The following is a 67070-nucleotide window of genomic DNA, read 5'->3' as shown; positions in this document are numbered from 1 at the left end:
AGGGAATTCTCTGGCTGCAAGCCTGCAGACGCAGCTGGAGAAGATGAAAGCTGCTTCCCTGAATTCAGCATAGCCGACCGTTTCTGGGCTTTTGTAGCCTCTTTCACCTCCAATTGATTTGATCTTTCCTTCCTTCTAGATTCTGCCCCCGAGGCAGTTTTCCTCTTAGCGGAGGTATTTTGCATATTCTGTTTGCTTTTTGTTTTGCAGATCAAGGAGCTCAGCTTCTAAGATCCCTACTCGGAGCTTGCAGGGCACAGGACTGGAGGGGTCAGCCTACCACTTTCCCAGAAGGCTTGCTAATTTGCATTACCCTGCAAGGAGCAGTTGGACCTAACCAGTGTAGAGGACTTCCCCTACTGAAGGAGAAGCGGTACCATCACCTCCCGTGATCTGGACACGATACTCCGTTTGATAGAGCCCAAAATCCCATTTGCCTTTTTAGCCAGTGAGTCACACTGCTGACTCATGTTCAATGTATGGTCTACTAAGACTCCTAGATCCTTTTCACACATGCTACCACCAAGACAAGTCTCCCCCATCTTATATTTATGTATTTGGTTTTTCCTACCTAAATGCAGAACTTTACATTTGTCCCTATTATACTTCATTTTATACAGTTTAGCCCACTTCTCGAGCCCATCAAGATCATCCTGTATTTTGCTGCTGTCTTCAGTTGTGTTTGCTACCCCTCCCAGTTTAGTATCATCTGCAGATTTAATAAGTATCCCCTCTAATCCCTCATCCAAATTTGATGAACAACACAGGCCACAGGACAGATCCTTGGGGTACTCCACTTGTCAAACTTTTCCAAGAAGGTGCTGAACCATTAACAAGTAACCTCTGGGTACGATTTGTCAACCAGTTATTGATCCACCTGACAGAATTAGGATCCATACCGCATTTTACCAACTTGTGAACAAGAATATCATGTGGAACCTTATCAAAAGCTTTACTAAAATCCAGATAAACTATGTCCACGGCATTCCCCTGATCCAGCAAGGTAGTCACTTTCCCAAAAAAAGAGATAAGGTTGGTCTGACATTTTGTTCTTGCAAAATTCATGCTGAGTCATAGAAATCACAGCTCTCAGTTCCAGCTGCTCAAGGACCGACTGTTTGATTATTTGTTCCAAAATTTTGCCAGCTACAGATGTTGGGTCGATAATTACCCGGATTCTCCTTTTTCCCTTTCTTGAAGATGGGGACAACATTTGCTTGCCTCCAATAGTCTGGCACGTCACATGTTTTCCAAGTGGTATCAAAAATAATGGACAGAGGTTCAGAGATGACATCTGCAAGTTCTTTTAGTACCCTTGGATGCAGTTCATATCGCCTGGAAGGAATCCCCAATTACCAGTACCCATTTCTTCGTACCCTTGGGAGCAGAACTAAATCTCTTCCTTGTGGGGCACTTTGAAGTGTTTTCTGAGCTTTGTGGGGTCGGTGGGGGAGAAGACCTAGAACTCTCACCTGTGGGGGCCTGTGACTTTTTTCCTGGTCTACGTTGGGGCTTGTTCTTCATGGGGGATTGCACATGCTCCTTTGTTCCTGAATCAACCTCTTCAGGCAGATCTTGGAACCGATGGCTGAGCATCAGTGGGTCAGATCTTCTCCTCATTCTTCTACTCCTATGTGTAACATTCTTCCAGTTATTGCCCTCTGTATTAGGTGTTCCTGATTTTGTTTTGATAGATTTCCCTCCTCCTGCAGTGTAATCAATCGTTTCTCTAATCCCTGGACCTTCTCCTCCAGCAGAGCCATTAATTTGCAGTTGCTGCATTTGTAAAAATTGTCCCCCCGAGGTAAAAAGAGAAACATTCCGCAGATGGTACATGTCACTACGTAATCTTCTTCAGTTTTCATGCCACTTTGATTCATGTGAACTGCTCCACAAAGAGTCCTACACTTTGCTGAAAACTTCGGCTTGATCCTCAGTCAAAAAACCAACAGCCATGAGTCCTTTAGCTCTTGCTCTTGGCTCCTTACAGAGTATCTGGTTTAATCCAGACCCAAAGAGCCCTTTGGGTTTTGTTTGTATTGCACGAGTCAAAGGCGCATGCCTCTGGCAAGCAAGAGCCTTTTATAGCACAAAGGCCTACTCAGCAGAGAGTGGAGCTAGCAGTCAGCTCCTGAGTCAGCTCCTGAGATAATGCTCTCCTTCCCCCAGCTCCTCCAAAGACTGGTTCCTCTGGCAAGCAAGAGACTTTTATAGCACAAAGGCCTACTCAGCAGAGAGTGGAGCTAGCAGTCAGCTCCTGAGTCAGCTCCTGAGATAATGCTCTCCTTTTCCCAGCTTCTCCAATCACTGCCTTCCTCTGGCAAGCAAGAGCCTTTTATAGCGCTGGACATTTCGGTTTTGTGAAAACCCTACACCAAGATAGACTCCACTATTGGTGGCTGTCACTTTGGGGAAATGTGGAAACATATTTGAAAGGATGTCCCGTCTGCATTATGGCAAAAAACCCTGGGGGCAAGCCCAAGGGATAGTTGCAGCCACTCCCTACTCCTGAGGCCTACCGGAGGAAGATTCCTGTGGACTTTATCACCAATGTTCCTTCCAGCCATGGGAAAACGTGGTATGGGTAGTGGCGGGTGTTTTTTCCAAACAAGCCCATTTTATTCTATGTGCCAGCATGCACTTGACCACGAAGTTAGCAACCCTTTTCATTGAGAAGGTGTACAAACTTCATGGGTTGCCAGTCGGATGTTTATCGGACCACAGTTCGTTGACAAATTCTGGTGGGAGTTATTGAAATTGTTGGGAATTGAGCAAACAGTCATCCCTCAGGGTATCATCCCGAGTCAAATGGCCAGACTGAGAAAATCAAGTGTTGGAGCAGTACTTGAAGTGTTTTACAAACTATCAACAGTCAGATTGGGTATCCCTCCTCCCCTTGGTAGAATTTGCTTACAACAATGGGGTGCATTCATCTACATCAGTGGTCCCCAACCTTTTTATCACCAGGGACTGGTCAACGCTTGACAATTTTACTAAGGCCTCGGGGGGGGGGGGTAGTGTTTTGCTTAGGGACATTGCCACTTCCTGAGCCCCTGTTCCACTTGCTTTCCCACTGGTGCCCCTGACTTCTCACCATGCACTAGGTGGTGCTGCCAGCAGCAGCTGTGCAGTGCCACGCTGAGGGGGAGCCCCAGCCATGGCGGCTGCTGGAGAGCACCAATGGTGAACTGGTGGCAGAGTGGCAGGGCAGCCCCTGTGGCAGCAGCCGGGGAGGAGGATGAGGAGGAGCTGTGGCCCGGTACCAACTGATCTACAGACCGGTACCGGTCTACGAACTGGGGGTTGAGGACCACTGGTCTACAGGACTGTCCCCATTCAAGGTGGTTTATGGCATGGACTTGTTGGCAGTGCCCACATGGACTCTGATGCTCCCCAGTGATTCAGTTGATGCACTAGTGGAAGGTAGGCATTGCAATCTTTCCAAGGCCATTAACAAATTCACTCCCTGATGCCTTTCTTGCCCCCATCCCAAGTGGTATAAATCAAAGCTGCATGAAGCAAAACAGTAACTGAGATGGCTAAACTGAGTTTGGCTTCAACAAAGTGCTTATGAATGCTTATAAGATGGCTGTAAAAGCCACAGAAAAGAACTACATTGAGACCTCTATGCTTCCACTAGGTCACACAAGGCCTAATTGGATGAACAGAAAATTTCAGGAGAAGGCTTATCTTCACTGCTGGTTAGAAGCACTGCTCCCCACATGGAACATGAAACATGCTAGTGGCTAAATTAAGAGATGTGGTTAACCACAGGTTGTAAGAAGATTTTCAAAAACATTGGGATGAATATCTGAAATATTTATAAAACTTTATTTCTGTAACTCTTTGTAACTTTTCTGAACTATTGTTAAGAAAATCAAAAATTATTTAAAAAAAAGAAATTTCAGGAGGAGCTAAGAAAGAAAAAGGAAATGTTCAAGAAAAGGACAGACCTCTAAAGAAGAGTATCTGCAGGTCACGAGGGAAGCCCACTAGAACAAGGAAAATTATTACATATATGTGAGAGCAAACATGGCAATAGGCCCACTGCTGGGTGAAGATGGAGAGATACTGATAGAAGACAGTGAGAAGGCAGAAAGGCTCAGTACGTATTTTGCCTCTGTTCTCCCAAAAGAATATGGACACATCTAGGGATGGTCGTAGGCAAGGTATAGTCTTGGTAGCAGGTTGACATGGACAGAGAGATTGTCAAGAAGCACCTGGCTACATTGGATGAATTCAAATAAACTGAGCCAGATGGTGTGCACCCAAGAGTGTTCAAAGAACTTTCTAGAGATCTTGTGAAATCCTTGTCCAACATCTTTAGGACCTCTTGGAGGACTGGAGAGGTGTCCAAAGACTGGAGGAGAATGAACATTATCCCAATCTTCAAAAAAGTGAGGAGAGGCGACCTGGGAAACTACAGGCCAGTGAGACTGCCCTCAATTGTAGGGAAGATAATAGAGCAGATTTTAAAGGGGACGATCTGCAATCATCTGAAGAACAATTTGTTGATCCAGAGAAGTCAACACAGATTTGATTTCAAGGGAGGAAGGATGACCCGGGAAACTACAGACCAGTGAGTCTGACCTCTGTTGTGGGGAAGATAATGGAGCAGATATTAAAGGGAGCGATCTGCAAACATCTGGAGGACAATTTGGTGATCCAAGGAAGTCAGCATGGATTTGTCTCCAACAGGTCCTGCCAGACCAACCTAGTTTCCTTTTTTGACCAAGTAACAGGTTTGCTGGATCGGGGAAATTTGGTTGATGTCATTTACTTGGATTTTAGTAAAGCTTTTGACAAGGTTCCCCATGATGTTCTGATGGATAAGTTGAAGGACTGCAATCTGGATTTTCAGATCGTTAGGTGGATAGGGAATTGGTTAGAGAACCGCACTCAAAGAGTTGTTGTCAATGGTGTTTCATCAGACTGGAGAGAGGTGAGTAGCGGGGTACCTCAGGGTTCGGTGCTCGGCCCGGTACTTTTTAACATATTTATTAATGATCTAGATGAGGGGGTGGAGGGACTACTCATCAAGTTTGCAGATGACACCAAATTGGGAGGACTGGCAAATACTCCGGAAGATAGAGACAGAGTTCAACGAGATCTGAACACAATGGAAAAATGGGCAAATGAGAACAAGATGCAATTTAATAAAGATAAGTGTAAAGTTCTGCATCTGGGTCAGAAAAATGAAAAGCATGCCTACTGGATGGGGGATACGCTTCTAGGTAGCACTGTGTGTGAACGAGACCTTGGGGTACTTGTGGATTGTAAACTAAACATGAGCAGGCAGTGTGATGCAGCGGTAAAAAAGGCAAATGCCATTTTGGGCTGTATCAACAGAGGCATCACATCAAAATCACAAGATGTCATAGTCCCATTGTATACGGCACTGGTCAGACCACACCTGGAGTACTGTGTGCAGTTCTGGAGGCCTCACTTCAAGAAGGACATCGATAAAATTGAAAGGGTACAGAGGAGAGCGACGAAGATGATCTGGGGCCAAGGGACCAAGCCCTATGAAGATAGGTTGAGGGACTTGGGAATGTTCAGCCTGGAGAAAAGGAGGTTGAGAGGGGACATGATAGCCCTCTTTAAGTATTTGAAAGGTTGTCACTTGGAGGAGGGCAGGATGCTGTTTCTGCTGGCTGCAGAGGAAAGGACACGCAGTAATGGGTTTAAACTTCAAGTACAACGATATAGGCTAGATATCAGGAAAAAGTTTTTCTCAGTCAGAGTCGTTCAGCAGTGGAATAGGCTGCCTAAGGAGGTGGTGAGTGCCCCCTCACTGGAAGTCTTCAAGCAAAGGTTGGATACACACTTTTCTTGGATGCTTTAGGATGCTTAGGGCTAATCCTGCGTTGAGCAGGGGGTTGGACTAGATGGCCTGTATGGCCCCTTCCAACTCTATGATTCTATGATTCTATGATTCTATGATTCAACACCTCTCGCAAGACCAAGCTGGTTTCCTTCTTTGACCGAGTGATGGGCTTATTAGATCATGGAAACTCAGTGAAGTTTTCTACCTGGATTTCACTAAGGCTTTTGAAAGGTTCCCCATGATGTTTCACTAAGGCTTTTGAAAGGTTCCCTAAGGTTCCCCATGATGTTCTGATGGGTAAACTGGAGGCCTGTAGACTGAATATTCAGATGGTTAGGTGGACAGGGAACTGGCTAGAATATCGCACCCAAAGAGTAGTTGTCAGTGGTATTTCATCAGAGCAGAGGGAGGTGAACAGCAGAGGGAATGGTGGGCTAAATAAATATGTCATAGTCCCATCAAATACCGCAATGATCAGATCCCACCAGGAGTTCTGTGTGCAGTTCTTGATGCCTCACTTCAACAAGGATGTGGGCAAAATTGAGAGGGTTCAAAGGAGAGCAACGAAAATGATCTGGGGCCTGGGGGGCCAAGCCTTATGCGGAAGGGCTGAGGGACTTGAGAATGTTCAGCTTGAAGAAGAGGAGGTTGAGAGGGGACATGATTATTGTCTTTATGTATTTGAAAAGTTGTCACTTAGAGAAGGGCAGGGAGTGAATCCTGCTGGCAGCAGAGGAATGGGTTTGAACTATATGAACGATATTAGCTAGATCGCAGCAATCTGGCTGTGACATCTGTCATTCCATTGATCACCAGGGTTGATTTGGCTGATCTGGCTGGCTAGACAGGTGTCCCTTACCTCCCTCACCACTCCCTGTGCATCATTCCCGAAGCTGTGCACTCAGTGGAAGAGAACAGCTATCCCAAATAGGAGTGTACTGTTCTTCAATCAAGGGTGTACAATATCAGTTAGATATCAGGGGGGAAAGAATCAGACATGCTCCACTGGCTACTTAAGTTTGCATCACTTCTTGAGCTTATTGCATAACAATGACAGTTCTGTTTCACTGAACAGTTCACACAATGAGTCCCATGAAATTCATGGTAACATATGAAAGATTTTGTGCAAATTCACTGCAAAGATATTAGAAATTATGGCTGGGGAGCCCTTTGTTGTTCTAATATGCTTCTTTTCCATATGAAAGGATTTGCAAGAGTGTCAGTGTGGTCTCCAGATGTGGCCAACAATAGATATGTGTGAAGGGATTTCTCATGTTTCAAATGCTCCATGAAAACAAGATTGAATTACCACAGTCATAAAATATAAATGCAGATTTTATGCTTTTTGCTCTCCCCCACCCATCATCTGGAGGCTCTTCAATTTCCGAAGAAGCTAGAAATGTGCAGATAACTCAGGTTATGTAAAATCATAATTCTATTAAGAAAGGCATATCTTTCACTAGTATTTGTAAGGTTTTTGATACTTGTCTTCTGCACATGCATCTTTGCTAGACCCAATGATGTGAGCATTTTGGAGTAGCCAAACACTCAACTTAGAATATGTAAATTTACTTCAAAGTTTGATAAATGGCAAAAATGTGGTTTTAACACACTGATACCACCACTACTAATAACATCAGATATAAGAATAAGGGGCCCCCTCCGGGAGATAATCAACCTTTCTCTCACAACAGGAGACTTCCCAGAGGGACTAAAAGAGGCAGTGGCATGCCCACTACTAAAAAAACCATCTCTGGACCCGCAAGAGCCCGGCAACTATCCCTCTGTCTCACACTTAGTGTTTCTGGGGGAGATGGTGGAAAGGGCTGTTGCAGACCAAAGTTCCTGGAAGAAACTTCAGTCCTAGACCCATCTCAGTCAGGTTTCCAGCCTGACCATGGGGTAGGGACAGCACTAGTCACCCTGACTGACGACCTGATGGAGGCAAGTTGGCGCTGCTGGTACTACTAGTTTTCTCAGCAGCATGAGCTCCTAGTTTGCCACCTCATCGATGACAGAATACAAGGGACAGCCTTTCAATGACTGATCTCCTTCCACCAGGGTCGTGGACAGAGGGTAGCAATAGGAGAGCTAATCAAACTCTTATGCAGAGTCCCGCAAGGAGCAGACCTTTCTCCAATCCTATTTAATACCTTCATGAGCCCTCTTGCGCAGCTGGTATTGAGGTCCAGGCTGGGTTGTCATCAATACGCGGACAACACCCAGATCTTCTTCCTGATGGATGACTGCCCTGACTCTCCCCCAGAAGCACTAGCCAGCTGCCTGGAAACAGTGACGAAATGGCTCAGAGTCGTCTGAAGCTCAATCCTTCAAAGAGGGAGGTCCTATGACTAGGCAGGAAAGGTCCATATGAGAAGCACATATGCCCAACCAGGTGTGCAAGGGTTCTCCCCAAAATAATGTTTCATCCCTTGTGAGGTGCACGCTTTCTCCTGATAGTAGCCCCTCATATTGACTTCATAGACGATGATCCAGAAATCCAAACCTTTCCGTAGCCAGTCATTTGCTTGCATGATTTCTCTCTCTCTCTTCCTATGCCCCGGCCACTCACAGGAAGGACTGATGAAAGCACAACCTGTGCTCCCAGGTCCTTTACCTTTCCCCCCAGATCCACAAAGTCTTTCTTAATATGTTCCATACTCTGCTGGGTAGTATTATTTGTTCCTACATGGATGAGAAGGAAGGGATCGTTCTTATTTCATGTAAATCGCCCTGAGCATTCAGGGAGAGTGGTATACAAATACAATAATAAACAAATGCCACTATTATTTCCTATTCCTTTTATTTTTACCCAAAGACTCTCAGCTGAACTCTCATGCTCAGACACATATACTTCCTCATACACATATATATTAACATATAGTGTTACTCCTCCACCCTTTGTTTCTTTGTTCCTTTTAAATCAGTTGAACCTTTTAATCCTATTCCAGTTGTGAGAGTTATCCCACCAGGTTTCTGTAACACCTATTAGATCATAGCCCCTTTTGTTTATTACAACTTCTAGTTTATGCTGCTTGTTTCCCATTCTCTGCGCAATACTTTAGAGACATCGTAATCCCTCATATAATACTCCAGACTTTTCGTTTCTGAACTTTCCTGAAAGTTAATAATTCCCTGCATATGTGCCTTTAAATCTTTTAAATCTATAGTGTTCCCTCTACAGTTATCATCATCGAACTAAGCTTTGAACGTATGTCTCGGTGCCCAATGTATGAGATTGTCCCTTTTTCTCTCAGAGACACCCACAAAGTAGCCCTATAGTAATTGTGCCTCACTCAGATACTGCACAGAGCTACTGAGGTTGGGGTCACAAACACTGCTTCATGCAAACCATTGAGTAATATCCTAAAACAGCAGTCCGCAACCTTTCTTCGGCCGCTGACTGCTGTGACGGGGTGGGGGGAGAGGGCGACCCGGACCCCGCACACACGCAGCAGCCCTGGCGTAAAATGCATGTGCGGATGTGCCGCAGATGCGCATTTGCATCCGGTGAGGTGCAAAAGTGCGCACGGCAGTGCTGTGCATGCATGTACGCGCAAAACTGCCACGTGTGTGCGTTTGCAGTCTCGCCTGACGCAAACGTGCATGCGCAGCAAGTCCTAGCATGTGCGTTTGCGCCACTGGCATGCCGGTTTAGTGGACTAAACTGAATAAAATGAAGTTCAATAGGGACAAATGTAAAGTTCTGCATTTAGGTAGGAAAAACCAGATACACCAATATAAGATGGGGAAGACTTGTCTTGGCAGTAGCATGTGCGAAAAGGATCTAGGAGTCGTAGTAGACCATACATTGAACATGAGTCAGCAGTGTGACTCACTGGCTAAAAAGGAAAATGGGATTTTGGGCTGTATCAAACGGAGTATCGTGTCCAGATCACGGGAGGTGATGGTACCACTTTACTCTGCTCTGGTTCGGCCTTACTTGGAGTACTGTGTTAAGTTTTGGGCACCCCAGTTGAAGAGGGATGTTGACAAACTGGAATGTGTCCTGAGGAGGGCAACAAAGATGGTGAGGAGTTTTTCATAGTCACAGAACCTTGTCAAAAGCTTTACTAAAATCCAAGTAAATGACATCAACTGAATTTCCCCGATCCAGCAAACCTGTTACTTGGTCAAAAAAGGAAACCAGGTTGGTCTGGCAGGACCTGTTGGAGACAAATCCATGCTGACTTCCTTGGATCATCAAATTGTCCTCCAGATGTTTGCAGATCGCTCCCTTTAATATCTGCTCCATTATCTTCCCCACAACAGAGGTCAGACTCACTGGTCTGTAGTTTCCCGGGTCATCCTTCCTCCCTTTTTTGAAGATCGGAATAACATTTGCTCTCTTCCAGTCCTCTGGGACATCTCCAGTCCTTAAAGAGGTTCTGAAGATGATGGACAAGGGCTGTGCAAGTTCTCTGGAAAGTACTTTGAGTACTCTCGTGTGCATTTCATCAGGCCCAGGGGATTTGAACTCATTCAGTGCAGCTAAATGCCTCTCGACAACCTCTCTATCCATGTTAACCTGCCACCCAGACACTGTCCTTTGGCTACGGCCATCTCTAGATGTGCCTAACCCCTTTGACCTGTGGGAAAAAATGGATGTAAAATAGGCACTAAGGGCCATTTCGCACGGCTTCAAAATAGCACAATGGTTGCTAATTGAAGACGCTACTAATTCGGCATAACGCACGACGTCGTAGACAATCTGCAACACTCCTGAAACCGACCCGCAAAAAGCGCTTCGTTGTAGCGCTTCTAGGGGAATCCAGAAAAGTGGATTCACCCTCCGGATAGCGATACACTCCTGCAACCAATCTGCAACAATAGCGCTAAAGACCTGTGCGTTACCATTGTTGCGGGTTCTTCAAAGTCCCTCCTCCCGAGCCTTTCCTCCAAACTTCCGGCGAACTGTTCGCCATTTTTTTTTTCTCGGACCGAGCACAGATCAACGAGGCAACGAGACAGCGACTGGCTTTCTAGCACGATCACTTTCGGAAATTCTGCCCGGACACCACAAGAGTATTTCAAAAGCACAGTAGCACACACCGTCACGTTCCCAACATTTGCCCAAAGCTTAAAACCCCGTCTACCTTCGGCCAGTACTAGCGGAGTCAACGTACAGGGAGCATTTTAAAAAACTTTCCTCTGAGCGTGCCAACGAACGTTCGCCGCTCGCCGTCTCCTGTTTAGATTAGAGGGGTTCAATAGATATGATTCGAGGTGATACCATGAGGGGCGGTTTATGTGTAGTGGGTCTTTGTGTGGTTCCGGGTACGTGGTTGTGCTTGGGTGCGGACAACCCCTTCCATCGGCGGCTAGACCTCCGGCAAGCGGAGTCGCCGTCCACCGTTCATTTTAAAAAACTTTCCTCTGAGCGTGCCAACGAACGTTCGCCAGTAACATGTCATTGATTTATGCTTTGGCTGGTGAATATTATTGGGGAACTGTCGAGTACCACTGCACTTGCTCTCGGTTGAACACCGGCATGCGTTTTTGTAATGGCGGACATTTCAGTAAAATGGCTCCCGCTGCATGTACAAACTTCTCTTCTCGCGTGTAAACGAATCAGCGCATGCGAGAAGTCAAACAACAAGAGCGCCAATCTGGCCATTAGGGGCAGATCCTGTTCCCGCGCGAGGAGTTTTGAATGTGACATGTGACCTCATGTGGCCAATGTGCGTGTCCCCTACTGCCCACCACCAATCAGGAGCCGGCTAGTCCCTTTGTCTTTGTGTGCGGGAAGGTATATGATCCGTTGCACCCTGCACCTCGCACCTCCATTTTGCTCAGCTACTCGCGAAGGCAGCATGGAATCTTCTTCACAGTCGTCGTCCGTCCAGGCAACCGGCAGGGGGCCAACATGGAGGGACGCAGAGATCAGGGACCTGATCGCGATTTTTTCGGAAGAGAAAATCCAGGACGCCTTCCAGTCCTCACACAGGAATCGGGAGGTGTTTGAGCAAGTGGCCATTAAGATGCGTGCCCTGGGCCACAACAGGACCGGCCTTGAATGCCGGTCAAAAACAAAGACCATGCGGGCGGAGTACATGCGGGCCGTGAACCACAATAAGGGTTCCGGCAACGCTAAAGTGACCTGCCCGTACTTCGAGGAGCAGCGGTCACTGTACGGCGACGGGGATGGAGCCAGCAGGCCGAAGCGCGTCGGGAGGAGCCTGAAGGTGATTCGTAAGCCGGCTGCCCCGGTGGAGGAACCACCCGCTGAGGAGGATCCCGGAGAGGGCACCTCATCCACCGTTCGGCCTCCACCCCCGGTCCAGCAACGAGGCGCGGACATGGTGACGCTGGACCTACTCGCCATCGTTCCTGGGGAGCCAGAAGAAATTCCGCAGCAGACGCCCCTTGCCTCCGGTAAGCACTTTTATTTTAATTTTATATTTAATTTTGAGCAAATGTGTGTTCTGACGTTTGGGAATCGTTTTCTCGTTTGTTCGTTGCAACGCATAAGATGGTAGGATGTTTGTGGACTGCTTGCTGTGGTGGCTTTTTAAAACGGTTATGTTTAACCAACAACCCCAAAAGTTTTGCAGCATGCCTCAGCCATAGGCCTTCTGCAGTGCTTTAGCCACTACTTTGGGAGCATGCTGTGTGGTTCAGGTTGTATGCTTGCTCCTTTTTCACTATTTTCTGCTCTTGTCCACAGAGACACAGATGCCAGGGACGGGGCCCCTCGAGTCTCCAGCAGCGGTGGACGAGGACAGTGATTCTGGGGCATCAACAAACATTGGTAAGTATCAGTTGCAATAAGGGGGGGGGCGTTTTAACTGCTTTGTGCTTTTCTGTTTGTGCAGGGCAGCAGCACTGCTAAGAGACAGAAGAGAGTCCCTCTACGTTGCTGCTTTAGGGTTTGAAGCTTGCTTTGCCACACTTTGGTCCTAGATCTGTTTTTTTCTTCTTCGCAGATTTCATACCCGGGGCACAGGAGGAGGAGGAGCGTGGGGTGGCTGGACCTCCTGCCCAGCGCAGGCGGATACAGATTCAAGATGGTGAGCGTGCATGAACTGTTCCTTTCGAGCCATAGCTGCAGGACAATGTTGCAAGCCACTAACCGTGTGCTCCCTTTTCATTGTTGTGAGTCTTGCTGTGAAAGTAGGCAAAGGAAAAAGCCCACCATGGGCAAACAAACACTAACCATGTGCTCACCGGGCATTGTTTAGAGTCTTGGTTTAACAATATGTAACCAAAAAAGGCCACCATGTGCACCAGGGTGGGTTTTGACTGTCTCGATGGTACTAACAGTCCTGTTTCTCATTTTTTGCCAACAGAGGTCCTTTCAGATGATGATGAACCAGCCCTGGGTCCAGCCAGCTCACCACCTAGAGGTGCTCTCCAAGCAGAGGAGAGGCTTGCGAGGGAACGCGGCAGGCTGAGGCGCGTCTCCATCTTAACAAGCGTTGGAGAAAGGATCCTTGAGCACTGCCAGGAGGGGTCAAGGCGTGCCGCGGCCGCAGACCAAGCAATGCTCGCCCTCGTGGCCCAGGAGGGGAAAAAATTGCGGGCAATCCTTAGGGAGTCAAACCAATCCCTACGCGAAAGCGTGGAGGAGGTGAGACTGATAAGGAGACTGATGGAGAGGGCGGTCGTGGTAATGGAGACGGCCAACCCTCCTCAGATTACCGTAAACGTCCCCCCCCCACCCACACCTACACCACCACCTCCAGCACCCACCCCACCGACCCCGTCTCAGAATGCCTCGACCCAAACTAGAAGGAGGACTGTTCTCGGGAAGAGAATAATAAAACCCGCGGACAAGTTCTCCCCCTCCTAGTTTGGGCCAGTTTGTCTATTTAACTTTATCTGTGTTTGCTGTTGTTTGTTAAATAAAGTTTATATTTTTGACTCTGTCTCTGTGTACCCTACTGTAGAATCAGGAAGGCCGAAAGCGGCCTCTCTAGTGATTGTGTCTATTCTGATACTGTTGTGTGGGTTGGAGGTTGGAGGGGTGTCAGTTAAAGGCGTTTTAGGAGTGTGGGGTGAAAGGTGTGCGAGTGTAAGGAGTCACACTGGAGTCTTTTTCAGAAAATTTGCAACAACATTTTATTTTCAAAAACAGTTCAACAGGGGGAAAAAATTAGGGAATGTAACTTGGACCCCCCCACCACCACCCCCACCCTCCAGGAAAGCCAACTTTTTTTAAACAAATGTATATATTTAACAGGGATAAAAAATTAGGGAATGTAACTTGGACCCCCCCCACCACCCCCCACCCCAAAACACACACAGAAAACAATACTCAGGTCCCACTGCTCCCCTCACCAGCCCCTTCCCCTCCGGCCTCCGCCATCTCCCTCACTCTTCTGCACAACCGTCCGATTGTTCCCCTGACTTTACGGCGGAACAAGTCTTCGTCCTCCTTCTTCTTAACTGTGTGGGGAGGGAGAACAAGTACACATTAGTGCCACAAATATTTTCCAATCTGGAGTTTACATGGATACACTTTTTAGTGGCCTTAGCCACAGTGTGAGGAGAGTTGGGCAGTGGGGAACATAACCTACGTTCTTCCGCCTCCCTCTGCTGCCTCTGCCTCTCCATCTCCCCTTTTAGGTCAGCCACTTCTGCCTGCCCTGCAAATGGGTTCAAAACAAATGGTAAGCCATATATGTAGGCTAAAGTCACACAACCCACACCCAAGCACAGGTGCAGTACTCACAGTCCCTTCTCTGCTGCTCGACTAGCCCCTCCAAGGATGTCACCCTGGCCTCCATGGCACGCATCCTTGCCTCCATTGTTTCTGCTATAGAAATCAAATAAAGAATTCAATCACACTTCAAATGGAAGCATCACAGCAGGCTCCCTTATGGCTCCATGGGGGTACACACACATGGGTCTCCCTCAAAGAAATAAAACTCTCACCTGCAGCCTGTCCTGAGGTGGAAGGTCCCTCTTCCTCCCCTTCCTCACGCTCAGGTAATTTGGCAAGTTTGGATGGTGATTGTGTAGCTTGGCAAAGAAAAAGAGAAATCATAAGTAAAAGCACACAAACCAAAGATAAAACACAGCTGATGGCCACACCACAATCAGAGCCAAAGCGCATTACCAAAGTGGTTCTACAGTACTGGCGGGCTAAGTCAGAGGGAGTTGACAGCATCTTAATACTTTCTCGAATTTCATGGAGACAGTAGGGGAAAGAGGCATCTAGACATTCCATGCATGCTTAAGGGTAAAACATAACGAGGGCAGCACTCACCCATATGCCTCCTCATCTCCAGGGGGGGCTTCCCAGCCTTCTCCCATATCTTGACCATCAGGTCGTGGAAGACCGTTCTCCCACTTGGCTGCGGGACCCCCCCCCCCCACTGTTCTAGACTATTTAGGAAGTCCAGCTTCACCCTCTTAAATTTCGTCTGGACCTGCTCCCAGGTCCGGACGTAGCCCCTCTCCCTCAGCTTGGATGCCAACACCAGGTAAGCACCCTTGGTGTGGCAGTGGGTGCTGGCCATAAGGCGGCCAACACTTTTGGAATGGAGAACAAGCTCCAGAAGTGCCTCAGCCTCGGCGCGCTGCCAGAAGGAGCCCTTCCGTGGCTTCGGCATCTTCGGAATGACGGTTAGGGAACGAACATGTGTTGCTCCGATCGACCACCCCTATTTTAAATGTATCAAAGCTGCCCACCAATGAAATTATTTCTTGGAACATAAGTGGATTGATCCTCCAGTTTGACAGGGGTCGCCAATACTTCCTGGCTACCCGCCTCCCCAAACTTTCCCTGTTCAGCGCTTCCGTATTGTGTTTGTCAATTTCAGCGGGGAGTTAGCATTTAGGTCTGTCAAAGTGCTTTTGGACCAGAGAATCCCCGTTTTTTTGCTGGCTAAATAGACAAACCGCACAAGACAAGGTTAAACAAAGAACATAAAACTTTATTTAACACCAGAGTAGAAAAAACAATCAAACACGCCTCCTATTTCTGTAGAGGTGGGTGGCTATAGCGTCCCGAACCTTGCACCCCTCCGCATAGATCCTTTTTTTCCTTGCTTCAGGGATGTCTTGTGTGTCCTCAAGGACTACAGGATCAGGTTCATCCACAGGGAAGGGGATGTTATGTCCCTTGTCCTCGCAGATGTTGTGCAAAATGACACATGCGATGATCAGCGGAGTCACATTGTCTATATGCACATGGAGTCGTGACATCAAGCAACGGAACCGTGACTTCAAACGTCCAAAGGCACGCTCCACTACATTCCTTGCCCAGGAGTGACTGAGGTTGTAGTGGCTCTGCACGTCTGTCCTTGGCCGCTTATAGGGAGTCATGAGCCAGCGGCGTAATGGGTAGGCTCCGTCCCCGAGCACCAATGCCGGCACACGCACGCCCTCAATGGTGGCGGTGGGGTTTCCTGGAACAAAGACCCCTTCGTCCATGGCTTTCCTGAGGTTAGATTCCCTGAAAACAAGGGCATCATGCCTCCTGCCACTCCACCCCACCTCGGCATCTATAAACCGTCCGGAGAAGTCCACAGTTCCTTGCAGGAGAACAGAACAAAAGTCCTTCCTGTTCCCGTACTCCTTTATGCTTCCCCCGGGTGCACGGATAGGGATGTGGCTTCCATCGACGGCCGCAAAACAATGCGGGAATCCAAGCCTGGCAAACCCGTCCATACTCTGGAATAAGGGGAAAAAAACATGGCATGTTAGTGTGGGGTGCATTGCGTATTCGTTGCTCACCTGTCAAACAAGAAAAAAAAATTTAAAGGGAAAAGGGCATAGAATGACACTCACCGCTCCAAGGCGGTCTCCGAGGCACACCACTTTGCTGAACAATTCCGCCTCCATGGCGAGGCAGAACTCCTTAAGGATATCGCCAACCGTTGTGACTCCGAGTCCGAATTGCTGGGCTACTGTCCGGAAGTACTGAGGGGTGGCCAAGTACCACAATGCGGCTGCCACCCTTTTTTCCACTGGAACGGGGCGCCGCATGCCAGTGACTTGCCTTTCCATGCGGCCATGTAGAGCCTCCACGAGTTCAAAAAATGTTCCCCTAGACATTCTAAAGTTGGCAATCCAGTGGTCATCATCCCAGCGAGACCACACAAAATTTTCCCACCAGTCAGAGGATCTTTCGTCCACCCAGAACTGTCTGGGGAACCGGACCTCTGCCAGAGCTTGCAGTGCTTCTTTGCCGCCATGGTTGCCCGTAGAGAACGTCTTCTACTGGTGGTCATCGTTCCGGCAATACGTTCTCGGTAGTCCTCGATAGCAGCCCTCCTATGCCGCACGGTGGTATGGATACGCTGGACCACCGCAAGCATCTGAGCCAACAATTGAAAAATAATCCTCTCCATTGCAACGTTAACCTGTGCTGCGGGCAGTAGGCTACGCAAACAAAGAGTGAGGCCAACAACGTGTCTGCCTAGGTGCATATAAGCAGGTAACCTGTGGGCGTGTACTGTGGGCGGGGATTAACCTATCAAACATATCAATGCATCAACCTCTGGTTCATAGAAAACAATAGAAAACACGTTCCAACAGCGCCAATGATTTGACGATGACGCGTTGCTATGGGGTTTCCTGGGTTTTTTTTAAAAAAAGGGAACCCCGACAAGTCCGGCTTTAGGGTCGAGGTCAAAGGTGTGCCTGCAGTTTGATTGACGGGCACGGGAGGCCAGAAGCGCTAAAAAGGGACCTCCTTTGTAGCGAAAAGACGGAGACCGGAAGCCTGTGGGTTACGAAAGTGACGAGAAGTGAAAGTGCTAAATTCCGCAAAAACCGCAGCTGTGCGTTACGGGCACAGCTAGTTACATTTCGCTAGTTAAAGTAGCGATTTCGCAAACAGCAACCAAATAGCCACTTTGAGCTCTGTGCGAAATGGCCCTAAGCCTTTCTGCTTTCTCTGCATCTTCCGTTAGAGTTTGTCCATCTGCACCCAACAGTGGGCCTATTGCCTCCTTTACTTTATGTTTGCTCCTCACATAACTGAAAAATCTTTTCTTGTTACAATGGGCCAATCTTAACTCACTTACTTAACCTGGCCAATCTTAACTCACTCTCAGCTTTGGCCTTTCTTATGATTGATCTACAGTGCCTAGTAACCTGTAGGTACTCTTCTTTAGAGCTCTGTCCTTCCCTCCATTTCCTGAACATTTTCCTTTTCTTTCTTAGTTCCTCTTGAAGTTCTCTGTTCATCCAAATAGGCTTCTTAGAGCTCCTGCAGTGCTTTCGTCTTTCATCTAAGGATCTCCTTTGCTCCTCCAAGCGCTCAAGCTTGGCACGTGTGGAGTTGCAGTGCGTGCTGACATCTCTGATCCGGCAGTGCTGCAGCACACCCATCAGGACCTGCTTTCTCTCCAACCTTGAGACATTGTACGAGCTGTGAGAGAAATGCGCCATGACATTCCAGCACTTCTCGATGAGATGCCAGAAGTCAATGGCTTCGGCGGAAGAACTGGTTCCCTTAGAATCATAGAATCATAGAGTTGGAAGGGGCCATACAGGCCATCTAGTCCAACCCCCTGCTCTACGCAGGATCAGCCCTAAGCATCCTAAAGCATCCAAGAAAAGTGTGTATCCAACCTTTGCTTGAAGACTGCCAGTGAGGGGGAGCTCACCACCTCCTTAGGCAGCCTATTCCACTGCTGAACTACTCTGACTGTGAAAAACTTTTTCCTGATATCTAGCCTAAATTGTTGTACTTGAAGTTTAAACCCATTACTGCGTGTCCTCTCCTCTGCAGCCAGCAGAAACAGCATCCTGCACTCCTCCAAGTGACAACCTTTCAAATACTTAAAGAGGGCTATCATGTCCCCTCTCAAACCGCTTTTCTCCATTGCTGAACATTCCCAAGTTCCTCAACCTATCTTCATAGGGCTTGGTCCCTTGGCCCCAGATCATCTTCGTCGCTCTCCTCTGTACCCTTTCAATTTTATCTACGTCCTTCTTGAAGTGAGGCCTCCAGAACTGCACACAGTACTCCAAGTGTGGTCTGACCAGTGCCATATACAATGGGACTATGACATCTTGTGATTTTGATGTGATGCCTCTGTTGATACAGCCCAAAATGGCATTTGCCTTTTTTACCGCTGCATCACACTGCCTGCTCATGTTTAGTTTACAATCCACAAGTACTCCAAGGTCTCGTTCACACACAGTGTTACCTAGAAGCATATCCCCAATCCAGTAGGCATGCTTTTCATTTTTCTGACCCAGATGCAGAACTTTACACTTATCTTTATTAAATTGCATCTTGTTTTCATTTGCCCATTTTTCCATTGTGTTCAGATCTCATTGAACTCTGTCTCTATCTTCCGGCGTATTTGCCAGTCCTCCCCATTTGGTGTCATCTGCAAACTTCATGAGTAGTCCCTCCACCCCCTCATCTAGATCATTAATAAATATGTTAAAAAGTACCGGGCCAAGCACCGAGCCCTGAGGTACCCCGCTACTCACCTCTCTCCACTCTGATGAAACACCATTGACAACAACTCTTTGAGTGTGGTTCTCTAACCAATTCCCTATCCACCTGACTATCTGAAAATCCAGATTGCAGTCCTTCAATTTATCCATCAGAACATCATGGGGAACCTTCTCAAAAGCTTTACTAAAATCCAAGTAAATGACATCAACCGAATTTCCCCGATCCAGCAAACCTGTTACTTGGTCAAAAAAGGAAACCAGGTTGGTCTGGCAGGACCTGTTGGAGTCAAATCCATGCTGACTTCCTTGGATCACCAAATTATCCTCCAGATGTTTGCAGATCGCTCCCTTTAATATCTGCTCCATTATCTTCCCCACAACAGAGATCAGACTCACTGGTCTGTAGTTTCCCGGGTCATCCTTCCTCCCTTTTTTGAAGATCGGAATAACATTTGCTCTCTTCCAGTCCTCCGGGACATCTCCAGTCCTTAGAGAGGTTCCGAAGATGATGGACAAGGGCTGTGCAAGTTCTCTGGAAAGTTCTTTGAGTACTCTCGGGTGCATTTCATCCGGACCAGGGGATTTGAACTCATCCAGTGCAGCTAAATGCCTCTCGACAACCTCTCTATCCATGTTAACCTGCCACCCAGACACTGTCCTTTGGCTATGGCCATCTCTAGATGTGCCTAACCCCTTTGACCTGTGGGAAAAAACGGATGTAAAATAGGCACTAAGCCTTTCTGCTTTCTCTGCATCTTCCGTTAGAGTTTGTCCATCCGCACCCAACAGTGGGCCTATTGCCTCCTTTACTTTACGTTTGCTCCTCACATAACTGAAAAATCTTTTCTTGTTACAATGAGCTTCCCTGGCCAATCTTAGCTCACTCTCAGCTTTGGCCTTTCTGATGATTGATCTACAGTGCCTAGTAACCTGTAGGTACTCTTCTTTAGAGCTCTGTCCTTCCCTCCATTTCCTGAACATTTTCCTTTTCTTTCTTAGTTCCTCTTGAAGTTCTCTGTTCATCCAAATAGGCTTCTTAGAGCTCCTGCAGTGTTTTCGTCTTTCTGGGATAGTCATTGATTGAGCATGCAATAGCTCCTGTTTGAGTAGAGCCCACCCTTCACATACTCCCTTCCCTTCCAGCATTCTCATCCATGGTATGACACTCATCATGTCTCTGAGTTTATTAAAGTTTGCCCTACGAAAATCCAACATCCGCGTCTGGCTACAAGCTTCCTTGGCTCCCCATCTCAAAAGGAATTCTATGAGGACATGGTCACTTCCCCGTAGGGTCCCCACCTCCTTCACCTCATCCACCAACTCTTGCCTGTTGGTCAGTATTAAGTCCAGTATGGCTGAACCTCTTGTGGGTTCATCTACCATTTGATAAATGAAATTGTCAGCCAGGCAGGTCAGAAAGTTGCATGACTGAGGACGCTTCGCAGAGTGTTTCCCAGCACACATCTGGGTAATTGAAGTCACCCATGATGACAAGGTCCTGCCGCTTGGATATTTTCTCAAGCTGCTCACAAAGTGCAGCATCCACATCCTCTCGTTGGTCAGGTGGTCGGTAGCAGACACCAACCACCATACTGTTTGTTTTCCCCTCGCTTATTTTCACCCAGCTGCTTTCCGCTGTAGATATACTCTCCTTCACTAGAATTTCCTGACAGGTAAGCCCTTTCCTCACATACAGTGCCACTCCTCCACCTCTTTGATCTATTCTGTTTTTTCTGAACAGTTCATATCCATCCACCATTACATTCCAGTCATGAGAATCATTCCACCAAGTTTCTGTGATGCCTACTAGATCATACCTTTCCATCAGCATGAGAAGTTCCAGCTCTTCCTTTTTATTGCCCATGCTTCGGGCGTTAGTATAAAGACATCTGAATCCTTTTACTTTTGGTCCCTATGAGGTGGCCTTGCCAGTTGGGCTGCCTCCGATCGTTTTCCTTCCATACGCTCCCTATGTTGATCGTCTCCTTCCCCTAGTGGCTTTAGTTTAAAGCTCTCCTGATGAATCTCCCCAGGTTCCTGCCAAACACATTCTTCCCCAGTTTCGATAAGTGCAGTCCATCAGGTGCTAGTAGGCCTTCCTCAAGAAAGCCTATCCCATGGTCCCAGAAACCAAATCTCTCCTGCCGGCACCAACTACGCAGCCAGTGATTCACATCCATTATCTTCCTCTCCCGACGCATTCCTCTTCCCTCGACAGGCAAGATTGAAGAGAATACCACTTGTGCCCCCATTTGCTTGAGCTTCCTCCCCAGATCTTGATAGTCTTTTTTAATAGGAGCGATGGTATTCAGGGACATGTCATTCGTTCCCACATGGACCATCACAAATGGGTAGCGATCCGTAGATTTGAGGAGTTTGGGCAGCCGTTCTGAAACATCTTTAATTTTCGCCTTGGAACCACTCCCAAGGGCATCCTTCACCACGAAGTGGAGAAGTGGGCCACACAGGAGATGTGCTTCAGGCCCACGTCCTTGACCACCTTGGTCATGTTTAGGGCACCATCAGTCGCCAAGAAGCCCTTGGTGAGCCCCGTCCAACTACCTAACCACCCATCTAACATCCTCTGGATGGTGCCCAAAATGTTGTTTCCCCTGTGAGGGACATCAAAGGGCCAGATGTGCAGCAAGGTATGGAGAAAGCCTGCTTGGTAGTCCTCACCCGGCCTAACAAGCTTCACTCCACCCAGGACCTCCTGGACATCCCATCAATGCACAGGCAGCAAAATGTATGCATCATGTCCATATGTCCAACATGAAGTGTATAGTCCCAGAAGCTTGGGACATCTCTACCTCCACGTGGCACCTGGCTGCCCTGTAAAGAGAGGGCAATACTGTCCTGCTAATCATGGTGCAACTAGGAGGCGTGTACCAGGTGGATATGTGATGACGTATGCGGCAGAAATAAAAATCGTCAGCTAGATGAAAGGGGTACCCTCCCTAGTACAGCTAGGGCCTACACCCTGCCTCAACACCCCCTTTGGGCATGCCACTGCCAGCCCGGGCAAGCATTTCCACCATGGTCGCTTGCCTACTCCTAAATCTTTAGGAGAGCTCTGGAGGTGGAGGTCCCAGGGAGACTCTCAAACCTGTTGCTAGTTGGTTGTGCCTGCACAGGCACACCAGTGCTAGCCTGTCTCTCCCCATGAAGCAGGACAGCCTGATGGTGCCTCTTCAGGTGGTTCATGAGGCCACTAGTTGTGCAGTGATGCTCCTGTCTTCCACGACTAACCCTCTTCCTGCAGAGCTGGCACTCTGCCAAGTGGGTGCCCTCCACTATCTGGAAGTGATTCCTTTAGAGGCTCGGAACCCCACAGGCTGCCTTGCAGCCTCGGAAGTCCCCTGAGCTGCCTCCTGTGAGGGGTTGAGATGGTGGCGCAGGGGGTGCCACCTCTATCTCTCCCTCTTGCACCACCTCTTCCATCTGCTTCTCCCCCCCCCCCAACTCAAGCCTGCTGGATCCTGGAGAAGAAAGGGGAGTAGACTGGCAGGCCAGTCCCTCACCCATCTCCTCCAGGGAGGTGATGCCTGGGGTCATGAAGGTCAAGCCACTCATGTCTCCAATGCTCACCCCAAGGGAAAGATCAGGTAACTCATGTAACTTTAGGATGCTAGGGTAATCCTGCGTTGAGCTGGGGGTTGGACTAGATGGCCTGTATGGCCCCTTCCAACTCTATGATTCTATGATTCTAACTCCTCCTGACGGCTCCATGCATCACTAGCAACGGGAGCAACGGGAGGGGGTGCTCGATCAGCAGGCCCCGCAGCAATGCCAGCAATTCCCCCTACCTGCTGCACCTTTAAAGGGGACGCCCCAACAGCCACCTCCATAAAGAGACACTTTTGGACCTCTTTATTATGCCACTCTGGCCAGAGGTCGGAGTGGTGGAAGGGCGACCCAGGACAGGCCTGTACACAGGTGTGTGTGTGTGTGGGGGGGAAGGACGCTTCTACCCCCCTCTCAGTCCCCTCTACTCCTCTAGTCTTCTTGGTGGCCTTGCCCCCAGGGCCCCTATCTGATCCTTTTCCTACCCTTGGCCAAACTCTGTCTAATCTACCAGACAGTGAAATTAGACTAACTAACTGCCCTGACCCCTGTTTCTAAGGAAACCTGTCTGGAAACTTATTAAACATCCCCCCATCCCTTTTTCCTTTCTTAGACATACCCTGAGGTGACCTGCCTTCTGAGGGGGTTTTCTGCTCCTGTTTTCTCCTGGGGGTTTTAAAGGACTGCAGGCACCTGATGCTCAGCCTGGCGAACTTTAAATGACCCTCGCTAACCTAAAGCAAGAAAGAATGAGGAAGAACCTTTTTAGAAAATGTAAGTTTTGTGAAATCTAACTGTGAGGACAAGCAACAAGAAGGCAACAGAGATGCACAGCAGACCCCTACCTGTTCCAACAAGAACCCCTGAACCTGGTGGCCTTTAAATCAAGTCCTGTCTCTACCAGGAAAGCTGGCCTTCAGTGGAGAAGAGGCACAGCCCCTGCAGGTGGTTTTAAACTATTAAGCTAATATTAAGCCTAGTTCCCACTTGCCTTTTCTCTTATGAATGCAATCCTGAACTGGCTAATTAGGAAAGGAACTCTATTCTAAAAATTAGTAGCACTTTAAAATGCTTCCTAAAACTATGTATTTTACTGCCTATTTAGAGGGGCAGTCCTAATTAGGCACCCTAAGAAGAACCCAGTAGTCCCCCGAGGACACAATCACTGGAAAACCAGCCACACAGGTGGCAACCAACACCAAGCTTTGTCTGCTCTGCACAAACCCTAAAGAGAAAAAAAAAACACTGGACCACACAAACCACCACTAAAACCAGCAACCCAGGGAACTATCCCCAAAGGTGGCAATCAAGCAAAACAGGCCCTGCAAAGTCATAAATGCTAACCGCAAAAAACATTTTTTTAACCTATCCGCAAAAAACAAAAAACAATAGCCCCCAAACTCACCTAACCCCCAAAAAAACTTGCAACAACAAATAACCAACAAGCTTCAACAATTCAGCAATTAAAACCTCAACTTTAAACCCCCCACCACAACAATAGCAACAAAACCCGCAACAAATAGCACCAATAGCAACAAAACCCGCAACAAAAACTGAATCCCAACCACCCAACAAACCCCCCCACCCACAGAAACCCAAAGGCAATAAACTGTGTTTTGGGGGAAAGAAGTAAAGTTAGAACAGGGAGAAGAAGAAAAAAGAGAAATAGAGGATAGAGGAAGAGGCTAGAGGAGGAAGAATCCCTGAGTCAAACTTTTAGATGTCTTGTCCAGTGATGAATGATTTGTACTCCAGTGCAGAACAGCAGCAGCAGCAGCCGGGCAATGATCCTCCAGTGCAGGGAGCAGTAGCCAAGGCCCAGCAGCCTGGGAGTCAGACTCTGTGAAGAATCTGTCTCTACCAGAGTGCAGCAGGACCTCATCTTACCAGCAGCAGCCAAGAGGAACAGCGGAGCTTCAGAGCAACCCCCGGGCCATAAGTAGCCTCATGGCCACAAAAAAGTTTTTCAAAAATGAAAAAAAACATTCTAAGTGGCCATGAGATGTTTCCAAAAAAGTAACCTGCCTCTCTATTGGCTAATTCCATCCCCCCTCCACTTACCTTTCCCCCCATTTTTTTGCAAGCAGCTGCTGCATTGCCTTTGCAAAGCTGAGCTAAGGAAAGGCATTGCAATGATTGGTCCAGACTCCACAGACTCCTCCACTCCACTCCCCCCTCCCCTTTGCCCTACTAGCACCTGATGGACTGCACTTATCGAAATGCCCTTGGGAGTGGTTCCAAGGCGAAAATTAAAGATGTTTCAGAACGGCTGCCCAAACTCCTCAAATCTACAGATCGCTACCCATTTGTGATGGTCCATGTGGGAACGAATGACATGTCCCTGAATACCATCGCTCCTATTAAAAAAAACTATCAAGATCTGGGGAGGAAGCTCAAGCAAATGGGGGCACAAGTGGTATTCTCTTCAATCTTGCCTGTCGAGGGAAGAGGAATGCATCGGGAGAGGAAGATAATGGAGGTGAATCAGTGGCTGCGTAGTTGGTGCCGGCAGGAGAGATTTGGTTTCTGGGACCATGGGATAGGCTTTCTTGAGGAAGGCCTACTAGCACCTGATGGACTGCACTTATCGAAACTGGGGAAGAATGTGTTTGGCAGGAACCTGGGGAGATTCATCAGGAGAGCTTTAAACTAAAGCCACTAGGGGAAGGAGATGATCAACATCGGGAGCGTATGGAAGGAAAACGATCGGACGCAGCCCAACTGGCAAGGCCAGCTCATAGGGAACCAAAAGTAAAAGGATTCAGATGTCTTTATACTAACACCCGAAGCATGGGCAATAAAAAGGAAGAGCTGGAACTTCTCATGCTGATGGAAAGGTATGATCTAGTAGGCATCACAGAAACTTGGTGGAATGATTCTCATGACTGGAATGTAATGGTGGATGGATATGAACTGTTCAGAAAAAACAGAATAGATCGAAGAGGTGGAGGAGTGGCACTGTATGTGAGGAAAGGGCTTACCTGTCAGGAAATTCTAGTGGAGGAGAGCATATCTACAGTGGAAAGCATCTGGGTGAAAATAAGCGAGGGGAAAACAAACAGTGTGGTGGTTGGTGTCTGCTACCGACCACCTGACCAACGAGAGAATGTGGATGCTGCACTTTGTGAGCAGCTTGAGAAAATATCCAAACGGCAGAACCTTGTCATCATGGGTGACTTCAATTTCCCAGATGTGTGCTGGGAAACAAATTCTGCGAAGCGTCCTCAGTCATACAACTTTCTGACCTGCCTGGCTGACAATTTCATTTATCAAATGGTAGATGAACCCACAAGAGGTTCAGCCATACTGGACTTAATACTGACCAACAGGCAAGAGTTGGTGGATGAGGTGAAGGAGGTGGGGACCCTAGGGGGAAGTGACCATGTCCTCATAGAATTCCTATTGAGATGGGGAGCCAAGGAAGCTTGTAGCCAGACGCGGATGTTGGATTTTCGTAGGGCAAACTTTAATAAACTCAGAGACATGATGAGTGTCATACCATGGACGAGAATGCTGGAAGGGAAGGGAGCATGTGAAGGGTGGGCGCTACTCAAACAGGAGCTATTGCATGCTCAATCAATGACTATCCCAGAAAGACAAAAACACTGCAGGAGCTCTAAGAAGCCTATTTGGATGAACAGAGAACTTCAAGAGGAACTAAGAAAGAAAAGAAAAATGTTCAGGAAATGGAGGGAAGGACAGAGCTCTAAAGAAGAGTACCTACAGGTTACTAGGCACTGTAGATCAATCATCAGAAAGGCCAAAGCTGAGAATGAGCTAAGATTGGCCAGGGAAGCCCATTGTAACAAGAAAAGATTTTTCAGTTATGTCAGGAGCAAACGTAAAGTAAAGGAGGCAATAGGCCCACTGTTGGGTGCGGATGGACAAACTCAAACGGAAGATGCAGAGAAAGCAGAAAGGCTTAGTGCCTATTTTACATCCGTTTTTCCCCACAGGTCAAAGGGGTTAGGCACATCTAGAGATGGCCATATCCAAAGGACAGTGTCTGGGTGGCAGGTTAACATGGATAGAGAGGTTGTCGAGAGGCATTTAGCTGCACTGGATGAGTTCAAATCCCCTGGTCCGGATGAAATGCACCCGAGAGTACTCAAAGAACTTTCCAGAGAACTTGCACAGCCCTTGTCCATCATCTTCGGAACCTCTTTAAGGACTGGAGATGTCCCGGAGGACTGGAAGAGAGCAAATGTTATTCCGATCTTCAAAAAAGGGAGGAAGGATGACCCGGGAAACTACAGACCAGTGAATCTGACCTCTGTTGTGGGGAAGATAATGGAGCAGATATTAAAGGGAGCGATCTGCAAACATCTGGAAGACAATATGGTGATCCAAGGAAGTCAGCATGGATTTGTCTCCAACAGGTCCTGCCAGACCAACCTGGTTTCCTTTTTTGACCAAGTAACAGGTTTGCTGGATCGGGGAAATTCGGTTGATGTCATTTACTTGGATTTTAGTAAAGCTTTTGACAAGGTTCCCCATGATGTTCTGATGGATAAATTGAAGGACTGCAATCTGGATTTTCAGATAGTCAGGTGGATAGGGAATTGGTTAGAGAACCGCACTCAAAGAGTTGTTGTCAATGGTGTTTCATCAGACTGGAGAGAGGTGAGTAGCGGGGTACCTCAGGGCTCGGTGCTCGGCCCGGTACGTTTTAACATATTTATTAATGATCTAGATGAGGGGGTGGAGGGACTACTCATCAAGTTTGCAGATGACACCAAATGGGGAGGACTGGCAAATACTCCAGAAGATAGAGACAGAGTTCAACGAGATCTGAACACAATGGAAAAATGGGCAAATGAGAACAAGATGCAATTTAATAAAGATAAGTGTAAAGTTCTGCATCTGGGTCATAAAAATGAAAAGCATGCCTACTGGATGGGGGATACGCTTCTAGGTAGCACTGTGTGTGAACGAGACCTTGGGGTACTTGTGGATTGTAAACTAAACATGAGCAGGCAGTGTGATGCAGCGGTAAAAAAGGCAAATGCCATTTTGGGCTGTATCAACAGAGGCATCACATCAAAATCACAAGATGTCATAGTCCCATTGTATACGGCACTGGTCAGACCACACCTGGAGTACTGTGTGCAGTTCTGGAGGCCTCACTTCAAGAAGGACGTCGATAAAATTGAAAGGGTACAGAGGAGAGCGACGAAGATGATCTGGGGCCAAGGGACCAAGCCCTATGAAGATAGGTTGAGGAACTTGGGAATGTTCAGCCTGGAGAAAAGCAGTTTGAGAGGGGACATGATAGCCCTCTTTAAGTATTTGAAAGGTTGTCACTTGGAGGAGGGCAGGATGCTGTTTCTGTTGGCTGCAGAGGAGAGGACACGCAGTAATGCGTTTAAACTTCAAGTACAACGATTTAGGCTAGATATCTGGAAAAAGTTTTTCACAGTAAGAGTAGTTCAGCAGTGGAATAGGCTGCCTAAGGAGGTGGTGAGCTTCCCCTCACTGGCAGTCTTCAAGCAAAGGTTGGATACACACTTTTCTTGGATGCTTTAGGATGCTTAGGGCTAATCCTGCGTTGAGCAGGGGGTTGGACTAAATGGCCTGTATGGCCCCTTCCATGATTCTATGATTCTATGATTCTTAACAAGCCAGAGCAAAGGGCAGGAAAGAGCAGGAGGAGGCTGGCTGGGGAAGCTCAGGGGAGCCAACGTCTGCCACCGACTTGGCCGAATCGGCTGATGATTTGGACGATTTGGATGCCATTGGAAGTAAATTCGGACTGCTCTGAATCGACATAGGGAGTGTATGGAAGGAGAACGATCGGGGGCAGCCCAACCGGCAAGGTCAGCTCATAGGGAACCAAAAGTCAAAGGATTCAGATGCCTTTATACTAATGGCCGAAGCATGGGCAATAAGAAGGAAGAGCTGGAACTTCTCATGCTGATGGAAAGGTATGACCTAGTAGGCATCACAGAAACTTGGTGGAATGATTCTCATGACTGGAATGTAATGGTGGATGGATATGAATAGTTCAGAAAAAACAGAATAGATCAAAGAAGTGGAGGAGTGGCACTGTATGTGAGGAAAGGGCTTACCTGTCAGTATATTCTAGTGGAGAGCATATCTACAGTGGAAAGCATCTGGGTGAAAATAAGCGAGGGGAAAACAACCAGTGTGGTGGCTGGTGTCTGCTACCGACCGCCTGACCAACGAGAGGATGTGGATGCTGTGCTTTGTGAGCAGCTTGAGAAAATATTCAAGCGGCAGGACCTTGTCATCATGGGTGACTTCAATTTCCCAGATGTGTGCTGGGAAACAAACTCTGCAAATCGTCCTCAGTCATGCAACTTTCTGACCTGCCTGGCTGACAATTTCATTTATCAAATGGTAGATGAACCCACAAGAGGTTCAGCCATACTGGACTTAATACTGACCAACAGGCAAGAGTTGTGGATGAGGTGAAGGAGGTGGGGACCCTAGGGGGAAGTGACCATGTCCTCATAGAGTTCCTTTTGAGTTGGGGAGGCAAGGAAGCTTGTAGCCAGACGCCGATGTTGGATTTTCGTAGGGCAAACTTTAATAAACTCAGAGACATGATGAGTGTCATACCATGGACGAGAATGCTGGAAGGGAAGGGAGCATGTGAAGGGTGGGTGCTACTCAAACAAGAGCTATTGCATGCTCAATCAATGACTATCCCAGAAAGACGAAAACACAGCAGGAGCTCTAAGAAGCCTACTTGGATGAACAGAGAACTTCAAGAGGAACTAAGAAAGAAAAGGAAAATGTTCAGGAAATGGAGGGACAGAGCTCTAAAGAAGAGCACCTTCAGGTTACTAGGCACTGTAGATCAATCATCAGAAAGGTCAAAGCTGAGAGTGAGCTAAGATTGGCAAGGGAAGCCCATTGTAACAAGAAAAGATTTTTCAGTTATGTGAGAAGCAAACATAAAGTAAAGGAGGCAATAGGCCCACTGTTGGGTGCGGATGGACAAACTCTAATGGAGGATGCAGAGAAAGCCGAAAGGCCTATTTCACATCTGTGTTTTCCCGCAGGTAAAAGGGTTTAGGCACATCTAGAGATGGCAGTAGCCAAGAGATAGTGTCTGGGTGGCAGGTTGACATGGATAGAGAGGTTGTTGAGAGGCATGTAGCTGCACTGGATGAGTTCAAATCCTCTGGGCCGGATGAAATGTACCCGAGAGTGCTCAAAGAACCTTGTCCATCATCTCAATTTGCTGATCCAGGGAATTCAACATGGATTTGTCTCCAACAGGTCCTGGCAGTCCAACCTGGTTTCCTTTTTTGACCAAGTAACAGGTTTGCTGGATCGGGGAAATTTGGTTGATGTCGTTTACTTGGATTTTAGTAAAGCCTTTGAGAAGGTTCCCCATGATGTTCTGATGGATAAGTTGAAGGACTGCAATCTGGATTTTCAGATAGTTAAGTGGATAGTGAATTGGTTAGAGAACCGCACTGAAAGAGTTGTTGTCAATGCTGTTTCATCAGACTGGAGAGAGGTGAGTAGCGGGGTACCTCAGGGCTCAGTGCTTGGCCTGGTACTTTTTAACCTATTTATTAATGATCTAGATGAGGGGGTGGAGGGACTACTCATGAAGTTTGCAGATGACACCAAATGGGGAGGACTGGCAAATACTGCGGAATATAGAGATAGAGTTCAACGAGATCTGAACACAATGGAAAAATGGGCAAATGAGAACAAGATGCAATTTAATAAAGATAAGTGTAAAGTTCTGCATCTGGGTCAGAAAAATGAAAAGCATGCCTACTGGATGGGAGATAGAATCATAAAATCATAGAAGCATAGATTTGGAAGGGGCCATACAGGCCATCTAGTCCAACCCCCTGCTCAACGCAGGATTAGCCCTAAGCATCCTAAAGGATCCAAGAAAAGTATGTATCCAACCTTTGCTTGAAGACTTCCAGTGAGGGGGCACTCACCACCTCCTTAGGCAGCGTATTCCACTGCTGAACGACTCTGACTGAGAAAAACTTTTTCCTGATATCTAGCCTATATCATTGTACTTGAAGTTTAAACCCATTAGTGCGTGTCCTCTCCTCTGCAGCCAACAGAAACAGCATCCTGCCCTCCTCCAAGTTACGCTTCTAGGGATACGCTTCTAGGTAACACTGTGTGCGAACGAGACCTTGGGGTACTTTTGGATTGTAAACTAAACATGAGCAGGCAGTGTTATGCAGTGGTAAAAAAGGCGAATGCCTTTTTGGGCTGTATCAACAGGGGCATCACATCAAAATCACAAGATGTCATAGTCCCATTGTATACGGCACTGGTCAGACCACACCTGGAGTACTGTGTGCAGTTCTGGAGGCCTCACTTCAAGAAGGACGTCGATAAAATTGAAAGGGTACAGAGAAGAGCGACGAAGATGATCTGGGGCCAAAGGACCACACCCTATGAAGATAGGTTGAGGGACTTAGGAATGTTCAGCCTGGAGAAAAGGAGGTTGAGAGGGGGCATGATAGCCCTCTTTAAGTATTTGAAAGGTTGTCACTTGGAGGAGGGCAGGATGCTGTTTCTGTTGGCTGCAGAGGAGAGGACACGCAGTAATGGGTTTAAACTTCAAGTACAACAATATAGGTTAGATATCAGGAAAAAAATTTTCACAGAGTAGTTCAGGAGTGGAATAGGCTGCCTAAGGAGGTGGTGAGCTCCCCCTCACTGGCAGTCTTCAAGCAAAGGTTGGATTCTTGGATGCTTTAGGATGCTTAGGTCTGATCCTGCGTTGAGCAGGGAGCTGGACTAGATGGCCTGTATGGCCCCTTCCAACTCTATGATTCTATGATTCTATGATTTGTGCTCAAATTGAGCTCGATTCAGCCGATTCGCGTGCGATTCAGGCCGAATCATACAACCCTAGCATTGAGCCTACCCGTTGCCTTGGCTTCAGTTCCTGTCTCGCCCTTGCTTCAGTGAAGCTCTGCTCAACTGACTCCCAGTTTATTCACTCCCACTTCTTGGCTTTTATACTATGATTCTGGTATCTAGACTGACTAAACTTTTAAACTCTGCTTCTCTGGTGTCTGACCTTAGCTTGCTGTATGACCATTACCCTCAGTTCACCTCTGGACTTAGACTTGCCTGGTTGGTGCTAAGTATGTCAAATCTTATGCCAATAAAGGTATCTGAATCTAGTATCATTTTAGCCAGTGTTTCTCATTAACACAACTGAATTTCAGTTTCTTCAGATAATTAGCTAACGGGCGACGATATACTTCAAACTTAGGACACAGCAGAAGTATATGGTACAATGTGTCAGGGACATGACATCCATGTAAACAGTATCTCTTCTGAGGAGGGGTCTTCAAAAATCTACCTTAGGTGACATTTGAGGGAAAGATGTTTAAGCGAGCTACTAAAAATGCTCTTCTTAGCTGGTGTGTCTCCAAAATTTGGAGATACATGGGCATAGATTTGTAAGTTAAGGGAATATCCCAGAAGTGGGGAGAACATACACTGTTGTTAGAGGAGCCCAGCATCTGGGTAACCTGATCTTCTAGTCTCTGTGATATTAGTTTTAGTATCGTCCTTTCGTCCTGTATGCTAAGGGTTGAGATGTCCATACCCATAATTTGAAGTTTCTTTGACATTTTGCCCAGCCAGCTGAAAGAATAAGGGTCACCCAAAAGGTTAATTAACAAAATACCCGTTTGGGCATGGAAATGAATTTTTAACCAGTATTTAAAGGACTGAAACCAAGCCCGGGCTTCTGGACTCTGTTGGCCAAGTTCTGCGACAAGTATATGATTTGCCACACAGTCCTAGCAAATTTCTGAAATAGAAAGATTGGATGTTCTCTAATTTATTATTAAATGCATCCATCCATATTGGGACTCCATAAAGAATCTGAGGAATTATTTTGGCATTGTAGATTTTAATGGCTGCATGAAGGTTTTTGTTGCCTTTTTGATGATAAAACTTCACTATAATTGACAATTAGTCTTTTGCAGATTTGATTAGCCCAACTGTTATTATAAGAAAAGTTCATGCCTAAATACTTGTAGTGATTGGCCTTTTCTATATGTTTACCATTTATTATCCAGGGAAACTTATATTGGGTCTTTGCAAATACCATGATCTTTGTTTTTTTCAAGTTTATTTTTAGTTGATTGTCACTACAGTAATCTCTGAATGACCGGAGATAGCGTATAAGGCCAATGAGATAACTGTGTCATCTGCATATAAAAGAAGTGGAAGGGGTCTTTTGTCAAGAATGGGGGGATGACCATTAACTTTGTCAAAATAGAAGGGTAAGTCACTTAAGAAAAGGTTAAATAGCTGAGGGGCAAGGATGCAACCTTGTTTCACTCCTATGTTTATTTGGATTTTTGGTGTTAAATTTCCCTCAGCAGAATATTTGTCTTGGCAGTGGTTGTTATGATAGAGCTGTTTTAATAGAAATAGTAGATACTGGTCTATGTCTAGATTGTTTAATTTTATCCAGAGTTTCTCTCTGGAAACTGAGTCAAAGGCTGCTTTTAAATCAATAAAGGCAACAAATAGTTTGCCCCTCTTAGGTTTGGTGTATTTCTGGCTTTAAAAAGCTAAAATAGTACAATGATCTAAGGTAGTGTATCCCTTCCTAAACCCTATTTGCTCTGGCCCTGTGATGTAATTGTTGGATGTCCAGTTTATAAGTTTAGTGGCCAGATATTCTGCAAAGAGCTTACCTACATCTGACAATAAACTGATGGGGTGGTAGTTACTAGGAAGGTCAATTTTTCCTTTTTTATATATTGGGGTTATGATAGAATTTAGCCATGAATCTGGGATTAGTCCTGTTTGGTTGATTTTTGTAAACAGATGTGCTAGAGGCACAGTCCACCCGTCAGCATAATGAATAATCAAGTCTGGAGGGATCCCATCTGGACCGGGTGACTTATGAGGTTTTAGAGATTTTATCAGTTCAGAAATCTCAGCAGGTTCAACATTTGGCCAACAGGGAAGGGAAGAGTATTGTCCAATGGACAGTTGAGGGTCTAGTGAAGACAGTGATGTGAACAATGTGGGAAAATGGTCCATCCATTTGGTAGCTAGAATAGGACATACAGTTTTATTTGACTTGTTTGTTAAGGCATTGGTCACGGTTCTCCAGAATATCCGGTTATCAGATGAATTTAGTGCTTTGTTTAATGATTCCCAGTTTCTGTTGTGGAACTCAGATATTTTTTTTTAGCAACAAGAGACTGGTATTCGGTTTAGCTCTGAGATAGTGGGATTGGTTATCGAGAGATCTTGATTTATTGAATAGCATGCAATAGTGCCTTAATAGTTTCTTTTTCATTAAGCATTCTTTATCAAACCAAGTAGGGGATGAGATGTTCTTATTAGGAGGTTTTGATAGGTGATTAAAAAAGCCCAATTACTGACTCATAGTGTTTCAAGGTAGAGTTAATGGAGTCTGCTGTAAGGAGCTTATGTCTCAAATCTTGCATTTTGGGGGAATTTATCACTTTTTCAATCTGAGGGACCAAGAATGGAGCCCAAGTTAATTTTCTAAAATTCAGGGGATAGTCTAAAGTTACAGAGTCTACCTTTGAATAGGAGTCCATCAAGTTTATCTTAACTGAGAGAATTAGAGGCATGTGATCACTTTCTGTTCGATTGCCAACTACCAAGTTGCTGATCCGACTAACAAGGGACCAGGAGACACAAATGAAATCGATGACGCTATTACCTTTAATCGAAAGATGAGTATACTCATTTGAGTTTGGGAATTTTTTAGAGCCATTTAGAATTTTTAAATTCATATCAGAGCACAATTCGATAAAATTTCTGCTCGCCCTGTTGGATTTTGGGTCTATTCCATGATAAGGACATCTATTATTTATTCCTATTGGATTTGTATTTGTTAGGTATTTGGTTCCTAGTCTAGCACTGAAATCTCCAATAAAGGCTAAGTCAGCCTGTGGATGGTCATTTTTGAGGGTTGCAATATAATATGTCACCTCTTCCCAGTTTAAATATCCCTCTGTAGCCTCCAAGAGCTTCTTGTGGCGCAGAGTGGTAATGCAGCAGAAATGCTGTCTGAAGCTGTCTGCCTATGAGGCTGGGAGTTCAGTCCCAGCAGCCAGCTCAAGGTTGACTCAGCCTTCCATCCTTCCGAGGTCGGTAAAATGAGTACCCAGCTTGCTGGGGGGTAAACGGTAATGACTGGGGAAGGCACTGACAAACCACCCCATATTGAGTCTGCCATTAAAACGCTAGAGGGTGTCACCCCAAGGGTCAGACATGACCCGGTGCTTGCACAGGGGATACCTTTACCTTTACAGTAGCCTCCAAGATTGGGGGAATATAGATGTTAACTAAGATAATACTTGGATTGGCATTAATTAAGAAAGCTTGGGCATATGGGGGGCATCACGTATATATGATATTCTTTAAGATTTGTTTTCACAAGGAAGCAGAGGCCCATTTGGTTTCTACCTCTTCCTCATGATGCCAGGGCTGGGGTGCAAAAATTGTAGTATCCTTGTAAATGGACTTCACCTAGAACCCAAGTTTCCTGGAGAATTATATCATAGGATTGGAGGAATGAACAAAAGTCAGTATCTCCCCTCTTACTATGCCATCCTGCAATGCCTTTCCAGTATTTGAAGGATAGAGAGTAGAGGATGAAGGTTTGAATTCTAGTCAGTTTGAGTCAGTTACTGGACTAGTTGAGTGAATAGAGTAGCTTCCAGTTTGAACATCTGTTGCCAATGTTTCAATAGTATTGAGAGTGGTATTAAACTACAGAGGCGTGGGTGAGAGAGGGAGGCTGGGGAGGATGAGCTAGGCTATGGGAACTGACAGCATGTTTGTCCTTGGCGTACCAAGCAGCTCAGGAACTGGGCTACATCACAGGCTGACAAGGCAGTACAATAAATGGATCAATCACAATTATCATGGAAGAATACTGGGGGATTCTCACATCCTGCCTCCGTGAGAAAAACTCCCCCCCCCCCAATTTCATCAACTCCCAACTGGAGGTGGTGCCGGCTTGTCAGGGAATTCCTCATGAAAAGCATGAATCAATTTGGGAGCCCATAAATGCTCTGCCCCCCACCCATTCTTTATCCCCCATTGGGAACTCCTTCAGATCCACCAAATATTGTAACTTTCCATGATGCCATCAGGACTCTAAAATCTGTTGAATCTCAAAGTGAGTGTTTATCTACAAAGACTGGGATGGGGGTTGTAGGAGAGGGATGGAATTGGTCTGGGGTAGATGGTTTTCTCAGGAGACTAGAATGGAACACAGGATTAATGTTCTTATAAGTCTTAGGTAGTGCCAGTTTAACAGGGACACCATTCACCACATTAATTACTTTAAACAGTGCTACAAATCCCGGATTGAGTTTGCATGAGGGCTGCTGGCAGCGCAGGTGCTTGGTGGAGAGGTATGCCTCATCTCCCACATTCCAGATAGGCGCGGGGCTTTGTCTCTTGTCTGCTTGTTTCTTATAGTCCACTTTAGCTGCCTCCAGCACTTCCACAATTTTTTGCCATGCCCCACCTATGTTTTACACCCAAGCCAATAAGTCTGGTGGGCTGTCAGGAGGCGGGGTCCACGTAGGAATGGCCAACAAATCAGTCCCATCCCCAACCCCTGGTCTAAGAACCGCTACCGGTCCATGAATCAGTTGGTCAGACAACTCAGACAATTGAGAGCACCTGGAGAGAGCTACTGGGGAGTGTTGCTGCTGGCCAGGTGAGGCTATTGTGCTGACTGGGTGAGGTGATTGCTGGGTAATTGCTGGGAGGATTAAAAAGGGCTGCTCCTCGCCAGAGGCAGAGCTCAGACAACTGAGAGCACCTGGAGAGAGCTACTGGGGAGTGTTGCTGCTGACCAGGTGAGGCTATTGCGCTGACTGGGTGAGGTGATTGCTGGGTGATTGCTGGGAGGATTTAAAAGGGCTGCTCCTTGCCAGAGGCTTGAGCCTTTGGCGTGAGAGACAAAGGGCTCTTGGCCTGTGGCTCTTAGCCTGGGGTACTTGGCCGAGCAATTAGAATCAGTAGAATCATTAGAATCATCGCGGCTGCCGGGGGCTCCCTTGCCAGCGGCCTGATGCAGCGGAGGCGCTTCGCGGCTCGCAGCTGCTCCCTTGTCGGGAGGGCGGGAATCAGCCGGGCCAATCGGCAGGCGCAAAGCGCCTGCCGATTGGTCTGGCCGATGGTCTGTCTGGAGGAAGGGGCCGATCGGCACCCTTCCTCATCCCGGACAGAGCCCGCCCTAACTCCTCCCCCTAAGCCCTTACGGCTTTATTTAGTCCACGGCACCCGCGGCGCCACGGGCTGTGTTAAGATGAGGGGGTAGAGGGACTACTCATCAAGTTTGCAGGTGACACCAAATTGGGAGGACTGGTAAATACTCCGGAAGATAGAGACAGAGTTTAACGAGATCTGAACACAATGGAAAAATGGGCAAATGAGAACAAGATGCAATTTAATAAAGATAAGTGTAAAGTCCTGCATCTGGGTCAGAAAAATGAAAAGCATGCCTACTGGATGGGGGATACGCTTCTAGATAACACTGTTTGTGAACGAGACCTTGGGGTACTTGTGGATTGTAAACTAAACATGAGCAGGCAGGGTGATGCAGCAGTAAAAAAGGCAAATGCCATTTTGGGCTGTATCAACAGGGGCATCACATCAAAATCACAAGATGTCATAGTCCCATTGTATACGGCACTGGTCAGACCACACCTGGAGTACTGTGTGCAGTTCTGGAGGCCTCACGTAAAGAAGGACGTAGATAAAATTGAAAGGGTACATAGGAGAGCGACGAAGATGATCTGGGGCCAAGGGACCAAGCCCTATGAACATAGGTTGAGGGACTTGGGAATGTTCAGCCTGGAGAAAAGGAGGTTGAGAGGGTGCATGATAGCCCTCTTTAAGTATTTGAAAGGTTGTCACTTGGAGGAGGGCAGGATGCTGTTTCTGTTGGCTGCAGAGGAGAGAACATGCAGTAATGGGTTTAAACTTCAAGTACAACGATATAGGCTAGATATCAGGGGAAAAATCTTCACAGTCAGAATAGTTCAGCAGTGGAATAGGCTGCCTAAGGAGGTGGTAAACTCCCCCTCACTGGCAGTCTTCAAGCAAAGGTTGGATACACACTTTCCAAGAAAATGCTTGGATGCTTTAGGATGCTTAGGGCTGATCCTGCGTAGAGCAGAGGGTTGGAGTAGATGGCCTGTATGGCCCCTTCCAACTCTATGATTCTATGGTACCGGGCCGCTGCTCTGTCTAAGTAGTTAGGTGATTCAGCCCACCAACGTCAACCAAAATTTGCAGAAGCCCAGGTCAGAAAGCTCCCCTTCTCCATTCCTGCTCTGACTAGGACTCCTAGTGGACCTGCAGCACATGTACGCATGTGAGAAATTGGCCTGCATGCGTGTTTGAGGCCGCCCATGGTGCAAACTCGCATGCGAGAACCTGCCACACATGCACAGCGCCCAGATCGCCTCCCCCCCCCCCACTGGTCCGCAGCCTGAAAAAGGCTGCGGACAACTCCTTTAGTAGACTACCCCCCCCCCAGGCCTCAGTAAAATTGTCAAGCATTGACCGGTCCCCGGTGATAAAAAGGTTGGGGACCACTGCTCTAGTAGACTACCCCCCCGCATCTTAGTAAAATTGTCAAGCGTTGACCGGTCCCTGGTGATAAAAAGGTTGGGGACCACTGCTCTAGTAGACTACCCCCCCGCATCTTAGTAAAATTGTCAAGCATTGACCGGTCCCCGGTGATAAAAAGGTTGGGGACCACTGCTCTAGTAGACTACCCCCCCGCATCTTAGTAAAATTGTCAAGCGTTGACCGGTCCCTGGTGATAAAAAGGGAGATATCCCAATTGATAAATGAACCTCATTATTATAGGCAAATTGAGCTAGAGGTAACAACAAAGCCCAATCAGTCTGCTGATAGTTAATGAAGCAGCGCTAATATTGCTCCGGAATCTAATTGACCCATTCTGTTTGGCCGTTGGACTCAGGGTGATACCCAGATGTCAAAGCTTGTTCCACCCCCACGAGCTGCAATAACTCTCTCCAGACCTTTATAACAAATTGAGGGCCCTATTCTTATAAACAATGTGTTGGCAAACTATGTAGCTTATACACATGTTGCACAAACAGGGTTGACAGTTTTTGAGCCGTGGGAATGGTACTGCAAGGGATGAAATGTCTACCCACACTACTGTTTTTCCTTGGCTAGGGGTCAGATCCGTGATAAAGTCCATGGTGATTGCCTTCCAAGAGGCCAATGGCATGTTCAACAGTTTTAATAGTTCCTTAGGTTTGCCCCCTGTGGCTTTTGCCGTGATGCACATGGGACACCTCTTCATCAGTTCTCTACATCAGTCCTGAGAGGGGGCCATCAATAATGCCTTCTCACCAGATGCAGCATTTTTACAAAACTGAAATGTCCATCCTGTAATCCTGGCACAGCTAAAGCACTTCTAGCTATGCAGCCGCAGGCACGTACAGGCTGCCCTCTTTGCTGAACACCCCTTCCTTTCCCTGTAGGCCTGCTTTGAGTCATGGGAATTCACTATCCCCTCCCAAGTCCTGTTGTAGCCAACCTCCTGAGGCACTGTGTGCTTCAGCTGCCTTATTACGCATCACTGCAGCCAGCCCCAGAAGGGCGTGACTGAAGACAGATTCCACAACTGGCTCAGCCTTGCTTTCATGTTGGGGGTAGCCTGGGTACCTGCCTGGGTAGTGCATCTGCCAGGAAGTTCAGCTTCCCTGGCAGATGCTTCAGTGTGAATGAGAACCTGGAGATAAACTCCTCCCACCTAACCTGCTTAGCAGTTAATTTGTGCAGTTGTCTTAGAGCTTGTAAGTTTTTGTGATTGGATCACACTTCAAATGGAATAGGGGAACTCTCCAACCAATGTCTCCACGTGGATGAGGCTAGCTTTATGGCTGCTGTCTCTTTTTCCCAAATGGCCCAGTTCCTCTCCGTGTCATTAGATTTCTTAGAAATGTAAGCCAGTGAGTGCAAATGTTCATTATCCCCCTTCTGGAGGATCAGAGCCCCCATAGCTACATTGCTTGAATCAACTTGTTAGACAAAGGGCTTTGCAGGATCTGTGTGCCTTAGCACTGGCTCGGAGGTGAACAGTCTCTTAAGTTCATTAAACACATGTTTGGCATTTGCCAGTCCATTGTAATGGGGTGCTGGGCTTTCTATCTTTCTGTGTGAGCAGGGCTGCCAGCAGATCTGTTCCCTGGTTCAGCTGGACTCTCCTGTCAGCCATGTCTTTGATGGTCCTAGTTTCCACGTCCACCTGGCGGCGGGCCCCTCCTTGTGACCAGCCATGGGGATCCTTGTCATGATGGGTTGGCTTCCGCAGGCCCCCTCATTCTGTGACATGTCATAGGGTCACACTCCCACTCCAGGATGGGGTGCTCAGAACCCTCGCTATCCCCAACTTTTTGGGAGCTGAGGTTGCCAGGTGGCTCTGCTGTTCCTGTGTGGCCTCCTGGCTCAACTCCCTTTGGTTTTGGTGGTAAATTCTGTGGCTGTATCTGGCTTCATTTTGAGAACAGGTACACTCCACAGGGATTATGATTCCTGTCTAACTGCAAGAGTGCTCGTTGAAGTGAACAGGAAAATGTCTTTAAAAGCAAGTTCCTTTATTCAGAGACAGACATCATTACAAAGGCATCGACAGGAATGACAAGGCTTGGGAAAGACTCCTCCTCTGATAAACCTAAGCTCACTCCCCCTCCCTTAGGAAGGTGATGGCCTGCATTTCAAAGGAGCCCAAACATTTCTAAAGCTATCAAGGCATGGGCGAGACAGGGAGGCTGGGAGGATGGGAACCGACAGCATGTTTGTCCTTGGGGTACCAAGCAGCTGAGGAACTGGGATACATCACAGAATACAAGGTAGGACAATAAATGGATCAATCACAATTATCATGGTAGAATATTGGGGGATTCTGACACCCACCATAGCTGGGGTGCAGCTCAATGCCTCATCCTTGGCAAGGAATCTGGGTATGATTCTGGATGCTCCCTATCTATGGAGGCCCAGGTCCTCAGAGTAGCCCACACATTGTTTTTCCATCTGTGCCAGGTGAGGCTATTAGTGCCCGACCTACCCCCGGACTACTACAATGAGCAAAGCAGCTGGGCCACAAGCAGATTAGACCTGCCAAATGGAAATTATGATTTCTGCCTTTACAATCAATAAATTGACCAACATTCTGCACAGTAAAACAAGAAGACAACATCCTCCATTTGGGGCCTGATTTTTTTCTGTAAAAAGGTAAAGGTAAAGGTAAAGGTATCCCCTGTGCAAGCACCGAGTCATGTCTGACCCTTGGGGTGACGCCCTCTAGCGTTTTCATGGCAGACTCAATACGGGGTGGTTTGCCAGTGCCTTCCCCAGTCATTACCGTTTACCCCCCAGCAAGCTGGGTACTCATTTTACCGACCTCGGAAGGATGGAAGGCTGAGTCAACCTTGAGCCGGCTGCTGGGATTGAACTCCCAGCCTTATGGGCAAAGCTGTCAGGCGGCTGCCTTACCACTCTGCGCCACAAGAGGCTCAGATTTTTCTGTAGGTAGTTGCAAAACAATCACAGTCTTGCTTGTCCATAATGGAACAACCAGAAACAGAGGCAAGCTGCCCCTCTCAGAGAGCTTGTGACTAGCCAATCACACAAGTGGTGGTTTCTGTGCTCAGGTTCACCTCCACGAGACATTTTCTACTCAAATTCACACAGTAAGCTTAATGATGTCTTTCCACAATTAGCCCCTAATTAAAGGTGAACAAATGCATCTTGAATCCTTCCCCTTTCTATACTCACTCACTGTTTAGAAACTTGACTCTGTATAACAATTTTAGTTGGTCTCATGTAAAAAAAAGATTAAATTCCACAATTTCACACATCTGTCAATTCACCCATAACAATATTTTAAAGCATCTGAAGCAAATGGACACAATTTGAACTAATGGAGGCCCATTACTCTTTTAGCGAATGAAATAGTCATCAATGCTCTTCTTTAAAGCTGTCAAAGCTTCTAATGAGGACACAGCTGTTTCTGAAGCAAGAAAATCATGGGTTTATGAAAGCAAACCATGGCCAAGTATTACAGCAATCCTCAGAAGTGGCAATTAATATTTTTAGCCGCTCATTGTTTTCCCAACTTGCGGAACATCAAGGGTCTATGTTATTGGCAAATTTAAATTTGCAAAGAGAAGAATTAGAGTCGTTTTTATACCCTGCTTTTCATTGCCTGAAAGAATCTCAAGATGGCTTATAATCATTTTCCCTTCCTCTCCCCACGACCAAAGCCATCTGAGGTGGTTGGAACTAGGGTTGTGCACGGCGGCACACCTGGGGAGGGAGGGGAGGCACAAGCCCTGGTACACAACCCATTGCACACACACAGGAGCTCCGTGCCTGCATGTGTACGCTGACCGACGCACTGGCGCTTCGCCTCCCTTCCTCCCCCCTCCATGGTGCAGCGCTGGCTGCTTTGGCCTCAAACGGCCAATTTGAATGCCACCACGCACAACCCTAGTTGGAACTGAGAGGTATGACTGAACTCTCTGTGAGAACAGAGGACTATGACTAGCCCAAGGTCACCCAACTGGTTGCACGTGGAGGAGCAGGGAATCAAACCTGGTTCACCAGATTAGAAGCTACAAGAACAATTTTTGCATCCAGTGGCAACAAAGTTTTATTCAAGTTATGAGCTTTCATGTGTATGAGCGCCTCCTCTGATACAATGTCATGGAATGGAAGTAATCAGTTCATACTTATAGGCAAAGTGTAAGAGTGAATTTATATACTACATAAGGAAAATGGTTAACAAATTCCAGAGGTGAATAGAAACAGCATTTTGGATTTGTATTAATTTGAGAATGAATTGCATGTGAAACATTCTGCGTAATATAGAGACGTCCATGTTAAGAGAATAATGAGCAAATATATAATAAATTGCTGATAGCTGTTAGCTGAGACCTTGCCCTTGTGGTCCCTTACTCTTTTCTCAATCATGGAAGCATCTTAGGGCATCATCTTCTCTGAATGGAGCCTTTGGCTGTGTCCTCTGTTCACAGACCAGAGATAATATCAATAGACCATTCCATGCTGCATGGCATTAGACTATTCATAGTTACTGTCATAAACCCCCGTTCCTGACCCGAGTTTCACCTGAACTCTCTGGGAGACTCCCAGGTGGTTGTCATGAAGCCATAAATTGCCTGTTGGTTCCTGTCCTCCCTCTGCATACCAAAGCATCCCATCGCCAGGACACTTTATCTATTCCTGTTCTCACTGACCTTGCTAGGAGCTGTGAAGTCTCAACACTAGTAACATTTTAAATCATAGCAGGGGCCAGATGGCCCTCCTGAGAACCATTGTATTTTCCCACCTTGTACACCCCTCTTCCCTCCTCCCCTATTTGGTCTCCTGTATAAGTACTGGGATAACAGGCAAGTTTGGCCTTGGCAAACACTCTTTTCCAACAACCCAAGAGACGACTCTACACAAGGACATCACCAGATGGTCAACACAGAAATCAGATTGACTATGTGCTCTGCAGCCAAAGATGGGGAAGTTCTATCCAGTCAGGAAAAACAAGACCAGGAGCTGATTGTGGTTCAGATCATCAGCTTCTTGATGCAAAACATAGGCTTAAATTGAAGAAACGGAGGATGCTGAGAAATCAGAAAGGATCAGGGCCTATTTTACTTCTGTTTTTTCCAACAGGTCAAAGTGTTTAGGCACATCTAGAGATGGCCGTAGTCAAAGGATAGTGTCTGGGTGGCAGGTTGACATGGACAGAGAGGTTGTGTTCAGATCTCGTTGAACTCTGTCTCTACCTTCCGAGGTATTTGCCAGTCCTCCCAATTTGGTGTCATCTGCAAACTTGATGAGTAGTCCCTCCACCCCCTCATCTAGATTATTAATAAATATGTTAACAAGTACCGGGCCGAGCACCGAGCCCTGAGGTACCCTGCTACTCACCTCTCTCCAGTCTGATGAAACACCATTGACAACAACAACTCTTTGAGTGCAGTTCCCTAACCAATTCCCTATCCACCTAACTATCTGAAAATCCAGATTGCAGTCCTTCAACTTATCCATCAGAACATCATGGGGAACCTTGTCAAAAGCTTTACTAAAATCCAAGTAAATGACATCAACCGAATTTCCCCGATCCAGCAAACCTGTTACTTGGTCAAAAAAGGAAACCAGGTTGGTTTGGCAGGACCTGTTGGAGACAAATCCATGCTGACTTCCTTGGATCACCAAATTGTCCTCCAGATGTTTGCAGATCGCTCCCTTTAATATCTGCTCCATTATCTTCCCCACAACAGAGGTCAGACTCACTGGTCTGTAGTTTCCTGGGTCATCCTTCCTCCCTTTTTTGAAGATCGGAATAACGTTTGCTCTTTTCCAGTCCTCTGGGACATCTCCAGTCCTTAAAGAGGTTCCGAAGATGATGGACAAGGGCTGTGCGAGTTCTCCGGAAAGTTCTTTGAGTACTCTCGGGTGCATTTCATCCGGCCCAGGGGATCTGAACTCATTCAGTGCAGCTAAATGCCTCTCGACAACCTCTCTATCCATGTTAACCTGCCCCCCAGACACTATCTCTTGGCTACTGCCATCTCTAGATGTGCCTAAACACTTTGACCTGTGGGAAAAAAACAGATGTAAAATAGGCACTGTTTAAAAATTTCACCCCTGGGCGGGACATCAGGGGAGTAAAGTTACTCTGACACGAATTTTGAGGAAGTTTTTTTGGCCTAATGTGGCCCACGATGTATTAGAATATTGTAGATCTTGTGAAGCATGTCAACGCATGACGGGAAGGGGTCCCTTACACCCCGTTCGAAAGGATCGGAATGGACTTTGTGGGTCCTCTACCGAGGACATCCAGGGATTCCAGGTATTTATTGGTGGTTATGGACTATTCAATGAGGTACATGAGCAGGCAGTGTGATGCAGCGGTAAAAAAGGCAAATGCCATTTTGGGCTGTATCAACAGAGGCATCACATCAAAATCACAAGATGTCATAGTCCCATTGTATACGGCACTGGTCAGACCACACCTGGTTGAATTGAGGCTTTTGAACTCTGGTGCTGGAGAAGACTCTTGCGAGTCCCTTGGACTGCAAGGCGAACAAACCGGTCAGTCCTAGAGGAGATCAGCCCTGCCTGCTCCTTAGAAGGCCAGATCCTGAAGATGAAACTCAAATACTTTGGCCACCTCATGAGAAGGAAGGACTCCCTGGAGAAGAGCCTAATGCTGGGAGCGATCGAGGGCAAAAGAAGAAGGGGATGACAGAGAATGGGGTGGCTGGATGGAGTCACTGAAGCAGTAGGTGCAAACTTAAATGGACTTCGGGGAATGGTAAAGGACACGATGGGTTGGACACGAGTTCGCTCCTAACAACAACAACAACAACAACAACAACAACAACAACAACAACAACAACAACAGATTAGTACTCCATGTGGGGTTATTGATCCTTTGTCTCAGCCAAAGAGTTTGTTCATCGAACTTTACCTGCAGATGCCTTTTGTTTTAGTCTTTTGAATAAAGCTTCCCTTTGGATTTCACAAGCCTTGTAGTCTCGGGGATTGGCTTTTGCAAGGACTCAACTCGGGTGTCTTCGGCCTGGTTCCTGACAGTTACATTACAATCTACTTTTGGCAATTTTTGACAATTCTTGGAGAACAGGTGAAGTGTCCATCATCTTCGGAACCTCTTTAAGGACTGGAGATGTCCTGGAGGACTGGAAGAGAGCAAACGTTATTCTGATCTTCAAAAAAAGGAGGAAGGATGACCCAGGAAACTACAGACCAGTGAGTCTGACCTCTGTTGTGGGGAAGATAATGGAGCAGATATTAAAGGGGGCGATCTGCAAACATCTGGAGGACAATTTGGTGATCCAAGGAAGTCAGCATGGATTTGTCTCCAACAGGTCCTGCCAGACCAACCTGGTTTCCTTTTTTGACCAAGTAACAGGTTTGCTGGATCGGGGAAATTCGGTTGATGTCATTTGTTTCAGAAAGGCTGCCCAAACTCCTCAAATCTACGGATCGCTACCCATTTGTGATGGTCCATGTGGGAACGAATGACATGTCCCTGAATACCATCGCTCCTATTAAAAAAGACTATCAAGATCTGGGGAGGAAGCTCAAGCAAATGGGGGCACAAGTGGTATTCTCTTCAATCTTGCCTGTCAAGGGAAGAGGAATGCATCGGGAGAGGAAGATAATGGAGGTGAATCACTGGCTGCGTAGTTGGTGCCGGCAGGAGAGATTTGGTTTCTGGGACCATGGGATAGGCTTTCTTGAGGAAGGCCTACTAGCACCTGATGGACTGCACTTATCGAAACTGGGGAAGAATGTGTTTGGCAGGAACCTGGGGAGATTCATCAGGAGAGCTTTAAACTAAAGCCACTAGGGGAAGGAGACGATCAACATAGGGAGTGTATGGAAGGAAAACGATCGGAGGCAGCCCAACCGGCAAGGCCTTGCTCATAGGGAACCAAAAGTAAAAGGATTCAGTTGTCTTTATACTAACGCCCAAAGCATGGGCAATAAAAAGGAAGAGCTGGAAATTATCATGCTGATGGAAAGGTATGATCTAGTAGGCATCACAGAAACTTGGTGGAATGATTCTCATGACTGGAATGTAATGGTGGATGGATATGAACTGTTCAGAAAAAACAGAATAGATCGAAGAGGTGGAGGAGTGGCACTGTATGTGAGGAAAGGGCTTACCTGTCAGGAAATTCTAGTGAAGGAGAGCATATCTGCAGTGGAAAGCATCTGGGTGAAAATAAGCGAGGGGAAAACAAACAGTGTGGTGGTTGGTGTCTGCTACCGACCGCCTGACCAACGAGAGGATGTGGATGCTGCACTTTGTGAGCAGCTTGAGAAAATATCCAAATGGCAGGACCTTGTCATCATGGGTGACTTCAATTCCCCAGATGTGTGCTGGGAAACTAACTCTGCGAAGCGTCCTCAGTCATGCAAGTTTCTGACCTGCCTGGCTGACAATTTCATTTATCAAATGGTAGATGAACCCACAAGAGGTTCAGCCATACTGGACTTAATACTGACCAACAGGCAAGAGTTGGTGGATGAGGTGAAGGAGGTGGGGACCCTAGGGGGAGGTGACCATGTCCTCATAGAATTCCTTTTGAGATGGGGAGCCAAGGAAGCCTGTAGCCAGACGCGGATGTTGGATTTTCGTAGGGCAAACTTTAATAAACTCAGAGACATGATGAGTGTCATACCATGGACGAGAATGCTGGAAGAGAAGGGAGCATGTGAAGGGTGGGCGCTACTCAAACAAGAGCTATTGCATGCTCAATCAATAACTATTCCAGAAATACGAAAACACTGCAGGAGCTCTAAGAAGCCTATTTGGATGAACAGAGAACTTCAAGAGGAACTAAGAAAGAAAAGGAAAATGTTCAGGAAATGGAGGGAAGGACAGAGCTCTAAAGAAGAGTACCTACAGGTTACTAGGCACTGTAGATCAATCATCAGAAAGGCCAAAGCTGAGAGTGAGCTAAGATTGGCCAGGGAAGCCCATTGTAACAAGAAAAGATTTTTCAGTTATGTGAGGAGCAAACGTAAAGTCAAGGAGGCAATAGGCCCACTGTTGGGTGCAGATGGACAAACTGTAACGAAAGATGCAGAGAAAGCAGAAAGGCTTAGTGCCTATTTTACATCAGTTTTTTCCCACAGGTCAAAGTGTTTAGGCACATCTAGAGATGGCTGTAGCCAAAGGATAGTGTCTGGGTGGCAGGTTAACATGGATAGAGAGGTTGTCGAGACACATTTAGCTGCACTTGGATGAGTTCAAATCCCCTGGTCCAGATGAAATGCACCCGAGAGTACTCAAAGAACTTTCCAGAGAACTTGTACAGCCCTTGTCCATCATCTTCGGAACCTCTTTATGGACTGGAGATGTCCCGGAGGACTGGAAAAGAGCAAACGTTATTCCGATTTTCAAAAAAGGGAGGAAGGATGACCCAGGAAACTACAGACCAGTGAGTCTGACCTCTGTTGTGGGGAAGTTAATGGAGCAGATATTAAAGGGAGTGATCTGCAAACATCTGGAGGACAATTTGGTGATCCAAGGAAGTCAGCATGGATTTGTCTCCAACAGGTCCTGCCAGACCAACCTAGTTTCCTTTTTTGACCAAGTAACAGGTTTGCTGGATCGGGGAAATTCGGTTGATGTCATTTACTTGGATTTTAGTAAAGCTTTTGACAAGGTTCCCCATGATGTTCTGATGGATAAGTTGAAGGACTGCAATCTGGATTTTCAGATAGTTAGGTGGATAGGGAATTGGTTAGAGAACCGCACTCAAAGAGTTGTTGTCAATGGTGTTTCATCAGACTGGAGAGAGGTGAGTAGCGGGGTACCTCAGGGCTCGGTGCTCGGCCCGGTACTTTTTAACATATTTATTAATGATCTAGATGAGGGGGTGGAGGGACTACTCATCAAGTTTGCAGATGACACCAAATTGGGAGGACTGGCAAATACTCCGGAAGATAGAGACAGAGTTCAACGAGATCTGAACACAATGGAAAAATGGGCAAATGAGAACAAGATGCAATTTAATAAAGATAAGTGTAAAGTTCTGCATCTGGGTCAGAAAAATGAAAATCATGCCTACTGGATGGGGGATACGCTTCTAGGTAGGACTGTGTGTGAACGAGACCTTGGGGTACTTGTGGATTGTAAACTAAACATGAGCAGGCAGGGTGATGCAGCGGTCAAAAAGGCGAATGCCATTTTGGGCCGTATCAACAGAGGCATCACATCAAAATCACAAGATGTCATAGTCCCATTGTATACGGCACTGGTCAGACCACACCTGGAGTACTGTGTGCAGTTCTGGAGGCCTCACTTCAAGAAGGACGTAGATAAAATTGAAAGGGTACAGAGGAGAGTGACGAAGATGATCTGGGGCCAAGGGACCAAGCCCTATGAAGATAGGTTGAGGGACTTGGGAATGTTCAGCCTGGAGAAAAGGAGGTTGAGAGGGGACATGATATCCCTCTAAGTATTTGAAAGGTTGTCACTTGGAGGAGGGCAGGATGCTGTTTCTGCTGGCTGCAGAGGAGAAGACACGCAGTAATGGGTTTAAACTTCAAGTACCACGATATAGGCTAGATATCAGGAAAAAGTTTTTCACAGTCAGAGTAGTTCAGCAGTGGAATAGGCTGCCTAAGGAGGTGGTGAGCTCCCCCTCACTGGGAGACTTCAAGCAAAGGTTGGATACACACTTTTCTTGGATGCTTTAGGATGCTTAGGGCTGATCCTGCGTTGAGCAGTGGGTTGGACCAGATGGCCTGTATGGCCCCTTCCAACTCTATGATTCTATGATTCTATGTTGTTTCAGCAGACAATGCAGTGAAGAAATAGTTAATACAGCAGTTGACTGCGTGGCAGATTATAGAGACTCCACAGCCTGGTATTAACTGATGAGATTGGTGCAGTTCCCAGCTGCCCTATTGAGATGGATACAAAGAGCTGAACATAGATTTAATATCCTATTAGTGTTAATTAGTTTTGCTCCACTGGCTTCATTTTCACCTCCTTCTCCTATAACTCACCTTGGCCTTGATAGATGTGGGTGCCCAGAGACTCCAGTCTGTCTTTCTCCAGTTTCTGCTGCAGCTTTCCTCAGTGGAGGGGGGATTCCCAATGACTTTTTATATGCCTCTCTGCCTGCCTGCGTTAAAGTGAGTGAAGACAATAGATGTGTTGCTCCTGCTTAAGAGGGATTATTTCAGTAAATCATGCAGGTATCCAATAATCTGCAGCTAGGGTAAAATGAAAACAAACAGGTTTGGTCTCCTCACACAGTGGCATTCCCTCTATTCCCAAGAGCTTCCAGGCCGAATGAGGAGGCCCAGTGTGAGGGAACACGTCTTTACTCAAGAGAGGCTGAAGTCCGTCCAGAATACACAACAGGACCCACCTGTAAGAGGCCAGCGGCAGCCTTATCAGTTCATGAGAAATGCCCCCTACAGGAGGAGAAGACCTGTTGCAGGCTCTGAGCAGGCTTCCAGGCTGCTCCAGAAACCCATCATGATTTAACGGCTGTCATTGAAAAATAATTAGTACAAAGAACCAACCAAACATTCTTGCCAGGCAAATTGCAGGTCCTGCACAGACACTGAGTTTGGCTGATGTGCAGTTTTATCAGGTAAGCTAGAAAATTCTCCTTTCACTACACTCATAGAGTTGGAAGTGACCTCCAGGCAGGGTCATCTAGTCCAAACCCCTAGAGCGGTGGTCCCCAACCACCGGGCTGTGGCCCAGTAAGGTAAAGGTAAAGGTATCCCCTGTGCAAGTACCGGGTCATGTCTGACCCTTGGGGTGACGCCCTCCAGCATTTTCATGGCAGACTCAATACGGGGTGGTTTGCCAGTCCCTTCCCCAGTCATTACCGTTTACCCCCCAGCAAGCTGGGTACTCATTTTACCGACCTAGGGAGGAAGGAAGTCTGAGTCAACCTTGAGCCGGCTGCTGGGATTGAACTCCCAGCCTCATGGACAGACAGTCTCAGACAGCATGTCGTTGCCTTACCACTCTGCGCCACAAGAGGCTCATCGCAGCCCGGTGTTGGGCCGCAAAGGCCCTGGCACCGGGCCACGGCTCCCTGCCTCCGCAGGGCTGCGCTGGGCTGCACATGTGCATTTGCGCCATGCACGGCCACAAACACGCATGCACGGTACTCCTGCGCACACGCGCTTGCACGGCTGGTCGCGCATGTGCATTTGTGTGGGAGTGCAGCACATGCGTGTTTGCGGCCACGCATGGCGCAAACACACATGCGTGCCCCCGGCCGCGCATGCGCGACATGCGTGGCTAGGCGATTGCCCTCCCTGCCGCTGTCAGTCTGCAGCCTGAAAAAGGTGCGGAACACTGCCCTAGAGAATGCAGGAAACTCAATACTCCTCTCCGTCTCCATAGTTCTGTGAGGGAATTCAAGTTTGCAGAATAAATAACATTGAAAAACATATTTCAGATTTGGTGAACTGGCCAGACAGTACACAAATGTCAGGAACTTCTTCTGGATGTTTAGAAGGAATTTATTTGAATTAATTCCATCCTACTGGAGATGGTCCTTCCCTTTGGGGCAAGAGAGTACAATTCTGCTCCATCCTCTATATGGCAGCCATTTAAATACTTGAAGATGGTTATCAGATCCCCTCTCTGTCGTCTCCTCTCTAGGCTAAACAGACCAAGGTCCCCCAACCTTTCTTCATGTCTTGGTCTCCAAACCCCTCACCATCTTTGTTGCCCTCCTCTGGACATGCTCCAGTTTGTCTACATCCCTCTTCAACTGGGGTGCCCAAAACTGAACACAGTACTCCAAGAAGCCAAACCAGAGCAGAGTAAAACAGTACCATTACCTCCTGTGATATGGACATGATACTCCATTTGATACTGCCTAAAATCCCATTTACCTTTTTAGTCACCAAGTCACAGGGCCATTCCGCACCAGGATTTATGTTGCAAATTGGTTGTGGAACGAAAAAACGCCATTTTAAATTGTGGAATTCGTTGTTATGCATACCTGCCTTTGTACTGGAATCCAGTTGCGTCTCTATCGTTTCCCACAGGTTTCCGGCCTCGGAAAAAATCGCTAACCAGGAAGCGATATTGCAGAACTTTGTCCCGCCCTTGGTCATCAATCAAACGAGTAGCCAATGGGCGGCCACATTATTATGCTCCCGAAAAGCCCCTTTCCCTTTAAGGAAGGTTTAAAAAAAAACATATTGCAACGAATCTGCGTTGATTCGTTGCAACGGAGAGACCCATCTAGCTAGCAGGTAGTGTTTGAGCTGCCGTTTCATCGTTGCTATGCTCCCTCCGAGTGAACCCCCCCCCCTGCACAGGCGCGATTTTCGGCCGAAAATAAAGGGAAAAATAAAGGGAAAATAAACCAGCAAACGGGGCTGTGTGGTGCTTGGTGACTTAAAACACCTCTGGGGAGGGACTGCAGCCGGGGAAGCCTCGCTGGGTAAACAAAGGCTCGCCGGTGCGTTGATCTCCGCTCGCTCCGAGAAAAAAAATGGCGATCGCTTCGCCGGAAGATCAGAGGAGAGAGCCAGGGGGAGGGACTTTGCAGAAACCGCTACAATGGTAATGCACAGAACTTTCCCGCTAGTGTTGCAAATTGGTTGCAAGAGTGTAGCGCTTTCCGGAGGGTGAATCCACTTTTTGGGATTTCCCTGAAAGCGCTACAACGAAGCGCTTTTTGCGGATCAGTTTCAGGAGTACGGCAGATTATCAACGACGTTGTGCATAACTGCATTTTTGTAGCGATTTCAATTTGCCACACTCCTGCTACAAAGAATCTGTGCGGAATGGCCCACAATGTTGACTCATGTTCAATGTGTGGTCTACGAAGACTCCTAGGTCCTTTTCACGCTTGCTACTGCCAAGACAAGTCTCCCCCATCCCCCATCCAAGACAAGTCTCCCCCACTTCTCAAGCCTATCAAGATCATCCTGTATTCTGATTCTGTCTTCAGTTGTGTTTGCTACCCCTCCCAGTTTAGTACAGTCTGCAAATTTAATAAGTATCCCCTCTAAAACCTCACCCAAATCATTTATACATTTGTTGAACAACAGAGGCCCCAGGACAGATCCCTGAGGAACCACTTGTCACTCTTCTCAAAGAGGATGCTGAACCATTAACAAGTAGTATATGGGCACGATCTGTCAACCAGTTATCGATCCACCTGATAGAATTAGGATCTATACCGCTGTTTACCAACTTGTCAATAATATCATGTGGAACCTTAGAATCATAGAATAGAGTTGGAAGGGATCTCTTGGGTCATCTAGTCCAACCTCCTGCACTATGCAGGACACACATCCCAATCGCTCATCTACTGTAACCTGCCACCCCTTTGAATCTTCACAGAATCAGCCTCTCTGTCAGATGGCTATTAGCCTCTGTTTAAAAATTTCCAAAGATGGAGAACCCACTACCTCCCAAGGAAGTCTGTTCCACTGAGAAACCGCTCTGTCAGAAACTTCTTCTGGATGTTGAGACATAATTTCTTTTGGATTAATTTCGTCCCATTGGTTCTGGTCCGTCCCTCTGTCCCTTATTAAATGTTTTACTGAAATCCAGATAAACTATGTCCACAGCATTCTCCTGATCGAGCAAGGTAGTCCCTTTCTCAAAAAAAAGAGATAAGTTTGGTCTGACATGACTGGTTTGTGTGAAACCTGTGCTGAGTCTTAGAAATCACAGCACTATGTTCCAGCTGCTCAAGGACTCACTGTTTGATTTGTTCCAAAATTTTGCCAGTTATAGATGTCAAGCTGACATGTCAATAGTTACGCAGATCCCTGAAGATGAGGACAACATTTGTCTGCCTCATCGCCTGGCACCTTAACTGTTCTCCAAGAAGTGTCAAAAATAATGGACGGATGTCATCTGCAAGTTCTTTTAGTACCCTGGGATGCAGTTCATCTGGCCCAGAAGATTGTTACATTTAAAGAAACTAGGTGTTTGTGGACTGCCCCAACAGTGATCCTAGGCCACCATTCCTATCTCCCATGTTGTGTTATGTTTTTTTTCTACACTGAGTACTATTTCCCTCACAAGAGAAGACTGAGGAGAAATAGGAGTTAAGCAATTCAGCCCTCTCTTCATCATGTGTTATAATTTCACTTTCTTGTCCTCACAGTGGTCCTACCATGTCCCAGGTCTTTTTCTTACTTGAAATAGAACTAAAAAGCCTTTTTTTTTGTTATGTTTAGCACTTCTTGCTAGTTAAGCTCATACTGAGCTTTAGCTTTTCTAATATAGTCCCTACAATTATTAGTTATTTGTTTGTACTCATCCTTGGTAATAAGGCCTTCCTTTCATTTCCTAAATGACTCTTGTTTATTCCTCAAATCTTTTGACAACTGCTTATGGAGCCAACTTGGCTTCCTTAGGCTCCTTCCATCTTTTCTTCTCAAGGTCAATGTTTGTGATTGAGCCTTCAGTATTTCACTTTTAAGAAACTCCCAGCCCTCTTGGACCCCCATCTCTTTAAGTCTTTCTGACCACGGAACTCTACCAAACATACCTTTAAGTCTGTGAAAATCGGCTTTCCTGAAATCCAGTCTATATGAGCCCCTTTGGTTCCCCTCTCTACTTTCTGGGGAATGAAGCTGTCGGCAAGACAATTTAAGAAATTAACAGAGTTTGAATTTTTAGCAGAGTTGGTCCAGCAGTATCTCGTTCAAGTCCTCTGATTGGCTTGGTGGTCTATAGCAGAACCGAACAATATCACTCTCATTTCCTACCCCTTTTGCCCAAATACACTCAACTGAACTTCCAGTTCATTTTCCGTCTTGTAGTGCAGTCCCATATTGGGACTGTGCATGTGCGGGCCTGCCGCTCGGAACTTTCCCTAGCTAAAAGTCTCCAAAGAGGGCGCTCCGCACCGCTACCACGCATGCGCTGGGTTTCCCACGCACCGATCACGAGGACACGGGGCGGAGCGCCCACCCTCCTCAGTTCTCTTTTCACCGCCGCGATTAGTGGACATCCTTTGCTAGTGTCCTCATCTTTTTCTTCTGCGTCAGCGATTTTCTTCAGAATGGCTTCTAAGGCTATTTTTAAGAAGTGCAGCCAGTGTGCTGTGAAGATGCTGGTGACGGACGAGCACAACCGTTGCCTTATTTGTCTGGGTGAGGGCCACACCGTACCTTCGTGTACAATTTGTCAGAAGTTCACTCCGAAGGCCCGCTCTGACAGGGCTGCGAGGCTCAAGGCGGCGCTTTGGGAGAAGGCTCTTTCGGCAGACCCAGTCTGAGCCGACTCCATCTCGGGCACCATCGAAGGTGCCATCCGTCCTTGGATCCAGACCTTCCTCCGTCCGTTCTGCCATGGAGCCGTCAAGAGGCTCCCCAAAACCTCCTAAGAGACCCCCAGTGGCGTCTGAGGTTCCTAACGTAGCTTCGGCACCAGCTTTACCGTCTTCGGAACGGGGCGCCTCGGCCGATCCCCCTGTTAAAAAGGCAAAAAAGTCTAAGCACAAGGACAAGCCTTCAGTTCCGAAACACGGATCCATGGGTTCCATTCGTCAGTCCTCTACGCCTCCGTCGCGAGAGCCTTTAACACAATCCTATTCCTTGGATGTGCGGGACGATGGATCCTCGGTTGCATTTCCTCAATCAGTCTCTGCTCCCCCGGCTCAATGGAGACCGTTGACCCAGGTCCCTGTGGGGCATTCACCGGTATATGTCGGCCAATGGGACCGGCCTATGGCCGAGGAGGAGGACCCTGACAGCGCTTCGGCCATGATGTCGGCTGTTCCGTCGGGTTCGTTTGGGCCCCAGTCCGTTCCGATTCCCAACAGCCCAGAGTCCGCATCGGATCCGTCCCCCGATGAAGCCTTGGCAGACCCTACCTCAGCTTCGCCTACTGAGGACTACAGAATGTATGGAGAGCAGCTCCTAAGAATGGCCAAGGCCCTTGACCTGGATGTTTTGACGTCGGATGCAAGGCCCAAGGACAAGATCCTGAGCAGACTCTATTCTAATACCCCGTCGAATATTGCCCTGCCTATTATCCAGGGTTTCAAGGATCTGACGGTCCCTATCTGGGACAAACCTGCTTCGGTACAACCGGCACCGAAGAAAATTGAATCCTTGTACAGGGTGAAGCCCGACTCCTCGGAATATCTTTCCGTCTGCCACGTCTCCCATTATAGACAATATGCAGTTGAAACGCAAACCTGGCCAGCATTCCTCCCCGGTAGATAGAGAGAGCGGGCGCTTGGATACTTTGCGACGGAAGGTCTACTCTTCCTTGGCGCTCAGTTTTCGTATAGCCAATTACCAGGCCATCATAGGCGCCTATCAGCTTTGCCTGTGGGAGAGTTTCTCGAAGTATATCGAGCTGATTCCCGAAGAGCAACAAAGTCTCGCCCGCATGATCCAAGCCGAGGCGATCAAAACTTCCAAACAGGGTATCAACTCAGGCAAGCATGCGGCAGATATTGCGGCCAGATCCATGGCCTCTGCTATTTTTAACCTTCAAGGCCATACGCGGGTTGGGACCCACATACCTGAGGGACCGCCTACCGCTCTATGCCCCCCGCAGGGCCTTACGCTCTGCGGGTGAGAACCTGTTGGTCGTCCCCGGCCTGAAGGAAGCGCGCCTAGCCTCGACCAGGGCCAGGGCTTTTTCAGTCCTGGCCCCTACCTGGTGGAATGAGCTCCCGGGTGATCTGCGGGCCCTGCGGGATTTGTCAGCTTTCCGCAGGGCTTGTAAAACGGAGCTCTTCCACCAGGTCTATGGTTGAGGCTGGGGTCAGCAAATCAGGGACATCGCTCCCCCGCTAGGAGTTGGAGTGTACGCTACTCCCCTATCCTTTCCTCTTCACCTCTTAATAATTGGGGGAGGGATGGGATTTTTAGCCGCCATGTTAGTAGAGTGATGTTTTAATGGGAATTTTAGTGGGATTAGTTGTTGTGACCCGCCTCGAGCCTATCGGGAGAGGCGGGAAATAAATCTAATAATAATAATAATAATAATAACAATAATAATAATAATAATAATAATAATAATAATAATAATATTGTCCTTCGTCGCCATTCCTGGCTCCGAAATACATCTCTTCCTCTCGAAACCAGAATCAAGGTTGAAGACGTGCCGTTCGAGAAGTCCTCGCTGTTTGCTAAGACAACGGATGATTTCCTATTCTCCTTGAGGAAGACCCAGCAGTCTGCGAGATACTTAAATTCTTTCCCTCCTCCGCCTTCTCAAAATTTTTACCAGCAGCGCTTTCAACATCAGGCCTCGTTTTCTATGCCCTACTACCCTCAACGCTCCTCTGGTCCTCCATCCCAGTATCCGCCCCACTCCGGTCCACCCCAGTTCCAAGCCCATAAACATCCTCAGCGTCAACGCCCTTCGAACCAATCTTTTGGTCGAAGCCACCCCCACCCCCAACAAAAGTTCTGACTATGCCAGCAGCCCGACCCCGTAGTCCGGTTTTTTGGGGATCATCTGACCGAATTCCGTGAGGCCTGGTTCAGTATTACCCAGGACACCTGGGTTTTGTCTATCATTGTTGAGGGTTATCGCTTGGAGTTTCAGTCCTCACCAGTCTATGTCTTGGGTTCCTCTGCCCCAGACAACCCCTTCCCAGAGCTTAGTGTCCAGCTCTCTGACCTCTTGTCCAAAGGAGCTGTAGAGTTGGTCCCAACAGGTGCCCAAGAGTTGGGTTTTTTCTCCCATTTTTTCTTAGTGGATAAGAGGGACGGCGGGGTCCGCCCGATCCTAGACCTCCGGCATCTAAATAAATGCTTATACATTTCCAAAATTCGTATGGTCTCGTTACCTTCCATTATCGAATCCCTACAACGTAATGCTTGGTTTGCAGTCTTGGACCTCAAGGACGCATACTTCCATATTGGTATTCATAGGTCCTACAGGAAATTCCTTCGGTTCCGACACGGATCTGATATTTATCAGTACTCCATTTTACCTTTTGGATTAGCTACTGCTCCGCGGGTTTTCACAAAGTGTATGGCAGTAGTAATCGCTTTTCTCAGGCTGAGAGGCATTACAATATTTCCATACCTGGATGATTGGCTTTTAGTAGGTCCTGACGCTTCGAAGCTCACGGACCAGGTCCGATTTACCTTATTGGTTTGTGCCCGACTGGGTTTGGCAGTGAACAGAGAGAAGTCCCGCCTTGTTCCGTCACAGGAGGTAGAGTTCATAGGAGCATTCCTAAATTCGTCTAATGCTACTGCCTCCTTGCCAATCCATAGAATACGGCCCTTGTCTTCCATTCTGGGTTCCTTTGGATGGAACCGATGGCAACCTGCATACAGATTTCAACAGGCTCTCGGCCTTATGGCCTCAGTGACAGCTGTGGTCCCCTATGCCAGGTGGCACATGAGGGGTCTTCAATCCTGGTTTCTCAGGCGTTTTAACCCATTAAGACACTCACAGTTCCAACACTTTTCGGTTCCGAGGTCAGTTGTCCGATCCCTTCATTGGTGGTCCTCGGAAAATAACCTGTTGAGGGGTGAACCCTTTGGCTCCTGGACGCATGACTTAGTTCTTACTACTGATGCGTCTTTAGAGGGTTGGGGGGGCATACTGTGGCGAGTTGTCAACTCAGGGTCGTTAGTCCCCTTGGGAATGTACGTTACACATGAACTTACTGGAAATTTGAGCTGTGTTTTTGGCCTTGACTGCTTTTTCAGATTTATGCCGGAGCAAGCGGATTCTCCTTTGCACGGACAATACTGCGACCCTATTCTACATCAACAAACAAGGGGGCACCGGGTCCTTAGCCCTATGTGCTGAGGCCCTGAGAGTGTAGCAGATTCTTTTCGACATTCAGGCAGACATGAGGGTGATACACATAGTGGGCTTCATGAATACCAGGGCAGACAGATTGAGCAGGGTGTTTTGTCAGGAATATGACTGGACACTAGACGACCTGGTCCTGAGCCGTTTATTTTCCCTATGGGGAGTCCCCCAGATCGACCTTTTTGCCAGGGCACATTCTGCGAAGGCCCACAAGTTTTGCTCCCCAGGGGGGATAGACCCACAGTCTCTAGGGGATGCGTTCCAGATCACATGGACAGGGGTTCTGCATTACGCGTTTCCCTCGCTGCCTCTTATCCCGAGGGTGTTGGTGAAGATGTCGGCGGACAATACGGATGCGATATTGATTGCCCCTTTTTGGCCCCGTCAGCCATGGTTTACCAAGCTGAATTTGATGGCCAACGGCATTTGGATCCAACTCCCGTTGGACCCTGCCCTCCTGACTTCCAGTTCCCAACCATGCCCAGATTTATCCAGGCTTCACCTCACGGCATGGCGGATTACACCACTAACGAACCCCTCCCGCCTAGCGTGAGGGAGGTGTTGTTGCAGTCCCGGAAAAACTCTACTAGGCATAGTTACACGAATAAGTGGGCTAGATTTGAACGTTGGTGTCTATCACGACATCTTTGCCCATATACTTGTCCCTTACCACAGATCCTGTTGTACTTATGGGAATTAGCAAACTCTGGCCTGGCAGTCACCTCAGTCAGGACTCACTTGGCAGCGTTGGCTTCTTACCACGCCGAAGTGCAAGGCACTTCATTATTTGCCCACAAATTATCCAAACATTTTCTCCGGGGTCTTACGAATTTGTTTCCCCCCGTCAACCACCAATCCCGCAATGGTCTTTGGAGGTGGTCCTTCAGGCCTTGATGAGTCCTCCCTTTGAACCCATGGGGTCCATTTCATTGGCTTTGCTATCCATGAAGGTAGCTTTTTTAGTCGGGATTACCTCTGCGAGAAGAGTCAGTGAACTAGCCTCGCTTAGGATAGATTCCCCCTTCCTGAAGGTATTCCCCTCCAGGGTTGTCCTCCATCCAGATTGGCAGTTTCTACCCAAGGTAGTCTCACAGTTTCATCTTTCACAAGAGATTTCCCTTCCGTTTTTCCCCCCGAACCCACAGTCACCGGGAGAACAAAAACTACACAATTTAGACGTCAAACGTGCGATTCTTTATTATTTGGATAGGACAAGGGACTTTAGGAGGTCGTTGTCCCTGTTCGTTTGTTATTGGGGGCCTAAGAAGGGATGCAAGGCGTCTTCCCAGACCCTCTCTCGTTGGCTGGTGTCCGCGATTCGTGCCTCATATAAGGCTGCAGCACTCCCATGCCCATTACACCTGCGGGCGCATTCGTTGAGATCTCAGGCCACCTCTGCTGCATTCCTCAGGCAGGTTCCTCTTCATGACATCTGCAGAGCAGCAATGTGGTCTAATGAAAGCACCTTCATCAGGCATTATGCAATCGATCTGTCGGCAAGACCAGAGGCTCGGTTTGGAACTTTGGTTCTGCATTCACTTTTTTCTTAGAGGACTCACCCACCTCCACAGGTATTTAGCTCGTGAAAATCCCAATGTGGGACTGCACTACAAGACGGAAAATGAAAACAGAGTAACTGTTTACGGTAACTGTTTACGGTAACTGTTGTTCATTGACGTCTTGTGTGCAGGCACACATTCCCTCCCGCCTGCCCCGCTGAGTCTTAGAGTTTATCGGATTCATTCCAAAGAGCGGCGGCAGAGAACTGAGGAGGGTGGGCACTCCGCCCCGTGTCCTCGTGATCGGTGCGCGGGAAACCCGGCGCATGCGTGGTAGCGGTGCGGAGCGCCCTCTTTGGAGACTTTTAGCTAGGGAAGTTCCGAGCGGCAGGCCTGCGCGTGCGCAGTCCCAATGTGTGCCTGCACACAAGACATCAATGAACAACAGTTACCGTAAACGGTAAGAAACTCTGTTTTCCCTGTATTTCTTCACAAATATAAAGATTCTTAACATATATTGCTACACTGCCCCCTTTGTTTTCTTGTCTTTCCCTTTTGAATAGATTGTACCCCTTGATTCTAGTATTCCAATTGAATACTAGAGAAATCCCACCAAGTTTCTGTGATTCCTATTAGGTCATAGTCCCCTTCCTCTATTAGGACTATAAGGTCCTCCTGCTTGTTTCCCATACTCTGTGCATTAGTGTAGAGACATTGTTATCCATTCCTTGTATGCCTCATGGTTTTGGTTTTTTAACTTCCTTGCAAGTTAGTAGTTCCCTGTTTATGTGCCCTTCCCTGTAGATTTGTAATCTTCTCATCTTGAGTTCTTGCCATCACACCAAGTTCTGAATTTACCTCTCACTCTAGTTTAAAGCCCTCTTCACCAGGTGTGCAAGGGTTCTCCCCAAAATAATTTTTCATCCCTTGTGAGGTGCACGCTTTCTCCTGATAGTAGCCCCTCATATTGACTTCATAGACGATGATCCAGAAATCCAAACCTTTCCGTAGCCAGTCATTTGCTTGCATGATTTCTCTCTCTCTCTTCCTATGCCCCGGCCACTCACAGGAAGGACTGATGAAAGCACAACCTGTGCTCCCAGGTCCTTTACCTTTCCCCCCAGATTCACAAAGTCTTTCTTAATATGTTCCATACTCTGCTGGGTAGTATTATTTGTTCCTACATGGATGAGAAGGAAGGGATCGTTCTTATTTCATGTAAATCGCCCTGAGCAATAATAAACAAATGCCACTATTATTTCCTATTCCTTTTATTTTTACCCAAAGACTCTCAGCTGAACTCTCATGCTCAGACACATATACTTCCTCATACACATATATATTAACATATAGTGTTACTCCTCCACCCTTTGTTTCTTTGTTCCTTTTAAATCAGTTGAACCTTTTAATCCTATTCCAGTTGTGAGAGTTATCCCACCAGGTTTCTGTAACACCTATTAGATCATAGCCCCTTTTGTTTATTACAACTTCTAGTTCATGCTGCTTGTTTCCCATTCTCTGTGCAATACTTTAGAGACATCGTAATCCTTCATATGAGTACTCCAGACTTTTCGTTTCTGAACTTTCCTGAAAGTTAATAATTCCCTGCATATGTGCCTTTAAATCTTTTAAATCTATAGTGTTCCCTCTACAGTTATCATCATCGAACTAAGCTTTGAACGTACGTCTCGGTGCCCAATGTATGAGATTGTCCCTTTTTCTCTCAGAGACACCCACAAAGTAGCCCTATAGTAATTGTGCCTCACTCAGATACTGCACAGAGCTACTGAGGTTGGGGTCACAAACACTGCTTCATGCAAACCATTGAGTAATATCCTAAAACAGCGGTCCGCAACCTTTCTTCGGCCGCGGACTGCTGTGACGGGGTGGGGGGAGAGGGCGAACCGGACCCCGCACACACGCAGCAGCCCTGGCGTAAAATGCATGTGCGGATGTGCCGCAGATGCGCATTTGCATCCGGTGAGGTGCAAAAGTGCGCACGGCAGCGCTGTGCATGCATGTACGCGCAAAACTGCCGCGTGTGTGTGCCCGCTTGACCTCAACCCGGGCCAGAGCCTTCTCTGCCACAGCCTCAACCTGGTGGAACGAGCTCCCTGAAGAGATCAGGGCTCTAATGAAATTAATAGAGTTCCACGGGGCCTGCAAAAGGGAGCTCCTCCTCCAGGCATTTGGTTGAGGTCAACTGAAAGCAGCAACACCTGCCCCCATCCGCCCCATTATATCCAATGGAGATTGGGCCCCATAGGATATAATGGGCCATTATATCCCATGGGGCTGAATCTCCATTGGATATAATGGGGCGGATAAGGGCATCCTCTTTGGAAACCCCTAGGATTGGACCTCTTGGTCCAATGTTCTTGAAACTTGGAGGGGAGTCAGGGAAGACCCTCCCTGAGCTACCCTAGAAGTTTAAGGGCAGTAACGTACACCCCTCCCCCCCAGCCCCTGGGAAAGATGGGGAAGCAAGAAGAGACTCTCTCCCATGCAGATGCCACACTCCAGGCAGGAGATGATGGGAATAAACAAGAATTGCTGCTCATCTTCACTCAGAGAGCAGTTTCCCCATTCCCATCACCTCCCCAGGGGTAAAGGGACACTGCATGCCAGAGCTGCAGGGGACAGCCGTGGCTGGCAGCCTAAGCAGTGCTTGGGTGTCAGCCTCCAGGTGAGAACTGGAGAACCACTGAGGTCCACTCAGAGCTCACCTGGGTTCCCCTGGAGAGAAGAGGGGGGCCCTGCATGGTGTGTGGGGGAATATCCCTGCACCACTAGGAACACTAGTGGTACAGGGATGCCAACCTCCAGGGGAGACCTGGAGATCACCCAGAAACACCACTGAAGTGGGGAAAGATCACGGTGCCGACACACAAACCCTGGGAAAGCCTGAGAGATTAAATGGAGGAGCTCAGGGTAATCTGGGTGCTCCATCCAGGCTGTAGTTATCACTGGATCTCCCATCCAGCCTCCGCCCACCTCACAAATACAGAAAAATCAAGAGGCAGACTTGCTTTTCACAACTAAAAGGAGTCTCAAAGCAGCTTCCAATTACCTTTTCCTTATTCTGCATAGGCCACCACCTTCAACCACAACTTCAAGTGCTCTCCTCAGGCCACATTCTCAGAGAGCTCTGACAGAACTGCTCTGGGAGAACAGCTCTGGCAGGAAACAGGAACCGCGCGCATGAAACTCCTGGGCACCCCCTGGGAACTGATGGTCACTTCTTGTGCTTAAGATGAGCTCCAAGGCTCACTTGGGTTGGGAGAAGTTAATTCCAATTAGTGGGTAGCTTCTTATGGCTGAGGGGCTGAGAGATTTTTTGATCTCTGTCCCTCTGGTATTTTGTCTGCTGTGAGACATTTTGGCGTTGGGATTTCATATGGGGGGGGGATTGAGAGTGGGCACTGGTCCTCCTGTCACTGACTTTTAATCTTGGGCAAGCATTTTTCAACCCTGCCACCGAGAACAGACTCAGAGAGGATGCAGTCATGGCAATTCTGTGATCACCTCAATCCTCTCCCAAGAATGTTTCTGGGTAGCCAAGAGCTGGCAAGTTGACCTTCAGGAAGACCAATTGCTGGACACTTTCGGGTCCCAGGCAGAATGAGAGGAAGGAGAGGATACGGACAAATGTAAAGTTCTGCATTTAGGTAGGAAAAACCAAATACACCAATATAGGATGGGGGAGACTTGTCTTGGCAGTAACATGTGCGAAAAGGATCTAGGAGTCTTAGTAGACCATAGGCTTCCTCGGGAGGTGGTGGGTTCTTCATCTTTGGAAATTTTTAAACAGAGGCTAGATAGCCATCTGTCAGAGAGGCTGATTCTGTTAAGGTTCAAGGGGGTGGCTGGTTACAGTGGATCAGTGGTCCCCAACCTGCAATCCGCGGCCCGGTGCCGGTCCGTAAAGGCCAGGGCGCCGGGCCGTGGTTCCCTCTCCCTGCCCCCCCTGCAGTAAAAAACTTCCCTGGGCCGCAAGCTTGCGGCCCGGGAAGCTCCTTACTGCGGGAGGGGGGGAGAGGGAATCAGGGCAGCGCATGCGCACATGCGCCATGTGTGGCCAAAATCGCGCATGCGCGAACGTGCCGCACATGCACGATTTCGGCCGTGCATGCACGCTGCGCGGGGCAGTTGCCCTGCCGGTCCCCAGCCAGAAAAAGGTTGGGAACCACTGGACTAGATGACCCAGGAGGTCCCTACCAACTCTATTATTCTATTCTATATTTCCAGGGAGGAGAGGAGAGGAAGGAGTGAGCTGGAGGAACTGCTCAGCCTTCTTGCTGGGGGGGGGGGTCCCGCAGTGGCCGATGGGGGGGGGGAGGCACATCGGACATGCTGCCTCCTTCCTTCTCTGCCTGGCCTGCTTTCTCAGCCTCCTTAGACATCCACCCAACTAGCCTTTGAATGAGGTTTTTGTGGCATTCAGGAAGGCTCCTCCCCCTCTCTGCTATGCTGAGGGATGGGAACCCACCAAGGAGGCCCACGGTGGCTACTGCCCAGAGGGAGGCGATGGCAAGCCCCCTTAGGATATCACTCCCTAGGAAAATGCGGATGCGGCAGGTAGTCTTTCCCCCAGGGAGGCTTGCCACCCATTTTGGGACCCCCATCTTAGCGGTTTCTCAACCTTATCTGCCTCACCGGGTGCCTGAGGTGGGGCGAAGCAACGACATGGCATTGTGGTTAATCTGGACGGTTCTTCCTCCGCTTGAAGCCGCTGGGCGGCCCGGGGCCAAGCACAGATCTCCCGGGGCTCTCTCCGCCCCCCTGCCCCACCAGGTGAGTGTTGCATGCAGAAGGCGGGAAAGGCCTCGGTCTTCTTGGGGCGGAGATGTGTCCCTTCTCCTCTTCGTTACTGCGGGGCACCCAGGGGGCAGTCGGCAGGGCTCGCCATTGGCCTGCCGACCTTCACGGAATCGGCTGCCGAGCTGGGATGCGGCCGCGTTTTCAATCTCTCTCGGCCACTGGCACCTTCCCGCCGTTGGCTTTCTCGCAGGGGCTCTTGGGAGTTGTGGTCCTAGGCTCTATGCAGCCCCTGTAGCGCATGCCACAGGCCTCCCACACTGCCTTCCCAGTGGAGTCCCTGGACTGAGGGGCAGGCGGCTTCCCCGAATGCGCACGCGCAGAGAGCTCGCCTGCTGACTTCGGGTGCCAAAAAGACCCGGATGCAGCAGCGCGCTCGACCTCCGCGGCTGAGATCTCCTGAGCCCAGGAGCCCACCAAGGCTGCCCAGGAGGCGGCGGCGAGAGTCTGGGGGCCGCGCCCGAAGCCCAGGATGGGCAGGCGAAGGGCTGGAGAGGGAGCGCGCGTGTCACGCTGTGCTGCCGGAGCCCTCGGCCCAGCGCGGACTCCGGAGCGTCAGGCAGGCAGGCCGGGCCCGGGGCCCCTGGGAGCCGAAGCGTCGGCTCAGCCGTATGCTGCAGTGCTGGGAGGGAAGGGTCGGTGCTCGTGCGGCGCCTCTGGATGGCGAGCGAGAGGAATGCCACCTTCTTACCCTTGCAGATTAGAGGGAGCCGGACATTGGGCCCCGTCATCGCCCCAAGGAAAGCCGGGGAAGAAGCAGCGAAGGGGGGGGGGGGGTGGCGGCGGAGTCCAGCATTCAGAAGGGGAATGCTTCCTTCCAGAAACCATGCAGCGAAAGGCAAGTTTCCAGACTTCCAGCTAACCCTGGGAATGGTTCTCTGGGAGCGCCTCTCCGACTCTGATGCCACAGATCCTTAAACCGGACTTGGTTCTTCCCTGTGAGGCCTGCGATGAGCTGGATCCAAGGGGCCCTTTGGGCTGCCATTTTGCATGCCACTTTTCCTTGAGGAGGGAGTGGCCCTTCCAGGGTCACACAGTCTTTGCCACCCACAGGCCATGAAGCCACCAACCTCTCCTGGTGGTCTGTCCCCACTGTCTTTTCATCATAGGCACACATGTACATGGTCCCTGCCACACACTTGACAGACAGGAGGTCCCCAGATGCCCCATGATCACCTCCCCCCTTCACCCTGGTTCCTCTGGGCTTTGGGGGAGATGGTGTTAGGCCAAATAAATTACACACAAACATTTCAGTAAGAAAGTAAGTTTATGTTTGCGCAATCAGGAGCAAAGCTTAGCCTTCTTTGGTGAAAGCCAATACCTTCCTCAAAACCTGCTAGTCCAAAGCAGTCTTTTATACAGTTCATCCAGGAAAATTCCATCAGCTGTACTTCCCAGGGCGTTCCTGGGCTGCGCTTACACTCTTTCCAAAACACTGCATGCGCATTGAACTGAGCTCTGTTCCATCTAGGGGTGATGATTGTACTATGCTAATAAACCTCACTCAAGTGTCAACATCTCTATCTCTCACCTTTACTCCCCAAAACTGTTTTTTACAACAGGGGTCTTATCTGTCAAGCAGGCACCAGGATTCTTAGATTTTGTCTAATTTGTTTTTTCCCTAACCCATTTTATTATCAAGGTGTGATGCTTATGCTACTAAGCAACAAATTCAGCTTTGATCTTTCAGTGGTGGGAGCAAAGTGCCCCAGAGTCCATTCAATTCAGCAGTGTTACATGGAAGCCCAAACCCAGGTGCTATCAGGAGGTTCACCACCAGGGCCAGAACTCCAGAAGCCCTTCCCCTGTGGCCCACCAGGCACCAAGAATACATAAGATCACTGTCACAGGCATAAAAATATAAGAGAAGCCGTATTGGACCAGGCCAGTGGCTCATCCAGTCCAACCCTTTGTGTCACACATTGGCCAAAACCCAGGTGCCATCAGGAGGACCACCAGCATAGCCAGAACTCCAGAAGCCCTTCTCCATTGCAGGGGCTCTGGGGACTTGTAGCTCACACAGCCTTCCCTGAGCAGTGCAAGGGCTCCTGATTTGGCCACTGTGGGACACAGAATGTTGGTCTGGAGGGGCCACTGACCTGATCCAACATGGCTTCTCTCATGTTCTTATGGTTAACTGACAACCCATCTAGTGAATAATCCCAGTTAGGAGCAGGGCTGGATTCTGCCAGGCTACATTGCAGGGAGGCAAGGAGGAAGAAGCTGAGACTGGACTGAGGCTTCTAGCAGGGGGAAGGAGAGGTCCATCTCCTTCATTCAGACTACAGCCACAGCCTGTCAATTCCACCTGAACCAGCTTTTCCCTGAAGAAGTGCAAACAGCCAGCCAGCTCAGAATTGCAAGTATAATTATGTTCATGAAGCAAAGAAAATTAGTTTGTTATTTGTTGAGATCTCCAAGTTCCCCCTGGAGGTTGGCAACTAGCAATGTGTGAAAGTCATGTGGGTGGGGATGGGATGGATCTAATAGATATATCAATTCTGGTGGCACAGGAAGAGAGGAAGCATTCTGGCAACACCACTTCCTGTGATGTGGGACTGGTCTGGTGATGTCACATCCGGTGGGAGTGTCTGGGTTATGTCACTTCTGGTGACATGTGATTTCTGAGGGTGTGGCCAGGTGG

At 47.9% G+C, this 67070-nt stretch overlaps 1 long non-coding RNA gene across 1 annotated transcript; it reads right to left on the bottom strand.

Moving 5' to 3' along the window:
- Window positions 1–14136: 14136 nt before the first annotated feature.
- On the bottom strand, window positions 14137–15004 carry LOC143844285 (uncharacterized). Its single transcript, XR_013233921.1, has 3 exons — window positions 14502–15004; window positions 14347–14415; window positions 14137–14215 (listed from the first exon to the last, which is right to left on the bottom strand). It is a non-coding gene; the product is annotated as an uncharacterized LOC143844285 (long non-coding RNA).
- Between the last annotated feature and the right edge of the window lie 52066 nt (window positions 15005–67070).

This window comes from Paroedura picta, chromosome 9 (assembly GCF_049243985.1).
Source record: "Paroedura picta isolate Pp20150507F chromosome 9, Ppicta_v3.0, whole genome shotgun sequence".
Lineage (NCBI taxonomy): Eukaryota > Metazoa > Chordata > Lepidosauria > Squamata > Gekkonidae > Paroedura > Paroedura picta.
Note: the sequence above shows the minus strand (reverse complement) of the source record. Positions and strands in the feature narration are given on the sequence as shown.